General features: G+C 45.4%; 1 protein-coding gene across 1 annotated transcript; it reads left to right on the top strand.

Annotated features, from left to right (window-relative positions):
- The first annotated feature begins 31,656 nt into the window (after positions 1 to 31,656).
- NOM1 (nucleolar protein with MIF4G domain 1) lies at positions 31,657 to 52,294 on the top strand. The gene is made up of 11 exons (XM_063099429.1): positions 31,657 to 32,562; positions 34,029 to 34,150; positions 35,769 to 35,964; positions 40,211 to 40,534; positions 42,854 to 42,964; positions 43,669 to 43,836; positions 44,688 to 44,809; positions 46,630 to 46,762; positions 47,267 to 47,398; positions 49,469 to 49,578; positions 49,920 to 52,294. The coding sequence occupies exons 1-11, from the start codon at positions 31,657 to 31,659 to the stop codon at positions 50,092 to 50,094; spliced, it is 2,499 nt and encodes an 832-aa protein (XP_062955499.1). The 3' UTR covers positions 50,095 to 52,294.
- Positions 52,295 to 53,628: the final 1,334 nt, after the last annotated feature.

Raw genomic sequence — 53,628 nt, 5'->3', positions numbered from 1 at the left:
AGTGCTCTGAGGGCAAGAAGTAATATCCGTGTGAATTATATTGGGCCAGCAGGTGGAAAATATTCATCCTGCAATTTATGAATTCAGCATGCACCCAGAACATGTTTTGGTGTGTTTATATTACTTGGCTGTCTTGATAAATGTTTATTGCAGGCACTGTAAAAACTGCTGATTTGAAAAAATATTTTTGTAACCATTTTTTTTTTTTTTTGGTCTGCTACTCATGTTTATTCCTTACATTATCAAAATCGTGTGGCTCTATTACCCAGTCAAAGGTTTTTGTGTTTTTTTCAATATAAAAACTATGTTAATGGCATTAATGTGCTCAGACCAATGTGCTGCTTAGCACCTCAGTGTCAGTGTACCTTTAGACTACTGCCTGGTTCAGTCAGTTTAGGAAAATTTGGAAAGGACTTGGTGAGTAGTAGAAATCCAAAGATATTATATGACATTATAATGTTTTGTTATATTACTTTATGTTACCTACTGTTACATTACTCTACATTACTTTATATTGTGTGGTATTATATTATGTTATGTTATATTGTTACGTTATATTGTATATTTTATGTTATATTTCTGAGACTGTCGGGCTATCATTGCAATGCAGACAAATAATAATTTGTCTGAATTATGTTGTAGATAATTGAGGATGAAGTAAGTATTTGGACTAAATGATACATATTGTCTACACTGTCTAAAATTCGAGATTCTCTTCTCTTCCTATCCTATGACTTCATCATGTGGGTTTTGATTTTTCATTTGGTTATTTAAAAGTTAAAGGCCGAGACCTCAAGATTTACTCAGCCTCCTGCCTTCAGGGTGTGTGTGTGTGTGTGTGTGTGTGTGTGTGTGTGTGTGTGTGTGTTCCTGAAGATCTCAAGGAGCAGAGCTTCTACAAGCTACCTCGTTAACCAGCTCCAATATTTTAGCTCCCTGGGCCACCAGGCTTCATGAACACAGATGCTGGAGCTGATGCGTGCTCTTCCGTCCCCTCTCAGGTAGTACATGTACTTCTTCTGTCAGTGTTGTCTGTGTAGCTTAGCTCCCTGTGTCAGTCTGAGGGTGGAATTCAATCTGAAATTTGAATAGCAATGACAAGGAAAAGCATGCAAATAGACATGCAGCATTAAGTGAGGAATGATATTTGAAATCACTGAATCCATTTCTGTACAGGTGTATCTCGAATATATTACAGGTTCAGTTCCAGACCACCCTAATGAAATGAATATCGCAATCAAGTGAGTCACACAATGTTTTTGGTTTCCCAGTGCATATAAAAGTTATGCTAACACTGTACTGTAATCTATTGAGTGTGCAATAGTATTGTGTAAAAAGCAATGTATATACTTTAATTTAAAAATACTTTATTGCTAAAAAAATGCTAACGATGAGGTGAGCCTTCAGAGAGTCATCATCTTTTTGCTGACAGAGGGTCTTGCCTCGAGGTTGGTGGCCGGTGATCAGAGTGGTGGCTGCTGCAGGTTGGTGGCCACAGTGACTTCTTAAAAGACAACAACGAAGTTTACCATGTCAGTTGACCCTCCTCTCATGAAGGCTTCTCTGCAGCATGCGATGCTGTAGACAGCACCTTACTCACAGTGCGACTTCTTTCAAAAATTGGACTCAGTCCTCTCAAACTCCTCCACTATTAATGATGGAGTTTGGATGTGTTGTCCCCTCCAAAACTCAAGTGGAAATTTGATCTCCAATGTGGCAGTGTTGGAAACTGATTGAGCTATGGGGGTGGATCCCTCATGAATGGATTCAAGCTCTCCCTGGGGGCAGGGGGATTAGTGAATGAGTTCTTGCTCTATTAGTTCCCACGAGAGCTCGTTGCTTAAGAATACCCTGGCACCTTCTCTCTCTCTCTTGCTTCCTCTCGCCATGTGATCTGCTGGTACCCACCGGCTGCCTGCCACTTTCCACCATGAGTAGAAGCAGCCTGAGGCCCACGCCAGATGCAACTGTCCCAGAATCATAAGCCAAATAAACCTTTGTTCTTTATAAATTACCCAGTCTCAGGTATTTCTGTTATAGCAACACAAAACAGACTAAAACAATTTATCAACTAAGTTTGTGTCATATTCTAAGTCATTTGTTGGGTCTGGCTGGTTAGTTCAGTCAGTTAGAGTATGCTGTTGTAACATCAAGGTCAAGGGTTTGGATCCCCGTACCAGCCAGCTGCCAAAATAAATAAATAAGTCCTGTGTTGTCACTTCAGCAATGTTCACAGCGTCTTCATCAGGGGAGATTCCATCCCAAGAAAGCACATTCTTTGCTCGTCCATAAGGAGCAGCTCCTCATCCATTAAAGCTTTCTCATGAGACTGTGGCACTTTGGTCATGTCTTCAGGCTCCACGTCTAGTTCTAGTTCTCCTGCTGTTTCCTCCACATCTGCAGTGACTTCCTCCACGGAAGACTTGACCCCTCAAAGTCACTCATGAGGGCTGGAATCAACTTCTTCGAAACTCCTGTTAATATCGATCTTTTGACCTCCCCGTGAATCACAAATGTTTAGTGGCATCTAGAATGCTGAATCCTTTCCAGAAGGTTTTCAGTCTACTTTGCCCAGATCCATCAGAGGAATCACTATCCACGGCAGCTGTGGCTTTATGAAATGTATCTGTCAAATAAAAATTTTGACTTGAGAGTCAAAATTGCCCCTTGACCTGTCGGCTGCAGGATGGATGTCATGTTAGAGGCATGAAAACAGCATTAATTTCCTTGTGCATCTCTTAGGTGACCAGCTGCTTTGTCAGAGAGCAGTAACATTTTGAAAGAAATCTTTTGTTCTGAGCTGTAGGTCTCAACAGTGGGCTTAAAATATTCAGTCAACCGCACTGTAAACAGATGTGTTGTCATCCAGGCTTTGTCTTTCCATCCACAGAGCACAGGCACAGTAGATTTAACATAATCCTTAAGGGCCCTGGGATTTTGGGAATGGTAAATAAATGTTGGCTTCAACCTGAAGTCACCAGCTGCATAAGCCCCTCACAAGAGAGTCAGCCTGTCCTTTGCAGCTTTGAAGCCAGGCAGTGACTTCTCCTCTCCAGCCATGAAAGTCCTAGATGGCACCTGTCCCCACAGAAGTCCGTTTTCATCTACACTGAACGTCTGGAGTTAGTGTGGCACCTGCATCGTGGTCTCGGCTAGACCTGCTGCAGCTTCTGCGTCGGCACCTGCTGCCTCACCCGGCACTTCTGTGTCGTGGAGACGCTTCTTCCTCAGACCTCATGAACCGGCCTCTGCTGGCCTCAGACTTTTCTTCTGCAGCCTCCTCGCCTCGCTCGGCCTTCACAGGACTGAAGCGAGTCAGGGCCTTGCTCTGGATTAGGCTTTGGCTTAAGAGAAAGCTGTGGCTGCTTTGATCTTCTGTCCAGACCCCTGCGGCTTTCTCCACGGCAGCAAGAAGGCCGGTTTGCTTTGTTGTCACTCGTGTGTTCACTGGAGAAGCACTTTAAATTTCCTTCAAGAGCTTTTCCTTTGCTTTCACAACGTGGCTGTTTGGCCCAAGAGGCCTCGCTTTCTGCCTGGCTCAGTTTTCAATATTGTGTGTCTCGGGAAGAGGGAGTCTGAGGACAGGGCGAGACGGGGAACGGCTGGCGGTGGAGCCGTCAGAGCCCGCACGGCGTTTACGGACTAAGTTCACCGTCCGTGTGCAGCAGTTTGTGCTGTCCCAAGACGATTACAACAGTCACACCAAAGGCCACTGATCACAGACCACGTACCATACAGTCATAATGGAAACGTTTGAAACATCGTCAGAATTTCCAAAATGTGACACAGGGACACGAGGAGAGCACGTGCTGTTGGAAAAACGGAGCCGACAGACTTGCTCAACACAGGGTTGTCACAGGCCTTCCTTTTGTAAAACAAGCAGTAGCTGCAAAGTGCAATCAAATGAGATATGCCTGTAGTTATGCCTGCATGAAAAGACACCACACACCATTCTTTTTCTGAAAGATTTGCTTCAGAAGCATTAGAAATCTTAGCAGGAATAAGTCAGATTAATTTTTAGAATTAGCATGGATAAGCTTTATTCTGAAATCATGAGTGTTCTACTCTAATTAAATTCAAATGTGGCTAATCCCTCTTAGGCATGTTACAATAATACATAGTAGATGGGGGGATTGGTGAATATTTTTGATCCTTGTCAATCCTTATAAAGCACAATGTTTAACAATGTAAAAATCCCAACCTTCCACTTCTGTCTCGTTAGCAAAAATAAATTGGTTACTGTTAGACACACAGACTACTGTAGGAATTTAGTGTTGTTCAAGGACAGTCTAGAGGAGGTTCAGGGCTCTCTTTGGCTGGCAATTGTTTATTCAACATGGTCGTCCTGTTACCAAAAAAAGACTGAGAAAGTGCTGAGATTAGCAGCTCCCACACAGTGAACCACTGGGTGACCCAGACCCAGTTCTGTGTGGTGCTCCCGCCTCCTGCTCCCCCACAGTGGGCATCGAGGGCCCGGTCAGGTGCTGGCAGCATCCATGGGAGTGAGGGCTGTGCTCCAGCCAGGCCTCCTGGGCAGAGGCAGGGCATGGGCCCCGCAGGGGCACCTGTGCCCCTCACACTCTCCTTGGTGCCTTCACAGCCCGAGCAGCCTTCCACCATCTGTCAGTGACAGCCGTTCACCTCCTGCACGTGAGGAGGGGCAAGTGTGCACTCTGGGCAACGGGCACGCTTGCCTGATCCATCCCAGCAAATCACCCTTTCTTCATGTACTAAATAGGGTAATGCAACATCTGGTTTGGGGGTGAAGACCTCTACGTTCACTCCCTTTTTTTCTTTTTGGATTTCATTCATTCATTTGGCTCACTGGTATTGACTTTCTCTGAGCTCAGCACTATTCTAGAAACTGAGAACACTTACATAAACAAGGTTTATAAGTAAATACATAAATAAAGAGCAATACTTACAGGTCTCAGCTGTCCTGTGCTCATACTTTGGGAGGAGAGGCAAATATAATTAGTTCATTAATTAAAATATCAGGAATGGATAAATGCTATACAAACCAACCCAGCTAGGATGGCGTGATAAAGAACAGATTGGGCAGTCAAGAAAAACCTGAAGGAGAGCACTGAAAGGTGGGAAGAGGAAGGACAGCTGGCAGAAGACCACAGTGGCAGGACACCTTACAACTCTCCAACCAGCAGCACAGTGACCCACGCCACGTGTCTCCTGATGCACAACCTTGAACAGAAGGTGGCCCAGGTTGGCTCATTCCTCCCTCGGATCAGGCAGGAATCCTGCTCCCAAGAGCAGGTGAGACCAGCAGCACCGGCAGGGGCACTGGCCGGGAGCTCGCCAGCTCTGAGTGGACAGCGGACGCACACTGCTCTCCCCCATCTGGAGAAGTTGAACACTGGATGCTGAGTAGAAGGGACCCAGCACAACGGGCAGCTGGCCCAAGAGGCCCTGCAGGCCCTGGAGTCTGGAGACTCTTCTCCCACACAGAGAACCAGGGGGCCTGGCCTGGGAAAGCACCCTGTGCCTCTCATGTGGCACCTGCAGGGACCCGTGGGAACCCCAGCAGCACCAGACAAAACAAGCAGACCCTAAATAGCACCACGAAGGCCCTGAACGTTGAGTAGTCACTGGAACCACAGCCCGCAAAAGTAGCCGAGAGCTGCCTGCTACACCTAAAAGGTGACTGGCTGCTAGAACGTAAGACATTTTTAAAAATAGGACCCAGAATACCTTTCTTTTTCTCATGAGTTTTCTAAGTCATATTTCAAGATTGAAACCCAAAGTATCACACCATTCATAGTCAGGACGGTGATACTCAAACATGGGAAACAGTGAAGGCACCTAAATGAAGGTAAGTTCCATGCTTCCCTTGAGGTGGTAAAGGGGCCCTGCATCGTGGACACGCACAGATGATTATCAAAAGAAGCTGACTCTGAGCTACAGCATGGCCAGCTAAAGCCAGGCTTTGGAAATGCACGTTGAAATTTGCATTGTTAGTACTATGCATTCAGACCCAGTGCTTGAACGTGCATAACATGCATAGGTACTTAGATGTGTGACAGAAATGACCCTCTGGCTCCCCTCTCCTCTGGTCTGGCATTAGTCGGACCTGCTAACGCACACCGTCCTTCACTGGTCATTACAGAGATGGTGCCTGGATGATGAAGACCACCTGTGTTTGCAGTCGTGTTTCACAGCTGTTATCTAACAAGCCGTCATTCCATAGGGCACACCCACCCAGAAGGTCTTATTCTGCACTGAGGGTGGTTTGTGGTTTTCTGCCTTCCCCGGAGCACTGCCTCCAGTGTTCGGTTTCTTCCAATAACTGTAGCATGCGATGCTGTCGGAAAAGAGAATGGTTCTGCCGAGCTGGCCACTAAGAAGCAGAGAGACAGCGACAAAGGGGAGACTGGAAAAAGAGGAGAGATGCTAACAGAACATGGGGACCAGAGAGCAGCCCTTCAGACCACAGATTGGCCATCCCACAGGTGTCCTTCCTCCAAGAGGATACAGAGAAGGGGCCGGTGAGCTGGCGCGGTCTCAACTGCTGCGTTTCTGGTGCCCTGCGTGTGCCTCCCACGGCCACCCCTCTGCCGAGGTCCCGGCTTCCGCACATCCCCAACTCGACAGCTGAGGTGGGCCCTGCAGCACGAGCCGCTTGACTCCAGAAGGACTCCTGTGCCCCTGAGCCCTGGCCCTTACCCTGGTCAGTCTCGGTCACCTGCTGCCGGGCCCTGCCTCCCAGTGCTGCCTTGTGCTCAGCTTTCCTGGCACTCTGCGGAGTCTGTGAGTCACTGCCACCCACGGTCCTGGCATGGTGCCGTGGAAGGAAGAAACTTGATCAAGGCTTCATGATCCTCTGAAGTTTGGGTGCTGGGCACTCGCACCAGCTGCTGTGCTGTGGCCGGGGCCGCGTTCCAGCTGCCACAGGGAGCAGGAGGAACCTGAGGCCTCGCTTCCACCCCTGCTGGGGTCGAGCAGCCACAGTGACAAATATCCGCTGCAGACGCCCTCTGAGCGCTGCCCGGGCACCTCACCAACCCCAGCACCTTCGTCTTTCCTCAGAAAAGGGCTTGTCTTCATGAGTCCACCGCGAAAATGCTAAATAGAGCAGGATCCCTTCTTCCATGCAGGAAAAGGAGTCTTCGTGGTGTCCCGAGGGGAAAGGGCTGGTGGCACTCCCTCCCGACCCCACCTTTTGCTTTTTTCCCTGATCCCTGTAAACTTAGACACAGGCTCTTCTACAAGAGATTTTGTAAGATTTTAGCCAATTTTAAACCTTTAAAAATCTAGCTGTAAACAGCCAGACACAAAAGGACAAACACCGCATGATTCCATGTACAGGAGGACCCAGAGTCGTCCAACTCATAGAGGCAGAAAGTAGAAGGGTGGGTGCCAGGGGCTGGGCGGGAGGGAATGAGGACTTGGTGTTTAATGGGACAGAGTTTCAGTTTGGGAAGATGAGAACGTTCCAGAGATGGATGGTGCTGATGGCTGCACAGCAATGTGAATGCACTTAATGTCATTGTACACTTAAAAATGGTTAAAATGGTCAATTTTATGTCTATTACAACAATAAAAATGTTGCAAAAATTTCTACCTGTAACATACTAAACTATTTCTGGGGTGAAATTATGTCAGAGATTTTGCTTCAAAATAACCCAGTGGAAAGACCGAGGGGTGGGCAGGGCACAGATGAAACAAGATTGGCTGATAATTGTTTAAGCTGATTGGTGGGTACATGGGGTTAATTACACAATTCTCTCTACTTTTGTATTTTGGAAAATTTTCCAAAATAAAAAGTTAAGAAACAAAATAAGAATCTATCTGTTGTTTTTCAGTGACAGGATGTTTCCTTTGTAAGTCACCATAAACCTGGGATTGTAGACTGCACAACTCTTAAGCCAAGAGTTTTGCTTATAACCATTTTACTTAGAGCAAAGAAAAATAATGTTATTCACAGTCACATCCCATTGGCTGGGAGTGAGAATGAGAAAGTTCACCTCAAATTTGGAAATCAAGGAGATAAGATTTCCCTCGCAGAGTTAAGCTGTAAAATCAGCACACGACAGATTGGAAAAGAGATGTGTCAACGCACCAAACTGCTCCTGAGCTCGCAGGATAAAATTTAGCCTGTTCTGTCACAGTGAGAAGGGCTGAGGCCCATAACGCGTGACCAGAGGGGTCCCAGTGTGGCCTGCCTTCCTCTACTTGCCTCTGGGGCTTGCAGGGCTTGCGGGTGTGTACGGGGCGGCTGTGTGTGTCTGTGCTGTGGGTGTATCTAAGTCTGCCTGCGGATCCTCTGGTGTGGGTTACCTGGGCCAGGTTAGGGAGATAAAGGAGTCTTCTGGAACAACTAACTATAAACTATTTAAATATATTAATATATCTAAATAATCAATGGATTAATCCAAAAAGTGGTTCGTGGTTGTTTTAGTCCATTTTGTGTTGCTATAACAGAAATACCTGAGTAATTTATAAAGAACAGAGGTTTATTTGGCTCACGATTCTGGGACAGCTGCATCTGGCACAGGCCTCAGGCTGCTTCTACTCATGGTGGAAAGTGGTACAAGCAGATCACATAGCGAGCAGAAGCAAGAGAGAGAGACAAGGTGCCAGGGTCTTTTAAACAACCAGCTCTCGTGGGAAGTAATAGAGCGAGAACTCACTCATTAACCCCCCCTCCCCCAGGGAGAGCATTAATCCATTCAGGAGGGATCTGCCCCCGTGACTCAATCAGTTTCCAACACTGCCACCTTGGGGATCAAATTTCCACATGAGTTTTGGAGGGGACAACACCTTCAAACTCCGTCAGCGGTTGACGAAAGCTTAGGAAAAGCCGTCCAGGCACTGGCAGGCTCACAATGGGCCTCAAGTCTTGCTCAGAGCCACCCCACTGGTTTATCTGGTTGGGACACAGTGAGTAGGCTGAAGTCCGTGGATGCCAGCACTGTGGGGCCGCAGCAAGCCCATGCCTGCCGTGGCACATCAGGCCCTCCTGGCATCACGACTAAGCGGACGGGAAGCCAGCTACCACCCTTCAGTCCGTGCCCTCCAAGCAGCCCGTAAGCTTCAGAGACCTGTATGAAGGAACACAGTGGCTGGTCTTGGTGGACCTGATGACCCTGGTTCTGTGACCATTTCTCTGTGTGCTAAGTAAAGCGGCATTCTGTTGCATCACCACTTCTGTGGACTTGGCTGCTGTGTGTCTGCCCCTAAGCTGATTTGCTTTAGGTCTTCTCCTGGAATCGAGTTTCCAAACCTGAGAAGCTAAGGGCAAGAGTCTGAACCGTGAATATTTTACCAGGTTAATGAGTCTGACCCCAGGTGGCGTCCTAGGCCGCCCATAGGCCCTATCCCCGTGGAGGCTGGCCCTGGACTGAGCGTCTGCGCCTCTGCAGGGAGCCGGCACTCAAGCGGGTGAAAGACGACAGGGCAGGACACAGGAGAGGCTCGGGTTTCCTTTGCCCCCTTCCTGGTGTCCCTCCCTCAGGCCATCCCGATGAAATCCGCCAGCATCCTGGGCCCAACACGTCCCTACCCACCACTGGCACCTTTTTTCCCCCCTATCTTTAAAGCTCATTGCCATATTGACCATGGCTCTGTTTGGGGCTATTTGCTCATAGATATAATGCCCAAATAAAACGCAAAACAGGAGAGTTCCAGGGAAAAAAACAGCATCCATAATATTCCAAGCCACTTAAACCGTTCTGGAAAAGTGGAAGAGACTATTGTAAAAGTGTCAATATTAACACTGAATTTAAATCACATTTTAAAATGTCAAGTTTGTATGTGATTGTAAGATGTATATAAACTGAGAAAATATTATAATTCTATCATAATTTACTGCTATTCCAAAATAAACGAATCAGATAAATAAATACTGCTGCTTATGCCCAATTGACTAATATGACCTGAAAAGAAATAAAAAATATTGGATGAGCATGAGATGCCAAGATTAAACTAGATTAGTGACAGAATCTGTGTCCTGTTTCAATATGATTAAAGTGATGATTTAATGTGTTTTTAGTTCAGAGTCGTTGTAAGAGGTTTTTTGTAATAACGTAGAAATGAATACACACTCGTCCATGCTGCAGAGGAATAAAAGGTTGTAATATTTTTGAGTTCTCTTGGCAGGGTAATCCATTCTCATCAATCTCACGCTCTGCAGGGGAACATGAGGGTGTTTTTCCTCCAATCATTCACAGTCATTATTTAATGTAGGGTAACAGCCACAGTCTTCATTAATATATTAACCTATGGCTCAAAAGGCCTTGCAATAAACCAAATGACAATTCCTCATGACAGGCTTATATCATAGGGCCTGGAGATGTTAGCCATCTGAAATGCTGACCTCTGGGATAAGACTAATGTTAATACCAATTTAAGAAGACTATCCAGCAGAGAAAGAGGGATCTGAGCCCCCCAGCTCATGGAAACAACTTAAATGCTATTCAAGAGGAGCTGGTTAAAATAGATAGCAGATGTACGATACCACCGTACAATGGAATACTATGTTGCTTCAAAAACGGTGAGGTGGATCATTCCACGATGGTGCAAGTGCTGATATATACGATTAGATGGAAAGAGATGCATGTACTAGGTCTTATTTGCTCAGCATTCTGGCATTAAGGGGTCCCCAGAGAAGTGGCTGACCGCCGGCCTAATCACCTCAAAGCAAATCCCTGGAAACACAGAGCACAGCTACTTAATGTCCTCAGTTTTGAGTCATTAAAGATCATAAACTCCCATAGAAATGTAACTAGCTTGTTAAGCATGTGTGGATTCTATATTTTAATTTCCAGATAACTCTCAGTGCAAGCCTCTTCGCATCATAAGCCCAGAATAAGCACTTGTCAGCAATGAAACTAATTTCAAGAGGCCATCAGCTTCATTTCCCTGCATCGAAGCAGGTGCTACAACCTTAGACAGAGCAGACACCTGAAGGAGGAACAATTACCGGCAGCTCAGGAAACCTAGCCCACCAGCTTACACACGTGCTACTCTGAATTCTTGTTTTATGTACTGCCCTGGTGAGAGCTGTCCACAGTCCTCCTTGGGTGGTTGTATAAACCTCACTCTCAGGAACAGCTCTCCAGGGCCTGTGTAAGTCCCTACCATTTAAATCGACTTCTGCTCCTGTGTGCACAGTAAACATGGGAATGCTCGACTGCGGGTTTCACATAGCATTGCACAGAAATGCTTCACATGGTAAGAACCCAATACAGTTCCTATTCACGGGTGACAGGAGAACTGCACCCTCCTCCAGTAATGTTTTTATCAGGACCATTCAGCACCTGCCCTGGGGACAAAGTGCAGCATGACTGTCAGGACAGGGCCTCGGGAACACAGAAGAGCCTTGCCTGGACACTCCCTCGCCACGGACAACTCTGCTCCAAGAACATGGGCAAAGTACTGGACGTCCCATCTGTTCAGTGGGCACAGTGATGCCTACTGCATACGGTTGTTGACAGGAGTAAATGAGAACATCGTGGAGAACACTCCCACCCGGCACACACAGAGTCCTCAACAAATAATAGCTGCCACTGTTACTGCTGCTGTTGCAGAGGGAAGAAGGAAATTCTGCACAGCTGAGTGTCCAGGGATGGTTTCTGGCCACTCCTCAGTCTGCTTTGCTGGTTCCTTCTCAAAGCATCCCAGTACCTCTGGCTCCCCCCAGGTGGGTTTCCCATCTGCACTCCCTCGTGGGTGGGGGGTGGTGTTCATCCCCACTCAGGGTTTTAAACGTCATCTATCTGCTGGTGACTTCATCTCCAGCCCAGACCACTCCCCTGAAATCTGGGCTTCATCCACCATTTATTTAACATCTGCACTTGGGTGTTTAACAGCAGGGAGCATGAAGAGCTCTGTCCAGTAGAGACCCTGGAGCTCATTCCAGTTCCTAGACTGTGAGCCAGATGGGACAGGGGACACCTTCCTCCCCTCCTCCCAGTGGGAAGAGCTGTACTCCAACAGTTTCCCACCAGACCCAGGGCTGTAGCTCCCATGGCTTCAAGCCCCAGGGCTGGGTAGATGACATTCCCAGACAATCCGTGCAAATAGCTGGTCCCCAATCTGGTGGCCTGGGGCCAAACTGGCTTACTTGCTTCCTCACTGAGGGTCCCCTCACAGGTGCCCCATATGTACTAGGAGGCAGATCCGTACCTCACCTCTCAAAGTGTGCTCAGCAGGCCACCAGCACAGGCCTCATCTGGGAATGTCCTAGAAATGCAGATTCCCAGGCCCCACCAGGGATTGCATTCTAACAAGATCCCAGTGAGACAAGTGCACATCAAAGTTTGAGAAGTGCTGGTCTAGAAAACAGACCCCACTACGTGCGGCCAAAGGTCTCGCCCCAGTATCCCCTCTCTCTGCAGGATGATGGGAGTGTGTAGACTGGACTTTTCTTTCTGGCCCTACCCTTGGAAGTTGCTTGACCGTGGGGAATTCATCTCAACTCTCGATCCAGGACAGCACTTCAATCTATCTCTGCCCCAAAGTGAGTTCCTGATACGGCCCCTCCTCACCCCCCAACTGCAACCTGCTCCTTACCTGGTAGCCCTCAAAGTCGACTTTGTCTGCTGAATTCCACAGCACTCCTGGTACACAGCAAGTGTGTGAATGTTCTAGGGACATAACAAATTATCCCAGACTGGGTGGCTCAAAACAACAGAAATTTATTCTCTCACAGTTCCAGAGGCCAGAAGTCTGACATCAAGCTGTCAGCAGGGCCGTGCTCCCTCAGAAGGCTCTAGAAGAGAAACTGCCCCACGCCCCTCTTCTGGCTTCTGATGTTGCTGCAACCCCTGGGTTCCTTGGCTATAGAGGCATCACTCCAGTCTCTGCCCCCACCTTCACATGGCCTGCTTCCTGTGTGTATCTGTGTCTCTTTTCCTCTTATAAAGACACCAATCACATTGGATTAAGGACCTACCCTACACCAGTGTGACTTCATCTTACCTAATTACATCTGCAAAGACCCTATTTCCAAATAAGTTTGCATTCTTAGGTACTGAGGGTTAGGACTTCAACATATCTTTTGTGAGCCACAATTCAACTGGTAATAGTAAGTACTCAATAAACATTAATTAACTGAATCAGTGAATGAATTGTACCCTCCTAATAAGAAAAAAGAAGTGAAGTTTGAAGGAAGCTCAGACCAGATAATTAAAGGCCTTCATTCTGTTAAAATGTTTCTTCTTTTCTTGATATATCAAGACTATGGGCTGCAGTAAATCTCAAAGATAAGACAAGACTTAGTGGCAGACAATAATCCTAAAAAAAACAACCCAAAGCCAATCAATCAAACAAAAATACCTCAAGCAACTGGAAGCAGGGACAAGCAATATAAAATCCAGGTATAGAACCCAAGAGAGGTTCAGAACTCAGGAGTGCTCAATTCAGAGAATGGAAGTTGGAAGTGAGGGTTGAAAGAACTCTCCCTACCCCCACCCCTCCGTGCACAGAATGGATATCTGGCTCCCCAAATGAGAGCTCTTCTCTAAAGGAGTGAAATGTTTCCCAAGCAATCACCTCAGCAGTCAAGCTGATTCTCGGGTCTCCCAGCCTGCTCATGCTGAAGTGAACCTTACAGCTGATGATGTATAGAGAGCCCATTGTCAACACTGCATTGCCTCTTTCTTAACTGAGTGTCAATGAAGAATGGCCAGACCCTTAAGAGAACTCAGAAATATGGAGAAAGAGCCAAATAAACATGAAAAGGGGAACCAAGAAACAATATGTACCTATAATCCCATACTGATTAAAAATACACACACAGTATGTTTGTAAATGTATCAATATATGTGTGTTTATACACATGCACACATATGTGCATATCTGGAAAGGTATGCACTCAGAGTTTAACAGTGCTAATCTCTAGGCTGTGGGAACATGACTTTTTTATTGTTGCATTTTTCAATTTTTATTTTCGTTTTCTATTCCATTTTTCAATTGCACAAATGTATAATGCTTCTGAATTAAGAAACACTTTTTTTGAAAATAGAAAAAAACTAAAACATTATTTTAAAAACCTAGAGTATTCTGTGATATTGCAAGAAACAGAAGAGAACTTCATAAATTCTCTAAATTGTATCCTAAGAGATACTGAGGAAATAATATATTCATAAAACAAGAATAGGATGATATGAATAAAGAAAATTTCAAGAGTAAAAAGTTTTTTAAAGAATTATGAAATTTAAAAAATCAATATAAAAGTTGAAAGACAGAGTTGAGGAAAAAGACAAAGAGATGAAAATGTGGGGAAACAATAAAAGACTCAGAACATTAATTTTTTAAAAAAATCCAACATCTAATTAATGAGAGTCCCAGAAAGAGAGCATAAAGAAACTGAGGGATGGATATTGTTAAAGACATAATCCATGAAATTATCAGAACCAAAGGACACAAGTCTTCTGTTTGAAAGTTCCCAGCACAATACATGAAAAAAAGACCCACATCTCAGCATATCATTTCAGAATACTGAAAAGGACAAGAATCAGATTGCATCTGATTTTTCATAAACAATGCTAGATGCTAGGAGCTAATGAAGCAACACCTTTAAAGTTCTGAGGGAAAACAGTTGTATTTAACCTAAAATTCTGTATCCTCTCAAAACCACCAATCAAGTGTGAGGTTGAATGTAACCATTTTCAGACATGCAGATATACAGAAAGCTAACCGCCTATATTCTGCACCCCCTTTCTAGGAAGATATTAAAGGATGTGAATCAGAGAATGGAAGAGAGGTGGACAAAAGGAGAAACACGTGCCCCTTTCCACCTCCAGAAAGCAGCCCTGGAGCATAATAAAGGGAAGTCTCGGGATTATAGCTGTGCAGCAGTCAATCATCAATAGAAGAAAGCCAGAGGACTCAGGAATTTGGTTCGGTCCTCCCGTCAAGACTCAGAGTTCTCCAAACATAGAAGGGAGTCCCTATGTCAGATGGCCAAAGACAATGGCAAACATTCACCACACCACCCAGGAAAGAAACGTATTCATGATAACACAGTTTGGCTATGCAGTGAACAATATGTTTTTATTAAACTTTATATTTTGGAATAATTATATGTTCACATGCAGATTATTATTATTTCTTAAATAATACAGAGATATCCCAAGTATCCTTTATCCCGTTTCTTCCAATAGCAATATCTTGCAGAACTAGACTACAATACTACAACCAGGATATTGGCATTGACAGAGTCAAGATACAGAGCACTCCCACCACCACGAGGACCACTCATGTTGTCCTTTTATAGCCACACCCACTTTCATCCAATCCCACCTCTCCTTAAGCCTTTGCAACCACTAATCTGTCTCATTTCTATAATTTTGTCACTTCATGGAGGCTATATAAATGGAATCATATAGTATGTAACAATTTGGAATTGACTTTTTTCACTCAGCATAATTTTCAGGCAATACATCGAGGTTGTTGCATATGTCAATATTTCATTCCTTTTTAGTGCTGAGTAGTATTCCACAGTATGGATGTACCACTGTTTAACCATTCATCCACTGAAGGATGTCTGGGTTGATTTCAGTGTGTAACTATTATGAATAAAGGTGCTATAAACATTTGTACCCACGTACAAGTTTCTATGTCAACATAAGTCTTCACTCATCTGGGATAAATGCTCAGGAGTTCAACTGATGGGTCACATGCTAATTGCATGTTTCTTCTTAATGAAACTGCCAAACCATTTTCCAGAGGGCCTATACCATTTCATGAGTGGTAGATGATGTTGTTGAGTTCTTCTATATCCTGCCTCTTTTTTGGTCTAGTTGTTCTATCAAGTGTTAAAAGAGGAGTGTTGAAATTTCCAACTATATTTGTGGGTTGTCTATTTTTTCTTTCAGTTCTATCAGTTTTTGCTTCACATATTTTGCAGCTCTGTTGTTTGATGCATATACATTTAGGATTGTTTTCTTTGTAAATTGACCCTTTTATCACTCTATAACATCCTTCTCTGTGTTGGGTAATTTCCTTTTCTCTAAAAACTACTTTATGTGGTATTAGTATAGCCACTCCTGCTTTCATTCAATTAATGATGCATGGTATGTCTTTTTACATCCTTTTTCTTTCAGATTGTCTGGATTATTATAGTTACAAGTGTGTTCCTTGTACAATATACTCATATAGTTGGGTCATATTTTTTTAATCCACTCTGTCAATCTCTGTCCTTTAATTGGTAGTTTAATGTAATTAAATTGTCCATTTAATGTAATTATTGATGTGTTAGGGCTTAAGTATGTCATTTTATTTGTTGTTTTCTGTTTGTTCTCACTTTATTTCTGTTTTTTTTTTTTCTTGCCTTCCTGTGGGTTATGTAAACATTTTTTAGAATTCAATTTTAATTTATCCATTGTGTTTTTGTGTGTATTTTTCTGTGTAGCTTTTTTTAGTGGTTTTTCTAGCCTCAGTGTCTTTCTCCTCTCCTTTTGGAGCTCTAACAACACAATGTTAGATCTTTTGGTGGAATTCCATGGGTTCCTGAGGCCCTGGGGTTTTGTTTTGTTTTGTTTTGTTTTGTTTTTCCAGTCCATTTTTTTTTCTGTCATTCCATTTCCGTAACTTCTATTTTTTATCTATTAGTTCACTGACTATTTTCTCTGTCCCCTCCACTCTGCTGGTGAGCCCGTCCACTGAGCTTTTAATTTGGGCTATCGCATTCTCCAGTCCTAAAATTTCCATTTGGTTCTTCTTTATATTTTGCATTTCTTTTCTGAGATTTTTATTTCTTTGCTGAGGCTTTCTATTTTTTTCTTTGTTTCAGGCATATCCATAATTACTTGTTGAGGCTTGTTTTAACATAGCTTCATTAAAATCTTTGTCAGACAATTCTAACATCTCTGCCAGGTGGGTGTAGAAGTCCAGGCTTCCTACTTAGCTCCTCTGACAACATTCAGCAGGGATATTGAGACAGCTCAATATGGCCCTCACAGCATGAAAGTCTAAGCCCTATTCAGTCTTGGATGACATTTTTGGGTGTAAGTTTTTCTGCTATGTTTGACTGGAAAAACATGCAGCAGTTATTGTCTGAAAGTTTTCTGCCTTGGAGGCTGCCCTTTTCCTGGTCCTCTGGCTAGAGAGAGCGGTGTTTTCTGTCTGTACCCACTGATGTTTCTGGATGGCTGCCTTCTTCAGTTCCAAGTCTGGAATACATAAGGCATAAACTCAGGGAACTCACTATCACATTATTTCTTGGGTCCCAACTTCCCTAGCTGGTTTGCCTTCCTATGTTCAGTGCCTTCTTATGTTCCTTTTCTATAATGTCTAGGGATCTTAGATGCATCTACGGGAGGAATTGGGAAAAGTATGCCTGCTCCATCTTCCTAGAAGCAGAAAGGTCTAACAATATTTACAGTCACAGTAATGTAAGCACAATTACTGATTTTTAATTGTAGAATCAACTTATAGACAAACACAGTAGACTTCATTATGCTCCCAGAAGGAATCTAAAAGTCATCACTGTTGAAAATATAAAAGTAAAATGTTCATGATGAAAGAAGCAAGAGGAGGGGAGTAGAGTGAAGGGATTGGTAAGGGTGCGAATATTCTCATGTAACAAAGTTGGGGGAGTCAAAAATCATATCCCTGACTGATGGGACCAAGAATAACGGGAGGGGAAGGAGGGATAGGAGTGGGCGTGGGAGCGCTCTGTTCCCGTCTCCCACGGCGCAAAGACACAGAGGGTACCTGTCACTTTTCACTGTAAGAACCAGTGAAAATTTTCACTTTCCAAAATCATGTACTTGAACTATTCTGGCAAAAATAAAAAACATATTTTAAGTGTTAAAAACACATGTATCATTCAAGTTCCCTTCATTCCTAACAATTTATAAATGGGTGAAAGTTCTAACCTCTGATCACAGCTGCCACTTCCAAATTTTTATCATTTTGGCTATCCTATCTGTACATTTTTTGAACTTTATTTTTAAAAGATCACAAAGTTGAAATGACTTCTTGGTAACAGTTCTAAGAGTTTCAGCACATGTGCAGACTTGTGGGACCACGGCCACTGTCAGGACACAGAACAGTCGCACCTCCAACTCTCCTGTGTGCAGTCCCTCTGCAGCCCCTCCCTCCCTCCCTACCCCAGCCCTTAGAAACCACTCCATCATGAAGGCTCTTGTCTTTTTGAGGGTGTCGTATAAATGGAATCATACCATATATGGTCTCTCTTTCTTTCATGAAGTTTAGTGTTTGTTTACATATTGCATATGTCAAAAAGTAGAATGAAAAATGGAGTTTGAACAGGGAGCCGGCAAGTGCTCATATCCTGCCTCTGCCTGGCACTTAGGGGGAAGGTGCTTGGAGTCCGGATGGCAGGACTACAAATGTTCCAATCACTCGCCAGGGAAATGCCACGCTAGCTCTTCCTCATGACGGTCCTTATTCGGTGAAGACGATAGTGATTCAGCCAATGTCCAGGCTTCCTCTCGAGGGCAGCGGAAGGGCCGGCACATGCCCGCACACTTGTGCAATCTATAGCCCTCACCCCACTCCGTCATGAGCACTGCTGTCCAATATCCATGAGCAGATTTAATAACCTCAGGAGAAAGCCCTGTTTTTGAATTCTCCTTTAAAGCCAAACTCATTTTCTGTTTTCCCATCTGTCAGCCTCTGAAATCTAAATTGATTACGTGTAGCATCCAAGTAACCTGGTTTGTACTTCTCGATATTGCCAATGTCGTGAGGAAATTCGTTAAATAGGGTTACTTGTATTATCGATTTAGATGTCTGAGTTAGTCTGACAAGAATAACTATTTTGATGGCGTAACTAATAATTTGCCGTTTCTCTTGACAATAGTTGACCAGTAGGTCTGGGTGCTCCTTGAGGCCTTCTGGGGACACAACAGTAGTCCTATATTATCAACGTGGAGGAGGGTCTCCTGTTTGTTTAATTTCAGAAGCCACGTGACCAGATTGGCTACGAAGTATTCCAAAACCGTTAGGTGTAAGGGCTGTGTAAAACAGAGCCATCTTAACATAATTAAACACGGAATCTGATGTCAGAAGGCCATTCCTCCCCACTCTGAGTTTCTCGGTGACATTATGATAAAGACAAAATATGCATTAACAGCTTTGGATCTATATTGAAACCATAAAATCTTGCCCATAGACAGTCTCTGTCTAGGGACTCATACACCAGACATAGATCAATAAATGCTGTGAAAAATCCTACAGTGTTTTCAACCAACTGCTCTGTAAAGCCCAGGCAGCACTCTCTAGCTGAACAGTAAAGAATTGTCATAATTCCGGTATTAAATATACAATTTACTCAAATAGAATGAATTTGTTTTCTATTTATTTTCTTAGGAAAATTAATTGAGAAGTGATATATTAGACTTGTTTTCCATAATAAAATCCTGATAATGACCACTGGTCTATACCCACCCCAGGAAGGCAGAAGCTGGAGACTTTTACTCCTGAGTTGTTAGGATTACAACCTGATACCATCAACTTGATGTCTAGTGGTGGCACAGCATTCATAATCAGAGAAATGGCAAAATCCAGCTATTTCCAGCTCACCAGAAAGAAGACAAAATAAGCAGACGTGTCTTGGTAGATGTTTACTCTTTGAATACCCGTAACAACTACACTCTGCAGGACAGAGCAACATGCAAGTTCCCGTGGTCCTCGGACAGGCAGCATCCAGCTGGACCAGAACTGGTGCTAGCCACTGTCCCCAAGGTGAGGAACCTTCAGATCGACACTCAATCTCTCCAACGGAAAGGATTGCTTTCCTGGCAACAAAAAGATTAATCATACATTTCACAAAGGAGACTCTAAGTTCGGTAATGTGAGACCTTGATTTACAATGGTCTCCTGATTTATTGTGGTGTATTTTTAAATCATACTATTTAAAACACAGCTAATTTAAAAGCTAGTGTTTAGGCACGCTTGAGTGTTGCTGAAGATTTACTCCATGCTAATAAGAAAAGTGTTCTGTCTGCATACTCCCCTTGGCAGATCTAACCTCTAATAGACATTAGTCAGGTGATGGATATGGGTTTTCTTCTGGGTAGTTATTGTTTCTTTGTCTTTGTTTGTCTGTTTGTTGCAAATGCAATTTAAATGTTACAGAAACCCACCTAAGAACTAAACTTAGTAGCAGCCTTACCTGGTGAATACATGTGAAAAGGATTTTTAAAGGGGCCTTTTTGTCACCAGCATAGCTGATGCTATTTCTGTAGCTCTTTGTCTCTCATGAAACACCTGAGAATGCAGCCATCATTTCATGGCTCAGGAGGCTGACCTGTCCACACGCGGTGAGGTGGGGACTCACGAGTGTACGTGTGTCACGCTGTGCTCCTGGTTAGGGGGGTGTGGGTGCACTGAGCCCACTGTTTGCACAGGCCACAATTCTCCACACTCGCTGGGACTTCCTGGGATTTGCAGGGGCGTTCAATGAATGGATACATTTTTAAAAGCTTGGAATGGTGCCTGGGTCATGGTAAACACCCAGTAAATGTTAGCTATCCTTACTATGATTGACATAGAACAACTAAATTCTATCCAAGTTCGTGACGTGCTAAGTATGGTTAGAACAAGACAATGCAAGGGTACTTCAAAAGTTTGTAGAATAATATAATTAAAAGATAATGGAAATCTTTCCATAAACATTTTGAAGTACCCTTGTGATGGAGTTTGGATGTGTTGTCCCCTCCAAAACTCATGTGGGAATTTGATCCCCAATGTGGCAGTGTGGGAAACTGATTGAGTCGTGGGGGCGGATCCCTCACGAATAGATTAATGCTCTCCTTGGGGGAGGTAGGATTAATGAGTGAGTTCTCACTCTATTAGTTCCCACGAGACCTGATTGTTTAAAAGACTCTGGCACCTTCTCTCTCTCTCTCTTTCTCTCTCTCTCTCTTGCTTCCTCTCTCTCTTGCTTCCCCTTGCCATGTGATCTGCTTGTACCCGCCGGCTGCCTGCCACTTTCCATCATGAGTAGAAGCAGCCTGAGGCCCGTGCCAGATGCTGCTGTCCCAGAATCATGAGCCAAGTAAACCTCTTTTCCTTATAAAATACCAAGTCTCAGGTATTTCTGTCATAGCAACACAAAACGGACTAATAAACCTTGTGTAGTGGATTGATTTATGTTCCCCCAAAACTCATTGAAGCTTGAACTGTTTCCCCCATGATTCATGTATTAGAAACTAAGCTCCCACTGTGACTGTTAAGAGAGTGGGAAATCCTATTATGGTCAATGAAAGGTGGAGCCTTGAAGAGGTGATTAGATTCTAGGACCATGCCTAGTGAATGGATTAAAAATGGTGGTCAGGGGCATGGTTCTGAGGGCTTTAAAAGAAAACTAGAGTCTTTCTCTCTCTTTCTCTCTCTCTCTCTCTCCCTCTCTGCTCTCTCTGCTTCCACTATCTTGCAATGTGAGTCCCTGGGTCAATGTCACCACCAGCAGATGGACTTTGGACTTCCCAGCCTCAGAAACTGTAAGCATTAATTTCATTTTCTTTATAAATCACCCAGTTCCAAGTATTTTGTTATAAGCAACACAAAGGGACTGGTACACCTCGTGTACGAGACTGTGCAAGACTAAATATGGTAGTATAGCAAATAATATTTTTAAAGGACCTGTTAAATTTTCCAAAGAATTTACAATGTTGCAGTATGAATTATTAAAACAATCAAAATAAGTGCACAGTTTCCGTGTGAACCTTCACATCCAATTAACTAGACTGGTGATTGACCTTTCAGAATTTTTGTAAAAAGTTAAAACATCTCCCATTCAATCAACCAATCAACACATTTTCTGAAGGCCTTTATCCCAGGTCCCGAGAATTCAAAAGAGCCTAACTGGGGCCACCCTAAAGAGGGAGAAACACGGGCAGAAACATGCAGGGCCCGTCACCCAGGCCCGGGGCCCACGTGGAGCGGGAGCGACAGCCTCGCCAGGCAGAGGGGACGATGCTAAGTGGGTGGCGTGTTTGGGAACATAGCACTGGGTGCTCGGGGGCTGCGGGGAAGAGGAAGAAAAACGTGTGACAACAACGTCGCCTGCCACGGTTCCTTCCCGCCTGTGCACTCGAAGCTTGACGCCTGCCTCCACCGTCCTCAGGGAGTCACCATGTGCACGACCAACCCGCGTCCTGGGCACAGTGAGGGCGTCAGGAACACAGTGAGAACGGGGTGTCATCCCCACCCCTGGTTGTTTTGTGTGTGTCTTTCCCAAAACTGTGTGTGCGTAAGAAAGACTCGCGCTGAGGAAGGAGGAGGTTGGGTTTGGGTTTGGAAAGTAGAGAAGTCTGGCTACACCGGTCGCCTCTGGGTAGTTGCTTCATCACTGTTACCTGAGTGCTGATTTTGTCTTTGCTTTTGTTTGCTTAGCTACAGTGTTAGGTTGGATTTGTCCACACCTGGAGACAAAGGTGCTAATGCAAGTCGTCTAGTCGAGAGCTGATCCTAGGAAGCCTGAAGTGAGGTGAGAACTGAAAGCGGGAAGGTGAAAGCTCCCACGAGGATGTGGAAGTCGCGTGGCACCACCGGGGGCAGCGGGACTCGGGCACACGTAGAAGCGTCCTCAGAGCCTGCCCAGCGAAGGGAAGAACCCAGGGTATTGATCCTCCAGCACCTGGTCATGAGGGGCCTTGGCCACCACGGGGACATTCACTCTCCAGCACCCTGGCTGGCCCTGCTGGCCCTGTCGGACCCAGAGAGAAAGGCGCTTGCTCTGGATGCCACGGACACCTGCTGCGTGCAGGAGTCAGAGGAGACACCAGCAGGAGTGTCTTTGACAGCCCTCCTTTTCAGACTCTTAAGGTTGTCTGAAAATTACTTTGAACTTCTTATAATAAACTATTTCCATTTAGAAAAAAATAAAATATGCCTGGTTTTTGTCATAGTGCCGGGATTTCTGAATGGAGAAGTTAGTGTATGAATTTAGTTTGTGATCTGAGTAATATCAGAGAGTCGGTGACTTGAGACAGGGACGATAGTAAGTAGCATTCTATGCAATTTACAAGAAGGCACTCAGACTCTGTGGGTTTGCTCTTGGCCTGAGTAAGACAGCTACATAGAAAAAGAGTTTCAAGCACACGTGAAAGCAGTAGACCGCCTGGTCTAACATTGGCTGGACTGACAGTGAATCCAGCGCCCTGGGATAGATCGTCTCTGCAAGAATATTAACGGGAAACGAACTGCTATGAGATTGCTCTGCATGAATAGAAAACTGCCTGACAGTCAAGCCTTGCATAGAAACAACAAAAACAAAGTGACAAAAAGTAATGAGAAATGAAATAGGCATAACTTTTGTCAGAAGGTAAAGTGTAGAATGCCAAAAATGTAGCCACCCTTAAGTCAAGGGAATTTAGGTAATATTTGCTGCAAATGTGGGTAGCATCTCTAGACAATGGGAAAATACGCTGAAAATGGGGGAAGTGCATAGAAAGAGTAATGAAAATTAATGCTGCATCTGAAACACAGCCAGAATTATATGTAACTTTGCGTTACTCAAATGCATGAGAACTGGCCAGCCTGGCCTGCACCGGGGAACAAAGGTTTTGCAAGGACTCTAGTAATCGGGGTGAGATTGATAACCATAATGAAAGCCACAGCATTAATAATAAGGGGATCAATGACACAGACAAATATATTTACAGATCATTGACTCAGCTCGAGGCCTGCAAAGGCCCAGATGTATCACTGCTTTCAAATTTATTTATAGATCAATGTCCTAACGTGATAAACAGTTGGCTTGTAAACTAAAAACACTGACAATCATGACTTTCTCCTTCTCTTTACTGTGCAAGCGATGTCAGCACAGGTCCGGTCCCGGGACACCCCCTCGGTCGTCTGATGAAGGGGATGAACGGGGTCAGCGGATGAGCTTACCCTGCAGCTCACTTGGCTTTTCTTTTTCTTTTTCTTTTTTTGTTTCTGCAGCTCACTTCTAATAAACAACAGACTCAAGACCCTGTGCATGTGCTCAGGTAAGATGCCCAAGCTTCACCAGGAGCATCGCCCACGAAAATGTCCCCCGAGCGTGGCAAGATCACATCTCCACAGCTCGCCCCGTCCGGGCTCTGTGGGGACATTCAGCTCTTGGTGCAGCCATTCCACAGACAACCAAGGACGTGGAGGCCTCCGAAAGCTCACTCCGTCCCCGGCGTGATCTGCCTTGGGTGCTCTAAGGATTACTCACTCATTCATTTGTTCATTTGTTCCAAAGCCTGATGCCCACTGAGTGCCAGGCATCAAACGAGGCCCAGGCGAGGCAGTGCGAGCTGCAGTGAGTGCCAACGACAGGGCCTGAGCTCTTCCCTCGGTGGCATCGAAGCCTAGCGTGGAGACAGTGGTGAGCACAGAGAAGGTGGCACAGTCAGGTCACCCTAGAAGAACCAGGGGTACCCCAGGCGCATCAGGGCATCGGGCACGGGAGCACAGGGAGGGGCCGACGGCCTCTGGGAAGCAGGAAAACTACCCATGAGCAAAGGAGGGCCCGGCCAGGGAGCCCAGGGGAGAGCCCGAGGGCACGTGGGAAGTCAGGGAGGAGCACGAGGTCATGTGAGGGGGGGTGTCCCGACCGTGGAGGGCCCTGCACTCCAGCGGGGTCGCAGTGCTTCTGCCAACTGCACGCAGGGAACTGCTGACAGATGTGAAGCGGTGATGACAGGGAAAGATGGGCCTACAGAGCCCCGTGGAGGACTGCCGGCGGGCCATTAGGGGACTGTCCTCACCCAGGCCTGCCACGGAGGGGAAGGAGACTCGGCAGCACCCGGGTTGACCGAATGCTCTCAGTCCGGGCTCAGGGTGGGGTGGGCGCACTCGGGAAGAGCTGGGGGGCCGCAGGTTCCAGCCTGGTGGGCTGGGTGGTGGGGGGTCTGCTGACCATGACACTCCAGACTATTCGGCATAGGAAGGGCGTGGGGGTAGGCTCTCACTCCCCCCCTGGCAGTGCAAACTGGCACAGCTCTAGGGCTGGAAATTTGGCATGACCTGTTAAGTTTAAAAGCAGTATTTATATGCTTTCCCTAAGAAGTTTCCAGGATGAAACCCTTGTGAAACATGCACAGCCCTGCAAAGGGACACACACGCAGAGACACGTGGCCTATAGCATTCTTAATACTGCAAAAAATGTATGTGCTTTTAAGAGGAAACCATCACGTACTCACCATTAGCAATTTAGTTAAATAAATTATGCCCATAAAGCCATTGAAAAGAGCCAGGGATCCAGAATCGGCGCCTGAGACTCTAACGCCCTGGAAACCGTCCTGGCAGGTTGTTGGGGTGCAGGCTCTGCCTCTGAGCGCCTGGGGCGGGGCCTGCGGGGCTGCTTTCCCACCAGCGTCCAGGTGATACCAGTGCTGCTGCTGTGGGGTCCAAGCAGCCAGGACCCAGACGGCTAAGAGTCAACAGGAAAATGCAAAAGAATGTATCTTATTTTGGCAAAAAAAAAAAAAAAAAAAAACTACGCATAATGCAACTTAATGTATACATTAAACATCCAGAAGGATATGTATTTCTAGAAGAAGAAGCTTGTGGAGGATTTCCCTTTTCCACATTATATTTATCACTATAACATTTCATTTTTTATGGGGAGCATGAATTATTTTTGTAATCAGAAAAAAATACAATATTTTAATGTAATCAATCAATAAATTGATGCAGTGAAACAAAGAAAAGCTTGTGAACCTGAGTTAAAAGTCACACCATAAATTGCGTATCATATTACTCTTAACAGATCACTTGTGCTATGATTTTTAAGGAGCTGTCCAAGGCAGGGGCCCCACCGGCAATTGTTGCCCAGCCTGGGGGCACCTGTCTGATGCCGCAGCCTCTGTCTGCCCACATCGACTCTGAGCTGCCTCGATTAGTCCTGCAGGCAGCAGGGTGGTCTTTCCAAAATGCACGTCAATCTCTGTCACCCTGACACCTCACCCACTCTTCCACCCAGAACCCTTCAGTGACTCAGGGAGGCACTGACATTCATTGAGCAGCTACTGTGGGCCAGACCCAGTTTTAAGCACTTTGCATGAGTGAATGAATTTAATTCATTTGGTTCCTGTCAAAATGTGATAGTAGCAGGGGGCAAGGGTTACAGGCTCCCTCTCCCCAATTAGGACTAGAGAAGTTTAAGAGAGAGAGGGGCATGGAGCCCCAGTTTTGACAAGCGCAAGGGCCCTGGAGAGGCCGAGGGCTTGCACTGGCGTATGGGGGAAGGGCTTGCTGAGGAAGCCGCAGGCGCTAGAGGTAAGGGCAGGTGGGGGAGCAGCTTTCTTCCTTGTCTACCTACTCCCCTCGTGTGGCCTTGACACCCACCCCTGCTACAGCCCCTGTGGAGATCAGCCACAGCCTGGTGGCCAAGGGAGGCGTGGACAGGCGCCAGGAAGGCAGCGGCAGGGCTCGGGCAGCCCTGCTCCCAGGACTGGGGGCTACACCCCTCTTTCCAGAGCTGGGGGCTGCAGCTGTAGGCCCCGCAGTCCCAGGGGTGCACCTCTCCAGGAGCTGACCGACAAAGCCCTGACTGGCAGAGTGGCCCAGGGAGCGGGTGGTAAACTGCAGACGGTGAATCAAAATCAAAATGTTTGCGGTGAGAAGATGCAGGGTTGAAGGTGTTTGGAGATCAAAGACGAGCAGACACCAGGCTAATTCTGACCCCTCTTCCCCAATGTCCATGAGAATTCCTCACCCTCAGGCTGTCGGACAACCCTCCCCTAACAGGGGCCCCCCATCCTCCTCCCTCTCCCCCAACACAGGGACCCCCATCCTTCTCCAAGACAGGGAGTCCTGCACCCTCGGGAATCCCACGGTGCTTTGGGTTCCTCTTCAAGGACGCACCCTCCTGTTTCTCGGCAGCACTCACAGGACACTGGGGCGACATCGAGGTCTGTCTTCTCATCTCACATTCCCTGAACCTACCCAAACGGTGACTGAAATATAACAATAATAATAACAGCAACAACAATAGCTGACATTTATTGAACATTTATTTGAAATGGACCAGGCCACGTTCTAGGTCCTCTTTGTGTGTTAAATATTTAATCCTCATCTCAACCTTATGGGTCAGCACTATCATCACCCCCATTTTACAGACGAGAAACTGAGACACAGAGAAGCTAAGTGAGTTGCCCGGGGTTGCAGGGCTCATACGTGGCCAAGCCTCGACTTTGCCAGGACAGAGTGTGACACAGCTCCCGAGAGCAGCTGTGGAAGTGAGTCCCCGATGTTAACATCAGCCTCTCGAGGGAGGGGTTGTAACCCATCCGTCTCTTGTGCCCCAGCACCTGGTACGGTGGATTGAGAGGTTAGTTAAAAATCCCCAAAAGGTAGCTTTATGGTATGCCAAAAGCAGACAAAATGTGTCACATCTGGAGCTAACCACAGAATGAAGGCTGAAAAAAACCAATACCAAAATCCTCAATTGCTCTTTCTGAGTGCTGGGATTATGAGTAATTTTTAGATAGTAACTTTTGTTCAATATTTTCCTAATACTCAACAATACTAATTTAGTAATAAAAAGGTTTTAAATGTTTAAAATATTAGGACCTTTTAATATAAATATTTAAAAGCTTTAAAATATTAATCACAAATACATGTAAATATAAAATAATGTATATTTCATAAACAGAAACATGTATAAATATCTTATAGAAAATATGAGTTACCAAAACTGATCCAGAGGAGAATAAAAGCATAAATAGAGCAATTACCATAAAAGTAACAGAGAAAGTTGTCAAAAAGCTAACTTGCAAAAAAGACCTGGGGCCCATGAATTTAAAGGGGAACTGTACCAGGTCTTAAAGAAACAGGTGACTCCAATAACATCTCAATTTTTCCAAAGTATAAAAAAGAAAGTCTTCCAAATTATTTTTATGAAGCTCACATCGATAAAACTAGATAGAGATATGATGAAAGAAGAAAATTATAGGCATATCCCACTTGTGAATATAACGCATAAATCTTAAGCAGAATATTGGCAAACAGAACTGAGCAGCACATCAAAAGTACAATCCACCACGACTACATGATCCTCACCCCAGGACTGTATGATGGTCTAAATCTGGAAAATCTTATAATGCAATTGAACGTATTAGTAGATCAAAGATTAAAATACGGTCATCCGAGAAATCAAAAAATATTAATTATTTAGTTTAATACAATTTAATATCCATCTTTAGTACAAACAAACCAACAAATAAAAACACTTAACAGGAAGAGGTAGATGATTTCTCCACATGGCACTCAGACATATATATCTCAGCATCATGCCTAATAGGAGAATCACCAAAGCTTTTCCATTAAACTTTAGAACAAGGCATGGCAGAAGATTCTGGTTACCTCCCAGTAAACATTTGTTCCTTTAGGAAAAGAACTCTGACTTAAGTCTACAATTTACTTTTTTGAAAAAGCAAGAATAGAGAGAACACTTATGAAAATAACGAGTAACAAGGGATTACAAGACTGGCCTGATATTAAACCATGTTATGGAGCCATAGTAACTAAATCAGTATGGTACTGAAGTGTGCATACATAGGACAATAGGAGAAAAAAAAAGAGAAAGCCCAGAGATAAAGAACTTTGGTATATTATCAACATGGTGTTTCAAACTGGTGGAGAAAAAATGGACTTTTCAATAAGTTGTATTGGCACTGAGCAGCTTTCTGGAAAAGAAAATCAGATGATCCTACCTTATCCTAGACATCAAAATAAAAGACAGAAATGTCAAAGATTAAACATTTTAAAAATGAAACCATAAAAGCACAAGAAGAAAACAGAGGAGACTTTAAAATAAATCTTTGAGTGGGAAGGTCTTTCAAAGTATAACACAAAACCTAGAAATCACTTTTTAAAAAGATTGATAATTTTGACTACGTGAAAATTAAAAAAAAAAAAAAATTCTCCATGGCAAAAAAATTGTTAAAAACACACTAAGGTCAACTAGAGAAAAAACCATATTTTCAACACATCATGTACAAGAGCTAATTCTCTTAATACATAAAGAACTTCCATAAGAAAAAGACTAGAGTCAACTATAGAAAAATTGGCAAAGGATATGAACCAAAATTTTGCAGAAATAGAAAGGTCTCACAAGCATATTAAAAGATCACTAACTCCACTTTTATTAAGAAACACGCAAATTAAAATTTAATGAGATTATTTTCTCTTCCATCAAATTGGCAAAGATAACTTCATAGCTTTCATTCACTGACACAACCTCTGAAGGGAGAGGGCTTCAGCAATATCTGTCAAATTTACAAATGCGTACCCTTACATTCAGAAGTCACTCTTCTAGGGATGTATCCCTCAGATTATACTCTCGCATAAGTACAACGCTGTCTACTCAAAGACATTCAATGGAGCACCATTTTAATATGAACATACTGGAAACAATAACTATCACTAAGGGGCTCCTTAACTCAATGGCGTATGGTATCTCCATGGTTGAAATACTTTGCAGCCCATGAAAAGTAACAAAGCACTTGTTCATTCATGATCTATTTACTGAGTGCCCATTATGTGTCAGGCTCTGCTCTACCCCTGCAGACAAATCCGCTGGACAAGAAGTCCAGCAAGGTGAAGCGTGCATTGCACTGTGAGGAGACAGCAACACAAGAAGTGGAGTAAGGTGGTAAGAGCCACAGAAAACAATAGAGAGAGGATCAGGTGTTGGTGCGATTTTAAATGCGGTAGCTGGATAGCCTCCCTAAGATGATATTTGAGCAAAGACTGGGGTCAGAAACAACCAGGAGCCCATGCATGCACGCGCTGGAGCAGAAGGGCAGACAGGGTCAGAAAGATGAAGAGGTCCAGGCAGACTGAGCAGGTAGCACCTGGGTGCCTGAGAGGGCGCTGACTGGCAGCAGAGGTTTGGGGGCACTGGTGCGATGTGATACTATTTCCATATTTTAAAAGCATCACTGTGGCTGCTATGTTGAGAAGAGGCTGAAGGGGGACAGGTGGAAGCAGAGACCACACAGAGGCTTGGGAGATGATGTGGGGGGAAGGCACATGGGTAGCTCTTTATGTCTGTGTAGGATAATCGCCAAGATACACTGTTAAATGAAAACAGCAAGACATAGAACAGTGTTTAGTCACATGAGACACATGCACACACACACATTTATGCTTCATGTGCATAGAATTTATTTGGAAGATCACCTGAGAACATAATATTGCTGCTTCCTGGAAAGAGAACTGGGTGGCTAGTGGACAGGGACGGGAGGGAGACTGACTTTTTATTTATATCTTTTTGCACCTTTTGAATTTTACAGTCTGTGCATAGAGCACATTGCCTACCAAAAATTAAATTAAATAATTTATTTTTTAAAGTACCTTCAATACTTGAGAGAGGAAAATACTTGCACGTAGGAGAGACAAGGGATTATTCCAAATTTTTATTTGCAAAGCACTCAAAATCTATAAGGAAAGCAAGCAAAGGCCATAAACACAGGAGGAAATACACACGGCCAATGAATATGAGAAAAGACACTCATTCTCAAGAGGAATTAAATAACGGGATACCATTTTGAGCTGACAACCGGCAAAAACCAAAACATTTAAAAAATAACAAGGATTGAAACTAGAGAAACGGAGGTACTCAGAATGTTTACAGGAGGAGAAGCGGCCACTGGGAGCTGCACGGCAGGAAACAGCAGCACCTAGCCAAGCTGAGGACCGCGGCCAGCAACCACTCCTCCCAAATGAACTCTTCTAGACAAGGATGCTCTTTGAAGCAAAGTCTGTTACTAGAAAAACTGGAGACATATTAAATGTCTGTTGTATTACTTTCCCAGTACAGATTACCTAGTAACACAGTACCACAGCCTGGATGGCTTAAAACAACAGAAATGTATCATCTCAGTTCTGGAGACCAGAAATCTGAAATCAAGGTGTCCGCAGGTCTGATTCCTTCTGTCCCATGCCTCTTCCTAGCTTCTGGTGTTCCCGCCGCCCCTGGAGTTCCCCGGCATGTAGATGCATTGCTCCCATCTCTGCCTCCATCTTCACAGGAACATCGCCCTGTGTGTCTGTGTCCAAATTTCCCTCTTCTTGTGAGAGCATCAGTCATTGGATTTAGGGACAACCTAGTCCAATATGACCCCTTCTTAACTTGACTACATTTGCAAAGACCCTATTTCCCAGTAAGGTCACATTCACAGGTTCCAGGTGGACATCAATTTGGGGAGGCACTAACTCACCCAGAACAGCCATCCATGGCTAAATAAAGCATCCCATGAAATACTGCGCAGCTCTAATGAAGAGTGAGGTGAGTCATGTGGTACACTGCAGAAGGCCTGGGGTGAGCGATAAAAGCAAGCTGCCGAACAGGAAGCCAGCATGCTGTTCTTCCTGTTCAACGCACCCAGAAGACAACAGCACATATTTTTCCTGTGGGTACACCTGCATGCAAGTGCAAACATCTCTGACAAGATTCGCGCTGCACCGATAACCGTGGTTACTTCGGGGGCAGGTCGTTAGAGGCCTCTCTACCATAATCTGTAAAAATTTCATTTTTCACACTAGAGTGTATACGCGTACTCATTACCATGTTAAATTTTGCCAAGTGTTTTACAAAGCAAGCACTACCTGCTATCGGTGCCCTAGCGGCCTCCCTCCAGCAGGGGGCGCGGCCTGCCCGCCCCTCCCCGCGCAGCCGCCGCTCTCGCCCGGAAGTCCCGCCCCGACAGGAAGTCGTGCGTCTGCGCGTCCCGAAAAATGGCGGCGCCCAGGAGCGCGGGAGCGGGTGTCCCGGGCCGCTGCCGAGGGCGCGTAGCGCGCATGAAGCGCAGAGGCGGGCAGGGGCCGCGCCGCGGTCCTGGGGCCGCCGGGGAGGGGTCCCTGAAGCGACTGAAGCTAGCAGTGGAGGAGTTCGTGCAGGCGACCTCCGAGGAAAAGGCTCCCGGGAGCTGCGAGGGGCGCGGCGGCCCGATGGGCTTCCGCCCCGGCGGGAGGAGAAGCCGCAAGGAGCTGCGGAAGGAGAAGCGACACCTGAGGAAGGCGCGCCGCCTGCAGAGAAGGGGCGGCCGCGGCGGAGCCGGCTCGGACGAGGAGAGGGACAGCGCCCGCCGGGACCCCCCGCCTCCCGAAGAGCCGCAGCCGACCACGCCCCCCCCTGCCCAGGTCACGGGCCCCTCGGCCCAGGTCAAGGCCCTCCCGGCCCAGGCCTCCCCGGGGAAGACCAGACCCGCCGCTGCCGCCAGCGCCGCCGCCCGCAAACGTGCCCTCCTAGCGGCCAACGAGGAGGAGGACCGAGAGATCCGGAGGCTGGAGCGCGGCCTCGGCCTGCACAGGCGCAACGGGAAGGGCGACGGCCGCCGCCTGCCGCTCAGCTTTGCGCGCGACGGGCTGGACTACGTCCTGCGGGCCCTGGACAGGGGGCGAGGGAGCGGCGTGTACGAGAGCAGCGGCGGGGAGGAGGACGAGGAGCAGGCCGGACGGACTCCCCCCGAGAGCGCCTCAGAGAGCGGCTCCGAGGACCGGAGCGAGGACGAGGAGGATGGGGGTGCAGGGCAGGAGGCGGGCGCAGACAAAGGCGGAGCGCAGGAGAAGAGGCGGGAAAAGAGAGTCCGCTTTGCAGAAGAGAAGCGCGGAGACGCGGAGGGAGGTGGCGCGGCGGCTCAGGTAGGGGTCCCGCCTCCGGGCAGCGCGCCCACGCCCGGGCATTGCGGGCGCTGCGTGTGGGTGGGTCGGGCTGGTCACGTCGTTGTGTCTTGTGTCCAACTTTCCATAACATAGAGGGAGCGGAACACGCGTCTAGGAGACCTCTTACCGCAGGGACTTAACGGCGTCCCGCCGGCTGGTCTCGGAGCACACCTTCGCTCTCAGTGGACTGTCCTAGGTCTCCAGCCCTGACTTCCGACGCCACCGTCCCTTTGTCGGGGCCTCTTTCGTGTGGGGGGCACGTCACAGCTGCAGCACCCCGGCTCGCCGCCGCCCTCGCCCTGCTTCCTTTGCCGCCCAACTGCTGCTAGAGCGCATTTCCCGAAGTGCAAGGCTGTTCACAGCAGTCTCCAGAGCGAAGATGCAGCCAGGCCTTCGCGGGCTGACCCTCAGCCCATTTCGTCTGGGCGTCCCTGTCACGCAGCTTGAGAGCAGCCGGCTGTGGAACTGCTTGTGTTTCAGCATGCTGCTTCTCAATATATTATCCCTGCTGCCTGCGAGGCCTTTCCTCGTTTTCTCACTGTTTATTAAACACCGAGCATCTCTGGGAATCTTTTTCCCGTCTCAAGCACGTGAAACTTCATTTCTGCCCTTGATGCCATAGCACCTGGCACCTGTGGGCAATCTCCAAATGCTGCCAGTTCTGTTCTTAGGATGTTATTTTCTCACTGTTCCTGAGTTTTCTTTCACAGCCTGTTGAGATATAGTTGACACACAATCTGAAGTAACATGTCTCAAGAGTGGCAGTTTCTATGCATGTAAATATGCCTTCTCCAACTGAGTTTAAACTCTTAACAGTAAGGATCATGCCTTACAAATGTTTGTCTCCTTAAAGTCTGTCATTTAGGTGCCCAGGATCCATGATGATGTTGTCTCTCTCTCTCTCTCTCTCTCTCTCTCTCTCTCTCTCTCTCTCTCTCTCTCTCTCTCTCACACACACACACACAGTTGATAATCTTGGAAATAGCAGTGGATTGATTTTGATTTTATCATATAGATTTAGATATTGTTTTGAACAAGTATGAAATTATTTTTTAGGACACTTTCCCTGCAGAACTGGTGGTACAGTTATTTAGGTGTTTGTGTACTGCCAAGCCTGCAGTAAATTAAGCTTTGGCAAAGCGGATGTAGGGCTCTGTTGAGTAGATTCCAGAGGTGCGCAACCAGGCCTGAAGAACTACAAAGAGCAACACAAGGTGATGACGTGCATTCGTGTAGACATGGATGATGCCATCCATCCAGAGCCTGGGGAGTGGAGTGCCTTTCCAGGACTGTCCTGGGCGCTCCATAAACCACTGGTGTTTATTAAACAGCAGTGGTCAGTGGTCATACCTTCTGCCAGTTTGGGGGAATTTAATATTTAAATTTCACATAACAAAAAACAGGATTCGTTCAATGTAAATTTTTTGTAATTCTCTTATTTCAAGCTGCGTCTCTGTGAAAGTGATAAGTACATCCACCCTCATGTGAGGCAAGCTGAGACGGTGGATGTCCGGAAAAAGGAAGAATTGGAAAGGCTAAGGAAACATGTGAAGGGTCTAATTAACAGGTAACCTTGGAAAATTGTTACATTGTATCACTTTAAGAGGTTGTCTGTTTTCTAAAAATATAGAAACTATTCCGGGATTAAAATATAAGCGATGGGGCAGGGACTGCAGCTGTTGATAAGATCCTTCTATTCCTGTTTTGATGCAACCAGACCCGTACCTTGCAAAGGAGAGGATGCCCAACACTTTGATACTTTGGATCCCTTCAGTGTTTGAAAGCAGCCCACCTGCTCTCGTTGTTACTGTGAGAAGCACAAAGGAATGGGGCCGAGGTTCTGTGTCAGCCTGAGGAACAGCAGTAGAAGGACTGGCTGTGGCCTCTCACTGTAGAAGCAAGTTTGCCTGGTCAGGAACATAGTCTTTTCTTCCATCCCCCTTGCTCATTTTTCATGTCTGTGTTTTTTTATTATCCAATTTAAGAATAAAACATTAAAAACACTGATTAGAAATCATATAGGTGGGATTTCATCAGTAATCCCTGCCTTATCAGCTCTCTAGTTTTGAAAAATGAGTTAAAATCTCTCATCTGCCAACATGCCTTCTCTAGTTCTCCTGTTACCTCACCCAGATGCCCCCTTGTGCCCGTATTCCAAGCCCTCTAATGCAGACTGCTGTCCTGATTTCTAACACCTCATCTAGTTTTGCTAGGTTTCCAATGTGTATTGCTTTTTGTTGCTTAACTTCTTATTTAGAAATAATTACAGATTCACTAGGAGTTGCAAAGGCTGTACAGGGAGTTCCTGTGTACCCTTCACCCAGTTTCCCCAGAGGTGGCATCTTGCATAACTAGGGTACAGGTGAGAAGGCAGCAGCGGCAGGAAACTGACATTGGCACATCCCACAGGGCTTGTTAGGGCCTCACTGTTTTTGTGTGTGCTTGTGTAGTACTGTGCAGTTTTACTGCATGAAAATTCATGTAACAACCACCGCAGTCACGGTGCAGAATGTTCTGTCCCACAGGGCTCTTTTGTGCTGCCCCTTTATGATCTCACCCACCCCTCTTCCCCCCATATTGCTTTTTATTTCTTTCTTTTTTTTTTTTTTTAAGCTAAAACCCAGACACTGTTTCCATGGAGTACCTGGGAGTTCGGCCATTACACGTTGTTCTAGTGTTCTGTTCCGCTTTAGCTCAGGTGCACACCGAGTAAACTTCCGTGTACACATATAGTCTCCCCTCCTACCATTCAAACAGAGCCACCTTTTCTCGGTGTTAGCAGCTGGGGATTTTTTGTGCCACCTGTGAAATGGAAAGTTAGCATTTTTCCTAACAACACACTCTTAAGGATGGTCCCTGCCTCTGAGGATGTTAGATCAGGATACATGGAGTATTGTCACGTAAGCTTCTGTAGACGTAAAGAGTATCCAGGGTATGCTTCCCTGTGGCTACATTTCAGCTGTAAAGACAACAATTATGTTATTTCAGGATTCCAGAGTATTAACGTGGTTTTGAACGATACATGCTGGGTTACCGAGGCAAGATAAGAATAGTTCATGGGTCAAAAGTGTGCATAACGTAAGGTATATTGGTAGCATTGATATCTTTTTATTTTTTTTAATTGCACTGAAAAATAATTCCTAGTTTGAAGCATTGTTGCTCTCTGTGTCTACAACTCTCTGCAGGTTGAGTGAACCAAACATGGCGTCCATCAGTGGACAGCTGGAGGAGCTGTACATGACCCACAGCAGGAAGGACATGAGTGACACTCTGACCGCTGCCCTGCTGGGCGCCTGTGTTTCTGACACGGCTATGCCCAGCAGGCTGATGATGGAGCATGTTCTCTTAGTCAGCATCCTGCACCACACGGTGGGAATTGAGGTAGGGTGGCACCTTTCCTCCAGGCGTCAGTAGTGCGCAAGGGTGGTCACTTTCACGGTAACTGTTTGGCATAGGTCGTTTTCTTATGTTGATTCCTTTCATTCCTAGTGATACCCCATGGTCTATATCTTGTGATTCTAAACAGCATTTGGTAAATACTTGATTCCACCCAACTCTGCCTTTTTGTTCTGTGCCTCCTGACATGTCTTCATGTTTGTTTTCCTTCTGGACCGCTGTCTCTGACCTGCCTTCGTTTTCTTTGCGTTCCCACTTTCACACTGACTTACTCTGGGTGTCGGGAATATAATGGTTGGTACGGTTTCCCTACCAAGGTATTTGTATTGGTGGGAGGTTATTTTTCATAAGGGTTGAGTGAGGTGATGTGCGGGAGCTGCCTGGGTGACGTCCAGGGAGCCCTCGTGCTGTTTCTGTGCCCGTTTCCTGGTCTGCGAAGTTGGACTCTGGCAGCCACCTCGAGGGGTAGTGGTCAGGGTTAAACAGGACAGTGCGCATCAGTCGTGGTACCTGACAGGTCCGTAAAGGTTTGCCTCCCCCTTGCCCCCATTTGTGAGCTTCCTCCTGACCCAGCGACTCTCTGGCAGTTAAGGTCAGGGAGGCTTTGGGTGATGACTCTGCTTCCACAGTCGCCACCATCTTCCAGTCCATCCTCTCATCTGCTAGAGTAAACTCACAGCCTTCCCAGTCTGTATTGCAGTTCCCTCAGTGTAGCTGGTCTCAAGTATGTTTAAGGAAATAAATCGTTCTGATTAAATGAGCTTATACTGAAGCAGGGGAATGACTGGATGATTAAGTGAATGAGGCTTAACTTTCCAGATGATGTATTCACAAGAAGAATGTGTTCACCTGTTTGGATCTTTTCAATGCTACAGTCTCTTGGTGGTGATTTTCTTAGTTTTTTGCCTGATAGCTATAAAATAGGCTATCAAAAATAGGCTGGAGCAGCAAAGCGTCCCTAAAAGTCTGATTCCCTGGCCTGTGTTTGCTTGCTTGTCTGCATTACATTTGATGCTCACAGTACCCGGTGAGATAAGGAGCACAGATGCGTACTTAAACCCATTTTTTAAATGCAGCTGACGAAGCCGCAGCAGGGTTGCATGGTGTTCCCGCGATCGCAGGCTTGTTCAGAGGTCGCGGAGCTTGTTCTCTGCGCTCCTAAGCAGTGCACTTCCTACCGCAGTGCTGCTCCCATTCATCTCATTCTTGTTATTTTCTCTCTCGATTGTAGTCTTAAAAATTATTTGGAGTCTTTTAGAATGGAACTGTCTAGGGCTTGATTTAAAATGCGCAAACCTGCCAAAATGAGTTAGCTTCCCTTTTCCTCGTGGTTCTGTGGTGAGACACTGCCCAGGTGCAGAACACGCTCTGCCATGTCCAGCTGTGTCACCCTGGGTGGCCTCATGCCTCGGCATCTTCCTCTGTTGAGTTGCTGAGGTTAACAAGTTGCTGCATGTAATAGTCATAGAGAAGAGGCTGGCCCATAGTACGTGAGCATCGAACGTTGGTTTTTAACTTATTAACAATCCAGAAGGAGATCTTCGTGTTGAGATTCTCCTTTTCCTCTGACTTTTTCCCAGCTGGCTGTTTGCCCCACTGCAAGTGTCACTGGTATTCCTCAGTGATCTTCTGAACCTCAGCTGGCAGTAGTCACACTGTGGCAACTTTTTGAGAGATGGAGACATTAGGACCTACTGGGCATTGGGAAGCTGAGGCAGACGAGAGACTGGTACAGGCCCTGGGTCTTCTGGGTGGCAGGACTCTTCTCCACTACCTAGATAATCTCTCCTGTGGCAACTCTGCACCAGCTCCTTTGGGAGTTGCTCTTTTGAAGTAATTTTTTTATTTCTAAGAGCTGTACTCATCCTCACATGTGAATGTGTGAGTCCACTTTCTTGTCATTACAAAGTGTGATGGAGTCCCTGGACGCTGTTCCTAGTACCCTGTGATTTCCATAACTCAGTGCCCTTCTGTGCCCTCTGTAGCACATTCCCATCCTCCAGATCATACCGGTGTACTTCAGCAGACTTAATAACCAAAATGATCTTAGTACAGACAGTACTGCTGTGAGTTATAGTGTAAGCTATAGATCCTGACCACCCACGGCACATCAGGAATCTACTTGATTTGGAAACATGAGATGATTGTTCCTACTTCCCATTTAAGCCTTCACTAATAGCACAAAGGACAATGAAATGACTTGTTCCAAGGGGAAGTCATTATGGTACTTTAGCTAATGACATCCACTAAAACCCTGCCAGAGTGTGATGAGCTCTCAGGATGCTGGCCCCATTAAACTTCTTTCAGTGCTGTACTGAGAAAAACATCTTCAGAAATTCATGGAAGGAAAAAAACGTCTTAAAGACTGTGGTGTCAGCTGCTGAATTGCTTCTGTAAGTTGTTTAAAAATAAAAAGTCAGATCTGTGCAGATTTGTGTTAAAATTCCTATATCAGAATTAAAGTATATGCTTAAATAACTTTAGCAACATGAATTTTGTGTATTTTTTAAATGTTATGCTGTTTTATTTTGAAGACGTTAAATGGAATTTAAAACTTAAAATTTTGACAAATTTTGATGTAATTAAATAATTCTACTTGAATGATAGAAAACATACCTGAATGTATTTTGTGCCTGAATTTTTTTGATGTCTGCAGAATTCTAACTTCTTTTTCTCAACTGTATTTGAATATAAAATAGTCCTCATAATAGGAGAGTATATTCTTCAGGTTTATCTTCAGTGAACCGGGAGTTTATAGGTTAAATTTATTAAGTCTCAGGACTTTGAAGCTAGAGTGTCTCCCATCTGTCAGTGTTAGCCTCGTGAAGTCACTTTGCCTCCTGCCAATCTCTCGCCTTTCTCTGGATTCTCTTAGCACTTGTTTCTTTGCAACCCAGCAGTGACATGTGCGCACTTTCCCACCAGTCACACTCTACCCCCAGGTCTCGGCCTTGCCGTGATCTCCACTGCCACCCATAGGTCTGCCTCCATCCCTGCCGCGTGTCCCACAGTTGAAGCTGGAGTCTCAAACTGACCTTATCCAGCCCTACTCGCCTGCTGCTCCTCACACATTTCTTGGTTACCCAGATGAAAAACTTGGGAGTCACATTCACTGGTGGGCTGCCCCCTGCCAGTGCTGTTCCGGGGTGACTCTGGTGCCAGCCCTTACTCCCCAGTCTAGTACAGCTGCTGTTGGCATCACTCTTTGTGACCACTAAGCCCCCTCCCGCCTTCTCCCTCCAGTCTCAACTTGAGCTGCGATTTGAAAGAAAATGATGACATCATCGTAATATCAGCAAGATCAATAATGATAACTACCATTTCTGCCTTCAAGTTTCATTATCTCAGTGTTAGAGAGTGAAAAAACAGGTGTTTTTAAATTCACACAGATAGAAATCCAGGTCTTCCTCATTCCATAGTACACACTTACAGAATCTGGAATAGAATATACCAGAATGGCAAAAAGAAGGTTCCCCTAGTGGCCTCACTTAGCTTCACCAGACCACTGGTAGTCCTGGCCCCAGGGCAGTCCCCTCAGGTGTAGCAGCTGGTTTACCTGTTGGCCCCGGAAGAACAGAACAGGTGGCATCAGGACCACAGAGTACCCAAGGATCTCTGGCTGAGCCGAGCAGATGTGTTCACATACTGCTTTTAAATACAGACACTCACCCAAGAAGCAGAGGCCCCTCATCCCTTCCACCTCTGCCCATGCAGTGATCTTTACATGTAAAGGCTCTTTGGCAGCCCCGGGTATTACTGGAGAATGTGTGTTTTTATTTTTCTACTTTCAAGTTCACTTGCACTGCTTCCTTGTAAGAAATTAACTTGGAATAAATATCTGGAAAAAGTCTTTCAAGAAATGAGTGCTGTTAGGTAGTAGAACATTTTTAGAGACACAGGCATGTTTTTGACAGTTCTAACAATTTTATTTTTCCTAGGAACTAGAATGGCTACGAGCCAAAAAAAGTACCACTTTGTTGTTGATTTTAAAGAAAAGAGTGTACCATAAAGTACAGGTGTGAGCGCCATGGCGACTTGTTGTACATTGCCACTTACTGTTTAGCACTCATCATCGTAAGGCACGGTGCAGCACACTGAGCTGTCAAAGTGTATACCCTGTTGGAGTTCACATCCTGCCTTGTGGACATCTCAGGTGCCAGCTGTGTTTGTTGAAGGTGAAGCAGGGTCCCTAAGAACAATGTAATGATGATCTTCTGCTGTCTTTGGCCAGGTAGGGGCTCACTTCCTGGAGGCCGTGGTGAGGAGGTTCGAGGACGTCTATAGAACTGGCAGTGAAGGGAAGGAATGCGACAACCTGGCCACCATCCTTGCCCATTTGTACAACTTCCACGTGGTGCAGTCTCTCCTCATCTTTGACGTTTTGAAAAAACTTATTGGAACTTTCACAGAAAAGGATATTGAACTGATCCTGTTAATGCTGAAAAACGTGGGCTTTTCACTGAGAAAAGACGATGCTTTGTCTCTTAAGGAGCTCATCACTGAAGCCCAGACCAAAGCCAGTGGGGCAGGCAGCAGGTTTCAGGACCAGACCAGGGTATGAGTGCGTCACTTGACCTGCTTCCCAAGTGCCTTAAAGCTCACACTGAGCAGACCTTAAACATAAGCATTTGGGGTAAATACTATACTTCATTCCTAATGATTTCTATTCTGCCTTATCTAGTTTCATGGCTTATCTTTAACGTGTGAACGGAACCTTGTTTCTTTACTAAGAACTCAGATAAATTTTTTTTTGAATTTAAAATTCAATTTATTGAACCATGAACCAGGATTACAGGGAGTTTCATTGGATTTCCTGCCCTCCACCTTCCAGTGGGCTTGGCCAGTAAAATGCACCTGTAGAAGATCAGATGTGGGAGAATATGAGGCGAAACTGTGAAAGCTTTCATTGCGTACGGAAAAATGGCTGCAACAAAAATGAAGTTTGAGAATCGGGCAGAGAGATTTGATTCTGTGGATCACCACTCTTAAATGTGATAAAAATTATAGACTTCAAAATAAAATAAGCAATGCCTTCATCAGCAAAAAAATAATAATAATAATAAAATTCAATTTACTTAACATCCATCTATTCAAAAAATGCTTCCTGAGGAGGCCACATGGCAGGGGCTCCTGGGCCAGTGAGGCACAGGCTTCTGGCTCTGCCACAGACAGCAGCACAGCCTGAGTCGTCCAGGCCTCGGTTTCCCCATCTATAAAAAGGCTGATCATAGCTCCTGCCTCGTTTGCTGTTCTGATGATAGCAGCAAAGAACAGCATGTGAGAGGCCCTTGGGGAAGGAAGAGTGCAGCTTATTTGGGGAACAAGAAAAGGGTTAAGGGTGGAGAGTCTGAAGGGGGACCGTCACAGGAGAAAGGGGCAGAGTCCAGGGGTCAGGGGCCCTTGTAAACCATCACGGGAATTGGAATTTTATCCTAGAGGCATTTGAAGAGTTCTAAGCAGGTAACTGACAGGTTGAAGTTTTTGTTTTAGTGATCAGGGGAGGTGGTCAGAGTTAGGAGGATCTACTCTGAGAATAGGAATCTGGGGGAGGCCGCGGTGGCCAGCACTAGCATAGTGGTAGTGGGTGTGGGTTTAGGAGTTAGAAGTGACCAGACTTAGTGCGGAGTGGAAGTGAAGGAACAGAGAGGTCAGGGGTCTCCCTACAGGGAACAGCAGGATGTGCAGGAGGAGAGACAGACATGGACGGGAAAATGGCTTGGTTTTTGAAATACTGAAATGAAAGCACCTGGGTTATCTGTGAAGAGGTGGGGGCTGGGAGGGATTCGGGGTCACCGTGAAGTGGGTGGCATTGCCTGCTGCAGAGTGGGGCATGAAGCAGACCCTGAGGGTTGGCTGCACCAACACTCACCTGCTGGGGGAGGAATCGCTGGCAGGCGAGAGCAGCAGTCATCAGTAGGGAGGACGGGAGGAGGAAAACAGCAGAGGCCAGGGCCCCACGTGTACGGGGGGGGCGGTGCTTTTCTCCCCACGGGGTGCTAAGTAAGGTCAGAAGAGATGAGGACTGGGTTTTCATGTTGAGGTGGGTTCTGATAGCAGTCCCAATTATCAGACAGTTATCCTGAAGGGTTCCAGAGAAGCGTGTCAGCAAGGAGGAGGAGGGAGCGGTGGAGGACGGGATGGGAGCGACAAGTTGGGCTTAAACCGATGGCTTAAAACATAAAGTTGACAGAGGCAGGAATAGACTAGTGGCTGCCTAGGGCTGGTGGGAAATGGGGAGTGGCCACTAATGGGTCTGGAGTTTCTCTTTTGGGTGACAAGAAAGTTCTAAAACTGATTGTGGTGATAGTTGCACAACTCTGAATATACAAAAACCACCTAATTGTACATTTTAAGTGGGTGGATTATATGGTATGTGAATCACATATGGATAAAAAGTTAACATTTGGGGAAATCCGAGAAGGGTATGTGGGAGTTCTTTGTACTGTTCTTGCAGCTTTTCTTTGTGACAGTATTTCCAATTTAAATGTTAAAAAAGATGAACAGGCTGTTGGTGGGGGAGAGGTTGAGAATGCAGGGGACACGAGAGGACATGTAAGAGCTCAGGTCAATGAGAGCGTGGTGTGGGGTGGGAACGGGACCCTAGAGGGAGACGTGGTTTCCAGATTGGTGGCTGGGTAGTGCGGAGGGGGCGGCACGCACATGAGGACAAGAGGTGTGTGCAGAGGGGGAGAGCAAGGCCCTGCGCATGGCCCTGGGTGAGATGTGGAAGTTAGCGTAGACTGTCTCTACCTGAAGACCATTCTGATTTTTGACCAGCAGCGGTGGTGGCCTTGTGAGATGTGTTTCTTGCCAGGTTGAATGAGCGGTTGTTCAGACTGTTTGAAATGATGGGTGTTTTCTGGTTTTCTTGAAGGTTCGGTTTATGCTGGAGACAATGTTGGCGCTGAAGAACAATGACATGCGCAAAATTCCAGGCTATGACCCTGAGCCCGTGGAGAAACTGAGGAAGCTGCAGAGGGCTCTGGTAAGCAACCTTCAATTCTCATGTGTTCTGAGCTCCCACATCAGCGTGAGTCCATCATGAACATCAGGTCAGGTGCCACGTCTGTTAAGGTACAGAAGGGAAGCTGCTTGTGGTATCTGTCCTGAGGCCTCTGAGTGGCCTGGGTGCTGTTGCAGGATGTCCAAGTGCGAGCACTTGGCCTGAGGCGCTGAACTCTCAAACTGCGTGATAGGATCGTCTGATGCTGTCAGAGAAGGCCAGGGCCCCACCTGGACCAAAGAAATGAGAATGGTTTGAGGGGGACTCGGGGTTGGGCTCCTTGTTTAAGTGTGGGTGTTTCTGATGCAGACGGGCCTGAGACCCGCCATCCTCACCAGTCAGGGTGATTCCAAATCGTGGCTGACTGCAAAGCCCAGGCTCCTCCTGGTCACGTGTCACCTGCCACTGAGTCTGAGGCAATTCAGTCTCTCTCCTCTGTCGTGACAACATTCTCTGGACAGTGTTGTTTGGGGTGATAGACCCACAGACCTAAAACACAAAATACTATGAATTTGCCACTAATTTTGGCATTATTCCAAACACGTTAACTATCCTGGTTGTCAGTGAATCATCACAGTATGCATGTGCCAAGAATGCCATTGTCAAAAACAGAAAAGCTGAGAGTAATGGAAGTACAGAATATGCACCAATTAAAAGCATTTCACTGGAACTTTTCTTTAAATCAGGTTCGCAGCACTGGCTCAGTTTCAGAGACTCAGCTCCGTGTCTCCTGGGACAGCGTCTTGAATGCTGAGCAGACTGGTCGCTGGTGGATTGTGGGGTCTGCGTGGAGTGGGGCCCCGATGATTGACAACAGTCATCGCACCCTCTTGCAGAGGCAGCTTTCCAGGACGGTATGGAGACCCCTGTGCTGGCGGCTGCCAGACTGTGGATGCCGCCACAATGGCTGGTTAGGGCTTTACCTAGAGTAGCTCCCTTATTATTTATGAGGGGTTATTGAAAGGTATGGCATAGGTTTATTTGGAAGCCTTATTGAAATTGCAGTTATGTTGTGATATAATCAGTTTCTGTTGTTTCTCTTTAAAGGATTTTTAAAAGTTCCAAACCACATCACACAAAATACGTAAAAGTTGAGTGGAATGTGGGGGGGGGTGACATATGAAAACCCAAACAGTCGTCTTGCAGAAGCCCATTCTTACAACTGGACATCTGCTGTCTCTGTGCGTGGGCGCAGTCTTTGGGCCATGGATTTCAGATGTGACGACCCCGACCCTTCTCTGTCACTAACTAGAGGCTGCACTGTATCCAGATCCCCCATTCCCTGAGGTCCCGTCCTGTCCCAGGTCCGTGGGTTTCAGATTGTGACGAACCTGGAGCTTCTCTGTGTTTGTTACTAACTACAGGCTGCACTTTATCCAGATTCCTCCATTCCCAGAGGTCCTCTTCTGTCCCCAGACCCCACATCACACTTGGTGGCTAGGGCTCCTGTGTGTGATTTCATTGCTGCTGAGACTGAAATTGTACCACCACTGAGAAGTCTCCCAAACCAAGCAGTTTTTCCCTCCACTGGCATGTTTTTCCTTTGGGGAGGGTTGCCCAAGAGTAAAGGTTTGGCACTTACATATGTTCACATGTGATTTCCAATTATATTTAGGTTAAGCAAAAGCATGGTATAGAATTGTTCAGGAAACAATTTTGATTGGAATATTTGTGTGATGTGTGCATTAATTGTTCCTCTTTTCAGGGTAACTCAAAGATACTGGAACTTGCCCGAAAGCAGAGAATGAACACTGACGTCAGGAGAAACATATTCTGTACAATAATGACGAGTGAAGATTTTCTGGATGCTTTTGAAAAGCTTCTAAAGTAAGCATTTGTGTGAACATGTTGACCTGTTGTTTAATGAGATGTTGTAAAAGAAATAAGTTGGTTTGATTTTCGAGTTTTAGATGATTAAGTCAGGTGTTGCTGGGAATAGCCGGGGGCTTTCCCCTTCACTCCCCTCTCCTCCTGTTGGGTCCAGACGTCCCTGGGTCAGCTTTCCAGAGGTTCCTACTGATTGGCCACTAGTGGTTCCTCATTAGAATGTTTTATGACATGTAAAGATTTGAGGGTTTTGACTGAAAGTATTAGTTAACCAGCTGATAATTCTCAGTGGCCATTGTTTATCATGAATTGCTTGAAAATATGTAAATCTTCACATTAAAGTTATCCTTCTAATCCATAATTTAAAACTTTTTAGTATAGTTTCTATAACTAGTTGTAATAAGATTTAGAAAATGCCTGTGAACTTTCACAAAGTACTTCTAAACAACTTCATATTAGTTCGTTTTCCTGTATTTGATTCAAACTCAGAATGAAATACAGGGGAATACGGGTCATTTAAGGATTCTGATAATTGGGGTTTTATTTTCTAAACCAGGGTACCTTGTTGAAGTGGAAATACTAAGCTTTCTTTTTCTTTCTGCAGCCTTGCTATTTTTTTTTTTTTTTTTTTTGGTATATCTTCATTTCCTGGTTACTCTTTGTTTTTAAAAGGGTTCCGTTTGAGGAGAGCTCATGTTCTGTAGTCAGAGGATCTGCTTTATTTTTTGTGCTGGGAGGACTCTTATTTTTCCCCTGGTTGACTTCATGTTCTGCAAAATTTAGTCTACCAAACTCTGTTTATTAAACAATAACATTTTCCCATTTTTATTCCTCATAATTATTATCTGCGATTCTGAACTTTTAAGCAACATGAATTGATATAAATGCAGCCAAAACTGAATTGGTTGTCTAGTTGACAACATGCCCGTAGCTGGAGCTGCGAATCACATGTGTGGGGTCTGGGTGGGTCTTGCTTTTGCGGTGGAGCTGCTGCTATCCCCCACGTCTCCCAGCGTCTGCCTTTGTGCAGAGCCGCGGCAGCTCGGCAGTGTTCAAGCTCGGCAGTGTTCACTTCTGTCTCCTTCACAGGCAGGCAGTTATTGGTAATCACAAAAACTGAAAACAACCCACATGCCCCTTAGCTGGGGAAAGGATAGGCCAGCGGTGGGACGTCCAAACCCAAATGATGGGCTACTTACTACTCGACGTAGGAGAGGGACAAGCTGCCAAGACTCACTCAGCGTGGGGTGGTCTGAGCGTATTCTGACGAGTATAGGAAGCCAGACCTGGGTGGCTGCCAGCTTTGTGGCTCTGTTCATATGACAGTCTGGCAGAGGCAAAACTTGAGGGATGGACAACAGATCAGCAGTGGCCTGCGTGTTGAGGGAAGGCTGCACCGGTGCTTGGAGGGGATGAACTGTCTGCATGGGCTTGTCCACACTCAGGACTACACTGAAAAGGATTTATTTTACTGTGTGTAAGTTGTACCTTAAGTTTTAAAAATGAAAAAGTAAAGTCATTGTCATAGCAAGAACACAGTTGAGTGCTTTTTATTGCCAGTCAGGTACCAGTCACAGGCTTTCGTAGCTGGCACAGAACTTGTAGATCGGGTTGTCTCCTCCCACAATTTGAAACTAAGGCCCAGAGAAGTCAGGGACAGGGCCGGGCTGTGACTCAAGTCTGTGCTGCCACCACCTCCTCTGCCCTGCTCACTTTTAGCCAAACTCGTCCAAACGGGAATGTGTCCCTTTGAGAGATTTCAGCTGTGAAAACCTTGGAAGGTGGGTGATGTATTAATCATTGCTATTTCTGTTTTATAGGCTTGGACTTAAGGACCAGCAGGAGAGAGAAATCGTTCACGTTCTCATGGATTGCTGCCTTCAGGAGAAAACCTACAATCCTTTCTATGCGTTCTTGGCTAGCAAACTTTGTGAATATGAAAGGAGATTTCAGGTAACTTAGTGAGGCGGCCACCAGAACATCCTGTGAACATTCAGTTCAACACACCTAAAAATGAGTCCACCGTGGTCCCTGTCACGTGGTCCACCCTTCACTGGGAGACTAGATACAACCAGAGGGGGTGACGAGGGTCCAGAGTGTCCTCGTGTTGCCTTTTCCTGTCCCAGGTGCAGGTGTGTGGCCGGGCTACCTGGAGCCCCTCTGGTTCCATAACACACCAGTCTCTCCTCATGTAACTTGTCAGCAGTGCCCTTTCTGCAAAGTGTGAACGTTGACATCGCTGATTTGAGTAAGAAAACATCAGCAGAGAGAGGTTACTATGGAGCGTTCTAAACTGCTGTCTAGAGAAAAGGACAGTGTAGCTGCTCTTGAACGTCATGATTTTTAGAATATCACAAGTCAGTGAACGAGAAAGACTAGCTTTAGGTTACAGTCTCAGTGATTTAGTCGAATGGTTTGTTGCATTTTAACTTTTCATCGTTTTGACTGTCATATCAGATGACTTTCCAGTTCAGCGTGTGGGACAAGTACCGGGACTTAGAAAACCTGCCTGCTGCTCAGCTGTCTAATTTCGTGCACCTGGTGGCCCACTTGTTGAAGACCAAGTCACTTCCACTTTCCATCTTAAAGGTTTGTGTAATGTTCGAAATTGTTTAAAGCAGTGAAAACGAAAGTGTAATTGCTTATATTTGATACTTTAAAACAATGCATTCCCTCAGATTATGATTTACCGGAAAGAAGTCTTCACTATCATGGCCATCACAGAAAACAGCCAGTTTAACATTCAGTGTAAACTTATGTAGTAAATCAAGGCACAGTTGGGATTTTTTTGCTAATCTAAGTGAATCTGTTTTGGGGTCTGAGGTTAATGTGCTGGTCCTGATTATAAAATCCTGAGTTGGTCACTTAAATTGGGAGATGGCTGGGGTGAAGCGGGGACTGATCTTCCAGAGGCTGGGAGCTGGCTCTTCGCTTTTGCTCATTGGATGTAAAATGTCCTAAAGCTGTGGGCTCTCCTCTCCCGCACCATGTTTTGGGTCTTACATGTCACCTCAGAGCTGTTGAAATGCAGGTGCCCGGGTGTGTGGACTATGAAACATAGACATAGGATCTGGGATTCGAGGTGGGCCAGTAAGGTTCAGAACATGGGCCCACCAGGACCTGGTGTCTTAAAAACTCTTCAACTTCTGGAGGTAATTCAGCGTGATCACATTCTGGGCCCTGTTGTAGCTTCCCTGGCCTTCAGGACAGCCTGTGGCTCCAGTTCCGTTTTAATATTTGTGAGTCCAGTTGTGCCGTTCCTCAGAGCACCTGCTCGAGTTGACCTGGCATCTCTTAGTGTGTGCTATGGGGGTTTGGACACTGTGCTGGAAGCGAGGCGGTACTGTATGCTGGGGACTGGGGTACTCAGAACTCGGAAGGTGCCTTGCCTTCTCATTGCCTAAATCTTGCCTTTCGCTCTCAAGCGTTGAGCTCACTGTGAAACAGGACATGGTGTTACCCCCAGATGAAAAAAAAAGGTGCAGGAAGCTCACTCGCAGGTTACAGAACTTAAGGGATGTTCTTGAAGGTGCCCTGGAGCTTGCAGCCCCAACCCGTTGCTCTTCCCAGGGGGGCCGCTCTATAGTTTGGCATTTCTCCTCACTCGAGCATGCTTCTGTAGTCTCTGTGCCTGTGCACAAACAAACAGCACATAATGCTGTTCTGTGTGTTTTTACCTCTCTGCGAATAGTGTCTACTGTCACCTCACTCAGTATCCTCCTCCAGTTTTATCCATGGCATTGTCCGTAATTGTCTTCTCCACTTTTATTACTTCTGAGTAGTATTCCACTGTACGAGGGTACTTCAAAAAGTTCATGAAAAATAGAATTAAAAGGTAATACGAATCTTTCCATGAACTTTTTGAAGACCCTTTGTATAAGCGTACTTCAGTTTATTGATTGATTCATTTATCTTACTGATAGAAGCTTAAATTGTTTCTGACTTTTTGATTGTCGTCTAGAAGATATATATATATTAATTAGTTTCTCCTAAATTCTATGTCTATATATAGTTTTAATTAGGCGACAGTTACTTTAGGGGATGAAGATAATGCAGTCATGTGCTACATAGTGACATTTTGATCTACGAAGGTGGTCTCATAAGATTATAATCCCGTATTTTACTGTACCTTTTCTGTGTTTAGATATGTTTAAATACACAAATACTGACCATCATGTTACAGTTCAGTACAGTAATATGTTTACAGGTTTGCAGCCTGGGTGTGTAGTAGCCTGTGCCATCTAAGTTTGTGCATAAGTGCACCCAGTGATGCTCGCACAACGACAAAATCACCTAGCAACATATTACTCAAAACCTATCCCCTCTGTTATGTGTCACATGTCTGTATATGTTTCTATTCTAGAATTTGAATTCTTGATTCATAAGGTATATGCCCCCATAAACTTTACTTACCACTGCCAAGTTGCTCTCAACAGTGGTTGTACCAGTTTACGCCCCTGCCAGCAGTATGTGAGAATTCTCATGGCTCCACATCTTTGCCAACAGCATTTATTTTTTAAAACTGGAAGTAGCCTCTTAAATCAAGAGTGGGTTGGGGGGTGGAGAGAGATTCATTTTTACTCTAACTATATTTACAAATCATTGAAAAAGTTGGCTAAATCAATGTAATTTTATTTTTCTCTGTATCCTGACTCTTAGGTAGTTGAATTCAGTGAACTGGACAAACCCAGAGTCCACTTTTTACGAAAAGTGTTAAATATGCTGTTAATGGAAACAGAAGTTGAAGATCTTGGTTTAATTTTTGCAAGGTATGTTCCCAGCTTGCTGTGGTGAGGCTTGGAAAAGAGACGCAGAGATTGTTTCCACTTAATGGTGATTTATGAACTCAAGATTGTTGCGTCACTGCATGTGTAACCTAGTCGTTTCAGCTTTAATTTTAAGCTAATGTTTTTAGATTTGGGGAACATAAAACTTGCCTAATAACAAACTAACAATGATTTATAACAAATAGAATATGTTAAGAATTTCTTAATTGAGAATTCTATTTTAAAAAGAAACTGGATTATGTCTTATCAGTTGACATACCTAGAATCAAGATCCAGGAGAGACTAGGTCATCCATGATGCGTGTTTATGTGATTCCTTTCCAGAGTATCTGAAAACCCTAAGTTGGGGATGTTGCGGGAAGGTTTAAAGCTTTTCATCAGCCACTTCTTACTAAGGAGCGCCCAGGCCCACAAGAGTGCTGATGAGACCAGTGTTCTGCGAGAGAGAGCCAACCTTGCTACAAAATCTCTGCAGGGAAAAGCTTCCCTGCGAATGTAGTCTGGGAAATGTCCTTTGTAAACCTGGAGGCCTGTTCTGTTGTCTACGTGGAAAAGCTTGGTGAAGCTATATCATGGCCAGTTGTGTTCAAAATATTATATTTTGAGATAATTTTTTGGTCCAAGGATATATTGTGGTTGTGTTTTAAACTATTTTCAAATAACTATACATGTATGGCGGGGAGGGGCAGACACACCGGACAGAGTGTTCTCTAGTTGGGCTGCTGTGTGTGATTGTCTTAATTTTTTCATAGATAGTAGGCCACTAGAGGGTGCAGTTACAAAGAAATTGATGTCTTTTTATCCTTTTTATTTTGGTTAAAGTTCAAAAATCATTAGTTAGACATGCTGCTTGGTGTTTAATTGGCTGCTCTGAAGTGCAGAGTGCAGCAGAGCTGAGGGGAAGCGGCCCTGAAGTATCCTCTACACACTGTGCAGTGGGACGGGTGATTTTCCTCGCCACTCGGCTCACATTTCAACAGTGGAGATCCTTTACCATTTTTATATCTCCTACTCTTCAATTCCAAGTTGTAAATGCACTTACATAAACAGCTCTGAATTCACCAAATAGATACTGGACACTAATGGGTGCTGCTTGCTTGCTGGGTTCTAGGAGATGTAAACATGGGTGAAACATAATTACTACCTGCGAGGGATTAACATTTACCTGGTGAGAGACAAACACACCCCACTTACTGAGTGCAGAGAACTGATGGATCCTGTGAGGAGACAGAAGTGCCCTTGATACTTGGCATCTCCACACATGCACCAATGCTTCCAGCCCTTAAAATGTGCCTCTGTCTCTCAAGTGCTACAGACTCGGTTTAAATCTCACCTTCAGTGGTTGAAAGAGTCACTGAGATGTGAGTATACAACAGCCCTTTAGACATTAAGTTGCAGAAACCCGTCTGCGGCAGAGCACTGTCCCCTTTACAGTGGCCACCTCGGGCTCAAAGGCACAGGCTGGTGATGTCGCTGCTGTGCAGAACACCCTCTTGTACTTTCGATCTCAGCATGGCCCTGTAGGAGCTTGTGCTTAGAAATCACTGTGTGAAGTCATACTTGTCCCATCCTGTCCCTCAGCTAATCGTTTAAACTTTGAAACGTGCAAGCAACATGAAAAACTGCTAGGGCTAAGAATAACCACAGAAACAGCGCAGAGGCTGTCTGGCCTTTCACACACAGGTTAGCCCTGCCTTCGGAAACAAGCTCTTGCAACCTGAGGCCAAATTAAAACGCTGTGTCTTCTAGCAGGTTCTGAACTTAGACACCAAAGCAGCAGCAGGTATTAAAAGAGGAGTGCAGGAAGGGAAGCCTTCACTTTATTAAGGGCTTTTAACAAAAAATGTCTCTGCTGGGTGGTGATTAGTGCACAGCAGAGCAGGTCCACAGTGAGATAAGGAGCTTGAGCCAGGATGTCAGTGAACACTGCTTCCTTCCTCGAGAGTCTTTCTATGGAGAAAAAAATGTCAGTTGGACTAAACAGTGTGCTTAATGACCTGGTCCATTTACGTTCTGATGCAAGCTGTTCTTGCAGAACAGGCAGTTCACAGACAGGCAGCCAGTGTATGGACCATGTTTGAGCAGCACAAGTGTAACTGATGTTAATGAGAATTGATTATGTGTGCAGCTGCTAAGATTAGGAAAAGATACCAGTGCAGTGGTGCCATCTAACGTCACTATGTCATGTGTACAGTAAGCCTCGTTTGAAGTATAGATGGGTTCAAGCTGGTTTCTCTGCAAAAGATAGATTTCTATAAACCCATTCTTATATCTTTTATTATTAAAACAATAAAAATGTCTTTCTCCTTTGTCATGGAATGAAAATATTTTTTACTTAATTCATTACATTTTGCATTTACTGTGTGGTAGGTTGCCCATAAAGCTGCACTTTTTAACAAAATATGGGCTATCAAATAATAGTAATTATACATTAGTATACATTGTAAATACATCCTGACCTAAAGGTACTGCGAATTCAGACTTGCTTTTAAATATATAGGTTTTTAAAATTTATTACAGTAATATTTGTATTTGAAAAATATTGCAAGATGCCTAGGCAATGTTGGTGTATATCTGAGCTGTGGACTTCCTGCGGTGCAGGTTGAGAGCTGCTAATGTATAGAATTACCAAAAAAAAAAAGCGGTCTTAGGGGATTTCATCTTTAAGGTAGAGGCATAAAGAACAAACTTGTATTAAAATGTGTAAATAAAATCCGATTTTTCTATTTTGTTAGAGTGCCAGTGAATGTTTATTTTGCTGACACACTGCGGGCTACACCTTATCTTTTCAGTTTTAGGAAGTCTGCTTAGCCATATGGTTTAGAAAAAAAAATTTGTCCTCTCCATCCACCCCCACCCCCAGAAGGAGAGAGAAAGCAAATGGGGCAAAATGTTCACTGTTGGAGAATTTGGGTGAAGTTTATACAGATGAAGGATATTCTTGTAACTTTTTTGTAAGCTTAAAATTATTTCAAAATAGTTTTTAAAAGGCATTCATAATTCAGAACTCATTCTTTGTAAAATAGGTGTAAAATATTCCAATGTTCTTTCATAAAAATAATTAGGCAGACTAATTCAAATCACCTTTGCCTCCTTTGTAAAAAATAGATGAGGCCTTACTGTGAAATGATGGTAAGGGTGGCCTTAACTTTGAGATGGGTTTGGTTCCCTTCAGGTGGCAGCCCCGGCTCCCTGCCACCTGCACCTGGGTTGGCAGGTGAGGGAAGAAGGAAGGAGGAAGATCATATCACTGTGCTCAGGAGCCTTGGTATCAAGAACGGTGCTAACGGGCATCATGTCAGGGCACCCAAATGACCCCAGCACTCCTGAGGTGTGAAGGCCATTCACCACCCTGCACCCCATAAGGGGTTGTATAGAATTTGAGCTGCATGTGTGGGCTGGGAGGTACCAGCACCCTTCCCGCCTTTGGCACGTTCCCTAGGACTCAGGGTCAGATGCGGCAATTCTCTCAGATCAGTGGGTAGGCCCACATTTCTTTTTCTGAACTGCTTGGGAGTTGCATCCAGTCCCTTCATCCCTACATGCTTCTGTGTGTGTTTCCTAAGAAGAAGAATGTTCACTTCCGTAACCACAGTAGAGTTATCAAAGGAAAATAGCATTGATAGAATACTAACAGAATGGCCCTCAGTTTGGGCTTTCCTGCTGTTTCCTGTTACTTGGGTTATAGCCTCCCGGTCATGCCCTCAGGGCAAGTGATGGTGGCTTGTCCCATCCTTATTGCTGTGCAGGAGAAGTAACGTGTGGAGTTTCGTATGTGATGATTATTTTGAATTCTTTGTCAGGCAGTTTGTAAACCCCCGTTTTATTGGGGCCAACCACTGGAGCTTTATTTTGTTCCTTTGGTGGTGTCATGTTTCCTCAATTCATGTTCCTACAAGTCCTGCATTGCTGACTTCACATTCGAAGAAGCAGTCACCTCCCCCACTATTTGGAGAGAAAGACCTTCACCAGTCAGCCCTGCTAGAGATTCCTGAGGGTCTCAGACCTTTTCTGTGGATGTGCCCTCTCCATT

This window comes from Cynocephalus volans, chromosome 6, assembly GCF_027409185.1.
Source record: "Cynocephalus volans isolate mCynVol1 chromosome 6, mCynVol1.pri, whole genome shotgun sequence".
Lineage (NCBI taxonomy): Eukaryota > Metazoa > Chordata > Mammalia > Dermoptera > Cynocephalidae > Cynocephalus > Cynocephalus volans.
This window is presented reverse-complemented; position numbering and strand designations above follow the sequence as displayed.

Excerpts from the sequence above, each read along its gene's own strand:
- NOM1 (XM_063099429.1), top strand. The coding sequence starts at position 31,657 with ATGGCGGCGCCCAGGAGCGCGGGAGCGGGTGTCCCGGGCCGCTGCCGA. Across the intron at positions 35,965-40,210 it reads ACCACACGGTGGGAATTGAG|GTAGGGGCTCACTTCCTGGA; the intron begins GTAGGGTGGCAC and ends GTCTTTGGCCAG. Across the intron at positions 42,965-43,668 it reads GGAAGCTGCAGAGGGCTCTG|GTTCGCAGCACTGGCTCAGT; the intron begins GTAAGCAACCTT and ends TCTTTAAATCAG.